Source organism: Homalodisca vitripennis, chromosome 3 (genome assembly GCF_021130785.1).
Source record: "Homalodisca vitripennis isolate AUS2020 chromosome 3, UT_GWSS_2.1, whole genome shotgun sequence".
Classification (NCBI taxonomy): domain Eukaryota; kingdom Metazoa; phylum Arthropoda; class Insecta; order Hemiptera; family Cicadellidae; genus Homalodisca; species Homalodisca vitripennis.
This window is the reverse complement of record NC_060209.1, coordinates 178,045,748-178,117,836: the sequence shown is the minus strand read 5'-3', so window position 1 is coordinate 178,117,836 and position 72,089 is coordinate 178,045,748. Positions and strand designations below refer to the sequence as shown.

General features: G+C 35.7%; 2 protein-coding genes across 2 annotated transcripts; one reads left to right on the top strand and one right to left on the bottom strand.

Annotated features, from left to right (window-relative positions):
* Positions 1-29,205: 29,205 nt before the first annotated feature.
* On the top strand, positions 29,206-31,236 carry LOC124358492. Its single transcript, XM_046810786.1, has one exon. The coding sequence runs from the start codon at positions 29,206-29,208 to the stop codon at positions 31,234-31,236; it is 2,031 nt and encodes a 676-aa protein (XP_046666742.1).
* A 36,749-nt stretch (positions 31,237-67,985) lies between these two features.
* LOC124357816 lies at positions 67,986-71,378 on the bottom strand. Its single transcript, XM_046809874.1, has 2 exons — positions 70,623-71,378; positions 67,986-70,390 (listed from the first exon to the last, which is right to left on the bottom strand). Exons 1-2 carry the CDS (start codon positions 70,811-70,813, stop codon positions 68,140-68,142), a joined length of 2,442 nt encoding a protein of 813 aa, XP_046665830.1. The 5' UTR covers positions 70,814-71,378; the 3' UTR covers positions 67,986-68,139.
* Positions 71,379-72,089: the final 711 nt, after the last annotated feature.

The window sequence follows — 72,089 nt, the reverse complement described above, 5'->3', positions numbered from 1 at the left end:
CGCCAATCAAAATGGCACCGTATAGGTTGCCAGAAGCGTTAAAGGGGGTAGTCCAGGAGCAAGTTGCTGATTTGTTAGCTAGGGACATTATTGAACCGTCAGCTTCTCCATGGAGTAGTCCTATAGTGTTGGTAAAGAAGAAAAGAAGTGTAGATGCGCCACCTGATCAGCCAACTCAATATCGACTGTGTTGTGATTTTAGAGCACTAAATGCTCTGACGCGTAAGGATAGTTATCCTTTGCCATTAATACAGACCACTTTAGATTCGTTAGGAGGATGTAAGGTATTTTCTACTTTGGATTTGTTTGCTGGTTATATGCAGGTAAATGTGTCGAAAGAGGATCGTCCTAAAACCGCTTTTGTGTTGCAAGACTCGTTATGGCAGTTCAAAAGGATGCCATTTGGGTTGACGTCTGCTCCGTTAACCTTCTCAAGGTTAATGGACAGTGTTCTAAGAGGATTAAAAGGAGCTGGAGTACTAGTTTATTTAGATGATGTAATAATTGCTACAAGGTCAATGGTAGATCATGCACAGAGATTGCGAGAGGTTTTTGAAAGGTTAAAACAAGCAAATTTGGTAATGCAACCGGAAAAATGTATGTTTGCTAGAGGGAGTGTAGAATTATTAGGACATACTATAGGTGAATTCGGAGTGAAACCGGATGCTAAAAAGATTGATGCAGTACTTAAGTATCCGATTCCAGCTAAATTAAAGGATGTACGTAGTTTCTTGGGTCTTATGAATTTTTATAGGAGATTCATTCCAAATTTCAGTGATAAAGCGAAACCACTTAGTAAGTTAACCCGTAAGGATGTACATTTTGAATGGGGGGTTGAGCAACAGGCAGCTTTTGAAACTTTAAAGCAGGCGTTAGTTACGGAACCTGTTTTGCAATATCCACAATTTGATCGACCATTTATTGTTACCAGTGATGCGTCTAAAACAGGAATTGGGGGTTTGTTATCTCAGAAAATTAATGGAGAGGAGCATCCGATTGCTTATTATTCTCGTGCATTAAATAAAGCTGAGCAAAACTACGGTGCTACAGAACGTGAACTATTAGCAGTAGTAAATTTAGTTAAGACCTGGAGACCATATTTATATGGGAGGAGATTTACTTTAGTCACGGATTGTGCTGCTTTAAAATGGATTTTCTCTTTGAGGGATCCATCGTCAAGATTATGCCGTTGGGGAATATTATTATCCGAGTTTGATTATGAAGTTGTACACAGGAAAGGATGTCAAAATTTACAAGCAGATAGCTTATCAAGGATACATGCGGTCTGTGATCCGTTGTGGTCGCGTGATCTAGTGCGTCAAACGCAAGAGCTAGACGAATTTTGTAGAAATAAAATAGAGGAGGTAAAGTCAAATTCAAAATCATTGTTTATAATAGACCAGGATGGATTGTTATATAAAAAGGCAGAAGATGGGCATAAGTTAGTTGTACCAAAAGGAATGGTTTTAGAAATTTTGCGTAAGAGTCATGATGCTGTTTTTAGTGGTCATTTAGGAATACAAAAAACTGTTGAAAGTATTAAAAGTAGGTATTTTTGGCCGAACCTAGTAAAAGATACGGAAAATTATGTGAATAGTTGTCAGTCTGGCGCGTTGTGGAAGCCAGGGAACAGGAAGACAGCTCCGATGGAGATTTTTGAACCTGTTCATAAACCTTTGGATTATGTAGCATTAGATATTATTGGACCATTACCACCGACTAAATCAGGGAATAAGTACATTTTAACATTTATTGATCACCACTCTAGATGGATAGAAGCGGTGCCCTTAAAAGATCAAAGAGCAGAGACGGTACCGTCAACCGGGGTGGCTTTAGCCCTTAAGGGTGACTTTGGCCCAAACAGAAAAAAAAACTCAATCTTACGCTGTTCGTTTCATTTCCCACCAAATTCGATGTTATGGTGCTCATTTTGCTGCTTACTCTATGCTCTTTCTAGTCTATGCTACTATCTTATATACTCTATGCCCTGACAGTTGTCAATGTTGGCAACACAGCTGTCTGCAATTTTGGTGAAAGGTTATGTTTGTCCAACTTCTGATCGCCACAGTTGTGAATTTATAGCTTGGCTATAGGTAAGTGTCAAAAATTATTCTTTATATATCTGCTAAACATCATGTTTATGTAATTTAAATGTTTTCCTTATGATTTATTTTTATTAGCAAAAATATGTGTTGGGGTGACTTTAGCCCAACTTTTGGGGTGTCTTTAGCCCACATCTTTCTAGGTTAGAAAATAGTGTTTTTAAGTTGGTGTCATCTAAATGTTCCTTTTTCCAATGTATTTAGGTTCGAAAACACTTTTATTAACTTAAACAAATCAATATAATGCATAGGTACCATTTTTATTGTTTTAGGCCCTGACAAACATGCCTAGAAAATACAAAACGACTCTCGGGTCTAGGCCTTATGCGAACTATTCTTCAGAGACGTTGGAAGAATGTTTAAGAGCAATTCGTTCCAAGGAGATTACCCAGCGTGCTGCTGAAGAGACGTATGGTATTCCTCGAGCAACAATTAAAAACAAACTAGCTGGTAAACACTCAAAACCAAAAGGAGGTACAACGACTTTCACAGCAGAAGAGGAGAAAGTCTTTGAAGAACATCTTGTGCGGTTAAGTGACTTTGGATTTCCCGTAAGTGAACTTGACTTTCGTTTTACTGTTAAAGCCTACCTTGATAAAAAAGGAACTAAAATTGGAAAGTTTAAAGATAACTTGCCAGGCTATGACTGGGCTAAGGGATTTTTGAATCGGCACCCTCTTCTGTCAACCAGCAAAAATATTAAAAAGGTTAGAGCTCAGGTTAACGCAGAAGTTATTGATTGTTACATGGAAAATTTGGCTAAAGAACTTGATAAAGTGCCGCCGAGTCATATTTTTAATTATGACGAAACAAATTTGACGGACGATCCCGGAAGTAAACGGGTCATTTGCAAACGGGGCACAAAGTATGTTGAGAATATTTGCAATTTTTCCAAAAGCTCTACCTCAGTAACGTTTTGCGGCAATGCCGAAGGCAAATGTTTACCCCCATATGTTGTATTCAAAGCTGATCATTTGTGGTCTACTTGGACCGAAAATGGTCCAGAAAACTGCCGTTACAACCGGACAAAGAGCGGTTGGTTTGACTGCAACACATTTGAAGATTGGTTTGAATCGCTATTTCTTCCAGCTGTCAAAAACCTAACTGGGCCTAAAGTAATTATTGGTGATAATCTCTCTTCCCACATTAGCATTAGAGTTTTGGAACTGTGCGAAAGCCATAATATTAGGTTTGTTTGCTTACCGCCTAATACAACCCACTTGACACAGCCTTTAGATGTGGCCTTCTTTTCGCCGATGAAAAGAGTTTGGCGATCCATACTACGTAAGTGGAAAGAGTCTAAATCAAGTGCCAAGTTTCAGACTGTCCCTAAAGACATTTTTCCAGGATTGCTAAATGAGCTTATGAATGGCCTAAAGGAAAATCAGGCTGTAAATCTTATCTCTGGTTTTGCTAAATGTGGCATTTTTCCACTAAAAAAAAACAGATCCTACTCGATCGCCTCCCTAAGAAATTAACCGAGGATGATGTTGGCTATGTTGGAGAGGCGTTTTTGGAGCAACTAGAGAAAAACCGAAGTGATTATGTTAAGGGGGTTCGGTAACCAAAAAATGAAATTTTTATAAATTTTTGTGTTTTAATATTTTATTATTCTATGACTAATTCCTGACATTTTAATGCAAAAACTATTAAAATCCGATGATGGGAACTATTTTTATTTTGAAAAATATACTACATGCCAACATTTTAGTGTTTCCATTGCAACTGAAGTATTTGTTATAGTAACACAGTTGTATTCTTCCAAACTATGATCTAGATTTATGGGTTGGTACACCTGCCTTGTCTACTAACAAAAAATACAGCTGTCTATAACTGTCTTCAGTTACAATAAACCAATTTTGTGTTTGTAAACAAAATATTTTTTTTTTTAGGGGCAAAAAACGCTGAGGTTATCATTGCCCTCAAGAAAGAATTGACACCTACTCGTATTTGGTAGTGTCAATTAGGTACATAAAGATTACATTGTATATAACAAAAATAGGAATTACGACAAGTAGGTGAGTAAATAATTTTTACTTAAAACTAGATAACAATCAATATAACAAGGGAAAGACTGTAGAGAGGTCTTAACCTATATAAGGACTAAAAGATAAATAGAACATAAATAAGGACAAGGTACATAACAGTAATTAAATAAACTGTAAAAACTTAACACAATTTACTGCCACCAAGTTAGCTGTAAAGAGGCTAATTTGGTAGCTGTCAAGATAATGATACATAAAATTAAATAATAAAATTTATAAATATTAACAACAATAGATAATCTGAATAAATAAGTTTAACATTAAATTATATTTTATTAATCAGCGACGTTGCATTCAGAAAACGCAGCAATCTTTGAGTTGCCGTCTCGTCATCACAAAGAATATCGTTCAACGAAGCCGGCAGATTCGAGTTACGCCTATGTACCGAATAGCGAGGGCAGTCAAACAAGCACATGTTTGACAGTAATGACAGTGTCACATGTGTCGCAGACCGGAGGATCATCTCTATTCATGAGGAAGCCATGTGTGAGAAGCGTGTGGCCTAGCCGCAGGCGACACAACACAACCTCCTCACGAGGACTCGGGCGGTTCGCTGTTTCCCAGAGTCCAACGCAGTCTTTAATAAGCCGTAACTTGTTGTTGACGACTGCCCGCCAATCGCTATTCCATTTGGCTTTCAGTTTGCCCTTCACTACCGGGGTAATGTCGGAAGAAATCATCCGTGCGGTGTAAGGCTGGAGTTGTAATGCTTCCTTAGCTCCTCTATCTGCTAGCTCGTTTCCGGATACTCCAATGTGACCAGGTACCCAGACAAGAAAGACAGCAAGACCTTCGGACTGAAGGGGGGTCGGAACGAATTTTCGTCAAAATTATCGATTTTTAGATTTTTAGCTATCTAAATTCCTCTACTTTTTAGCTTTAATTTGATACCAAAATTACTGTTATTATTATTATATTTATTTTTTTATGAGACATTTTATTACAGTATGCACCGTAGTTTTTTCGTGGCTCCACCACGCCGACTGGGCTTCAATATAGTACTCACTCTAAAACTGTTACGAAAGATTTTTTTTTTGTTATTATAGCTGTGTTGGCAACACTTCATCACGTGATACACTTTGGTTGTGTCAGTCAGATGTTCTGTTTATTGTTTGTCTGACTTGTTGGTTATGTTTGTGTTTGTAATGTTGTGACAGTGATTGTTTATGCTTCAATGGTGAAATTTAGTTACCAAAGTTATTGAAAGTGGTTGTAGTTTATATTTTTATTCGAAATGCCTCGCGTACCTAGTAAGACATTTAAAAAACGTAAAAGTTTATTCAGTGGGGTACCAGCTTGAAGTGGTGGTGATACTTCTGCTAGGCCTAGTGTTAGCTCCAATGTCACTGAACTTACGCCTACTCCTGGACCAAGTGATGATTGTAATCTAAATAAACAGAGCACATCAGGGAAAAAGTTAGTTAGTAGTTTAGATGAGTATGAGCAATACATAAGTATGAGTAACAATTGTAGTAATGATATTGTAAACTTGCTGAGTTTTGAGAAGTTGCTTTTAGACATAGCGGTTTGCTCTCAATGCAATGGTTCACTTTCACTTCAAACAAGTAACAGAATAGGCCTATCTGTGACAATTGAAATAAAGTGTAATGAGTGTGGATTTTCTGTATCATCTAGTAACAGTGAAAAATTAGGAAACCGTAGATCAGAAGTAAATGTTCGAGCAGTTTATGCTTTTCGCTGTATTGGGAAGGGGGAGCAGGCAGCGAAGACATTTTGTTCAGTTATGAACTTACCAAAGCCTCCTTCTTTCAAGGTATACAACAAAACCCTTGCAGCAACAGCAAAAGAAATTTGTGAAGAAGAAATGAAACAAGCAGCCACAGAAGCTGTGGTTGAAAATGATGGCGATATGAATATAACTGGTATTTTTGACGGAACCTGGCAGCGCCGCGGCCATGTCTCACACAACGGTGTTATTACTGCTATTGCCGCTAATACCGGGAAAGTAGTAGATGTTAGGGTATTTAGCAGATTTTGTAGGTGCAAAAACAGACTAAATCAACAACATGAAGGTAATTGTGCTGCTAACTATGCCGGGACAAGTGGTGGAATGGAGGTGGCCGGTGTTGTTGACATGTTCAGGAAATCAGAGGCTACTAGGGGTATCAAATACAGATATTACTTAGGTGACGGCGACAGTGCTGCATTCCCAACCATTCAAAAGGAAGCCCCTTATGGCCCAGAGTATGTAACAGAAAAGTTAGAGTGTATAGCTCATGTTAGAAAACGTATGGGCACCAGGCTCCGAACTCTAAAGACTAAAATAGGGAAAAAAGATCTTTCCGATGGTAAAAAGATAGGAGGCCGTGGTCGCTTGACTAACTCTGTTATAGATGAAATACAGACATATTATGGTCTGGCAATTATGAGGAATACAGATAGTTTGCAGAAAATGAAAGCAGCAGTCTGGGCGACTTACTTTCATCTTGTTTCATCTAACGCTGAACCTGCTCATGCACTATGCCCCAATGGACCTGATACATGGTGCAAATTCAAGAAAGCTATAGCTGAGGAAAAAACCATACAATCATAAGGACCACACCCATCTGCCTCCAATTGTTATGGATGAAATAAAGCCTATTTTCAGGGATCTCTCTCAAGAGCATCTGCTGCGTAAGTGTCTGCACGGGGGCACGCAGAATCCTAGCGAATCCCTGAACAGTGTCATCTGGTCTCGGGTTCCTAAAGCAGTTTTTGTAATGAAGAATACCTTGGAACTAGGAGTGTGTGAAGCAATAGCTACTTACAACCGTGGTAATATTATAAAGTGTAAAATTTTACACAAACTTGGAATCAATCCTGGGTCAAACTGCATCCGTGTCATGAAGGAGCTTGACGAGGTGCGGATAAAAAAATCGGATAAAGCTATGCAAGAAATTGAAAAACGGTGCCGTAAACAGCTCAGCATTGCCAATAAGAGGTTAGAAGATGTTTATGAAGATATGGAAGACCCTGACAACCCTTCCTATGGAGCAGGCATGCACTAAGGTAGGTTTTTTTCCGTTTTTCATAATAAAGTTGGTTTTTTGGCGTTTTCCGAAAAGTAGATTTTTTTACATTTAGGTACACATATATCAAAAACTACTAAAGATATCCAGTTAATTCTTTTTTTGTTGTGTTCCCCACACTTATATCTTTGTTTTAAGCGATGGGTTTTATGATATTCCTATTTTTAAATTTGTCATTAAAAAAATATACAAATAACATCCGCAAATATTTAATGACTAATTAAAAAAAAGATTTTTTTGGGAAAACATTTTGAGAAATAAAAACCAATCGCTCTAATTAAAGATTAAGGTGTGGGGAACACAACAAAAAAAGAATTAACTGGATATCTTTATTAGTTATTGAGATATGTGTACTTAAAGATATGGTATTTTACATAGGGAAGATAGGACATACCGACCCCCCTGAAGGGAAAACAGAGTGCCATATTTCGCGGATGATGATGTGTTTGGAATACATATCGCTGATGGCTTGTATACCACTAAGGGAGTCGCTGCAGATAACCAATTTTTTAGTCATAGGAAACGTTATTTTTAGGGCCTTTTGGATGGCTGTTAATTCGGCCGTGAAAATGGAAGAGTCGTTGGGGAGACGAAATCCGTATCGTCTTACCCCAGTGACAAAAGCACATCCAGTTCTACAACGTTCCTTTCACCCGTCAGTATAGACAACATCGCAAGGTGCGAGGCTGCCTAGTATTTGACGGAATTCTTCTTGGTAGACTGTTTCTGGAGTGGAGACTTTTTTAAACCTAGAAAGATTTAAAATAATTTTTGGCGTTGAGACGCTCCAGGGTGGGATATCACATTGATGAACGACTTTAAACTGGTAATCGTTTAGGCCTATTTCATAAGCGTAGGATTTGGTCCTAACGCCTAAGGGTGAAGGAAGATTTGGTCTCGCTAGGAAAGAATTATAGAGTGGATTTCACAGGACCGGTTCAAACGCAGGGTTTTCTGGCTTCCCTGAAAGAGCGTGAACATAGTTTAGGGACAGTTGTTGTCGTCTATGCGAAAGAGGGGGTTCTCCCGTTTCTGCGAGAAGACTGTTAATAGGAGAAGATCGAAAAGCTCCAGTGGCCAGTCTTAAAGCAGAATTATGGACTGGGTCAAGCATTTTGAGAGCACTTGGTCTTGCGGACCCATATGCTTGACATCCATAATCTAGACAGGAACGGATGGTGGCTTTGTAGAACCTCAGCATGCATGTCCTGTCAGCCCCCCATTTTGTTCCGCTTAAAGCTCTCAGTATGTTCAAGCGCTTCACGCATCGATCTTTTAGGTCTTTCAGGTGAGGTACCCAAGTTAGCCGGGTATCAAATGTGAGACCCAGGAATCTGATATTGTCACAAGTAGTGATTGTCTGACCCAGCAAAGAGAGCGTTGGCTGCTCAACGGTACGCATTCTGGAGAAAACGATGGCTTTTGTTTTAGGTGGCGAAAAAGAAAAACCCGTCACTCCGCACCACTGCTCAAGCCTGTTGATGGTAAGCTGTAAAGCTCTCTCCCCCACCGCTAGCTTCTTTGTAGAGATGTAAATAGAGAAATCATCTACAAACAAAGAAACAGCGCACAGGAGGGGTAACGCAGGACGATATGTTATTGATTGCAATGGCAAACAGAGTACAGCTTAGAACGCTACCTTGTGGAATACCATTTTCCAGCGTGAAGGAATCGGAAATGGTTGTCTCAAGTTTGACCTGTATGGTTCTTTCCGACAAGAAGCCCTGTATGAAAGAAACCATGTGGTCCCCTACACCCCAAGATATTAAAACATTTAATATCCCCCTTCTCCAAGCTTTATCATAAGCCTTCGAAATGTCGAAGAATACCGCGATCAACTATTTTCTTTCAATAAAGGAATTCAAGATTGCCGATTCCAAGGCAAGTAGATGGTCACTTGTAGACCGGCTTTGTCGGAATCCCCACTGGGAAGGTGAAAAAAGATTATTTTTTCTCCAGAAAACCAAAACAAGACGTCTGTTGACCATCCTTTCGAGTACTTTGCAGAGACTGCTAGTAAGCGAAATTGGTCTATAGCTTCCTGGAGAAGTTCTATCTTGGCCCGGTTTTTGGAGAGCGATAATGTGTGAGCGACGCCAAGAATTAGGGAATGTGTTTTCTAAATATATTCTATTATATAATTTTAGAAGATCTTGTTTTCCATCCTCCGTCAGGTTCCGCAACATGGCATAATGTATGTTATCGGGACCTGGGGCAGAGTTTGATGTCGCCTTTAGTGATGAATCAAGTTCATCAATGGTAAAGGGAAGGTTTAAAGGAGAGTTGTTATTAATATTTAAATTTAGAGGATGTCTTTCTGTATTTGTTTTGAAATTTTGAAACTCCCTATTGTAAGATGACGTTTTTGAAATTTCCGCAAAATGTGAGCCGAGTAAATTGGAAACTGTCAAGGGATCAGTTACCACATCGGTACCATTTTTCAGAGCAATAAGAGAAGGTGGGGAGGTCTTACAGCAAACAGATCGAAGCTTCCTCCAAACATCAGATGCAGGAGTAGTTCGTTTTATTTGATCTGTGTAGTCCAGCCAGGACTGCCGCCGTCTCTGTCTAAAAACCTGTCTTGCTTTTGCCCGTGCTCTTCTGTACCTACTTAAATTTTCTTCATTCGGTGATCTGTTGAACTGTCTTAAACATTTTCGACGTTCCATTAGAGCCGCCGAACATTCTTCAGACCACCAAGAAACCTGGCGTTTGTTTGGTGAACCCGAGGATTTTGGAATGCTTCGCTCTGCGGATGTTATAATATTAGATGTAAATAATTCAGTGGCTGTATTTATGTCGTTTAATTCGATATTAGTAGTTTGAGAAACCATGTTCTTTTTGTACTCGTTCCAGTCAGCCCTCTTAATTTTCCACCTGGGACACTTGCCTGTCAAAGATGGAAAGGATTGAAAAGCCACGGCAATGGGCGCATGGTCACTCCTTGACAGGTCGGGAAGTACGGACCAATGCACTCGAGTTGCCACGACCGGACTGCAGATTGACAGGTCGATTGCCGACCATATGCCAGTCCTAGGGCACATGTAAGTGGCCGACTCGTCATTAAGAACGACCGCTGCCACTTCATCCCACAATCCCGCAACCATGTTACCCCTCCGATCAGAATGGTTGGAACCCCAAGAGCGATGGTGTGCATTGAAATCACCAACCATCAAGAAAGGAGAAGGGAGTTGGCTGTACAGATCACGTAGATCATCAAGAGATAAATCAAAAGGGGAAGGTGGAATATATATGGAGCAGATGGTTAATTTAAAAGGAACATCGATTGATACTGCTACTGCCTGGAGGTTTGTGACGATGTTCAAGGCTCTAGCATTAACAGAAGAATCTGCTAGAATAGCCACACCTCCACAGGCAATTTGTTGGTAATGATCTAGGCGAAAGATGTCATAACCATTTTGTTTGAAATGAGTAAGAGGAGACAATTTAGTCTCTTGTAGGCAAATAAATTTAGGTTTTCTTGTCTTTATAAGTAGTTTTAAGTCTTCAAAGTGGCTTCTCAAACCATTAATATTCCATTGTAACAGCATTTTATATTATATTATATATTTTATTTTGTGCTAGTTCATCGTAATTTTTTTTCTTGCCAGCCTTAATAGTTTTTGGGGGTTGGGGAAATGCAAAGGTCAGAATTAGACCGGGAGTAGGGACCTTTCTCCCACTCTCCGTCCGAAGCATTCTGACCACATCGGTTACCATTTCACACTGCAGCTCGTCCTTGATTTCTTCCTCACTACACTCCATCAGGTCACGGCAGAAGACGATCCCCTTGGAGGTGTTCAGTGAGGAGTGCGGTTGAACGACGACTTCCACCTGATCGAAAAAACTCGTCATCTGAAGGAATTTTTTGGCTTGGATGTGGTTCGCAGCCTCCACCAAGATAGTTCCATTCCTCAATTTGCTCACAGCTTTAGGTTGACCGCCTGAGGAAACAAACGCTTTGATAATAAGGAAAGGACTAACCTTCGTTAGAGTTTTGCCCTCATCCTTATGACTAACGATTAGATATAGTGGAGTTGGAACGTTCATATTTTCAGCTCTTACTTTTTCTTCCACTTTCCTTTGTTTGATATACGATTCATTTTCAGAATCTGACAACTGTCGCTTTTTCTCTGGATCGTTGTCTCTTACTCCGAATTCTTGCCCTAAGGGTGGGGTGGTTTGAGTTTCCATAGATAAGGTCACCAGTGCATCGTGTTTAGTAGTGCGGGCCGATTCACCGGGAGCGGGCATGCCCTCGGGTGTCCCACAAACCGTAGCTTGGGGGACAACCCTACCTTAGTTCCCCGAGGCCCGGTTTCCATCGATTACCAAGTCGGGAATACGCGCACAACTTGGACTCGCACGTGGCAACAGGGGCTCCGACACCCCTGCCTACTGAACACTGCCTGCTAAAATAAATACGAGCTGAGTGGGCAGACTGGTGAAAAAAATCCGAGTGGAAAGGGTAACAAATATTACACTCTCTTCAATATGCCGGATGTTTTCCCTAACAATTGGTGCATCGCGTCTTATTTTTGCACCCCTCCTCTTGGTGTCCTTCGTCAACACAGCGTGAACATGTCTCAGGGTTCGAACACACTTTACTGGAGTGCCCGAACCTTTGACAGCTGAAACACCGCTGGGGGTTTTAGAAGTACGGCCGCATAGACAGAGACAAATAACCGGCTTTGATGGTTTCTGGCGGATGGGGTTTTGAAAAGGTTATAATGAGACCCGGGGTAGGAACCTTTACCCCGTTTTCGGTCCGAAGCATCCTGACAACATCCGTCACCATCTCGCACTGCAGCTCATCCTTAATTTCCTCTTCACTGCAGTCCATTAGGTCTCGACAGAAGACGATTCCCTTGGAAGAGTTCAGAGAGGCATGAGGCTGGACAGTAATTGCTACCTGGTCGAAAAAGCTCGTCATTTTCAGGAACTTCTTGGATTGGATGCAATTTGCAGCCTCCACCAGAATTGTTCCATTCCTCAGCTTCCTTATAGATTTTGGTTGCCCTCCACAGGATACTAAAGATTTGTGGATAAGGAACGGGCTCACCTTAGTCAAGGTTTTTCCATCTTCCTTATGACTTAGCACAAGAAATAAAGGTGTAGGAATATTTATCTCATCGTCGTTTTGTTCTTTTTCCATTTTTCTTTGTTTGTTTTGATCAAGCTCACAGTCTGAGTCAGACAACACTGCCGTTTTTTCTCCAGATCACTTTGATCTCTTGCTACACGCTTAGCCCTAGTTTTGGGGTGATTTCGGTTTCCATAAAGATTTTAACCAGTGCATCGTGTATAAGGGTGCAGGCCGAGATACACCAGGAACAGGCACGCCCTCAATAAAACTGGGTCGCGTGGTAGGCTAGGTTAATCTCCCCCAGATCCCCGGGACCCGGTGTTGACTCGTTTAACCAGGCTGGGTATACTCGCACGTTGCTCCGACACTCCTGCTCAATACACACTTCCTGACCAAGGACCGAAGTGGCTGGCTTCTGAACCAGTACATGACTTACGCCTCGGCAGAGACAAGCTCATATCAGCTCTCACCGACACCAGATAGGGCACCTAGTGCCGGCTTAAGCACTCCCAGCGAGCCATGCACTGGAACGGTCGAACAGAGCGGGTACAAATAGACCCTGGAGGGGGATTGGGTAGGAATTAAGGAAATGGTTAGGTGGGTGTGGGCAGTTTAACGTCATACCCAGGACGGGTAAACAAAATAAGTTCTGTTTGGTGGATTGTAGTTACTGTTATTTTGTTTGTAGAACGCATTTGATTTCTAAAATGCCTAGAAGTAATAGAATTTTTAAGAAGAGAAAAAGTGATTTTTACAAAAAGAAAGTAGTTGTAGAGTGTGAAAGCAGTGGTAGTGGTGTTGTTTTGGAAGAAACTGTGGAAGATAGGTTAGTTGAGAGTGAAACTGAGCCTAGTCCTATAGTAAGGACACAGATAATGTTGTTAGTGCTTCAAAAGTGAAACTAGGTAATATCAGTCAAAATTATAAAAACATAACTGATAAGGAGCCTAATTTCCAAAATGATATTGTTGATTTTAAAAAACTTATAAATGTAATTTCTCAAATAGCAGTATGCAAACAGTGTCATCAACCGATCGATTATAAAATCAAGTATCGTGTAGGCCTTTTTTTCTCGGGGAACTTTTCATGTGAAGGTTGCAATGAAAAGACACTGGCCTCTTATGAAAACTCCTTAGTCTTGCAAAATAGACCTAATGATGATACAAAATTATATGACATAAATGTAAGATTGATGTATGGCATGTGTACGATTGGCAGAGGCCAGACGGCTGCCGCTACACTATGTGGCGTACTAAATCTGCCCTCTCCTCCATCACGGTTTATGAATTACACACAACTGTTAGGGTCTGTGACTGAAGATGTTTGTTTTAAGATTATGAAGGAAGCAGTAGAAGAATCAGTGATTATAAATGAAGGTAGGAGGGATTTGACAGTAGCCATAGACGGGACATGGCAAAAGCGAGGCCATACATCACAAAATGGTATAATCACTGCAACATCTGTGGATACCGGTAGGGTAATTGATGCAGAGATTTTATCTAAGTATTGTCGTTGTAAAGACAAATTAATTGGACAACATAGTGATAAGTGCAGTGCAAACTATCTGGGAGCGGAGGCATGGAAGTTGTCGGAGCTCGTGCGATTTTCCATCGGTCCCTACCCACTTACAATGTTCGCTACGTTGAATACTTAGGTGATGGGGATTCGAAAGGGTTTTTTAGTGTTGTGGAAAGCAAGCCCTATGGTGATGAGTGCCTGGTGAAAAAACTAGAATGCATTGGGCATGTGCAGAAGCGCATGGGGACTCGCCTAAAGAATTTAAAATTAAAAGAGGGAAAAAACAAACAAACCGATGGAAAAACAATAGGCGGTCGGAACAGACTGACTGAAGCTGCCATATTAGCCATACAAAAATATTATGGTCTAGCAATTCAAAGAAATGCAAGCAATTTAGAAGACATGCGAAAAGCTGTTTGGGCTGAGTATTACCATTTGCTATCCAGCAATACAAATCCTCAACACGGACTTTGCCCAATAGGTAGTGAAAGTTGGTGCAAGTACCAAAAGGCTATGGCTTGTAATGAAACTTATGACCATTCCAAACATTTTCTTTTTTTAACTTTGTTCCGCTCTAAATGTTAACAAAGGTCTAAATAGTAGTGTCCTAAAGTTTGATGATGATAGCTTTAAAGGTTTCTGAGAAAAAGGTACATAAAATTGGCCAAATTAACATGGGAAGGATAGGGCATACCGAACCCCCTTAACACTTCCAATTCGGCAAGGAAAAAGCGGAAAAAGGTAGATGTTCCTGCTGGAAAGAGCATTTCTGTTCAAGACGTCTTGACTGCTGAAAGTGAAGAAATTTCTCCTGTTGGAAAGCAAAAATCAATCCCAAAAAAGAAGATGCGGAAGAGTCTTACTCCAAGTTCCTCCTCCGAAGATGAACCAGAGATACCGTTGGAGTCAGATGGAGAATCTGAGACATTCTCTGATTGTGAATTAGGCATAGACAGTGGTTCTCCAATGACTACCGGTACAAAAAGTAGGCCTACAAGTACTCGGGTTGAACCACGCGCGTTTCAAAAAAGCACACGTACCGGTAACCTTTGACGACTGTGAGATTGACAATTTTGTGATTGTTCTGTATAATGCTCAAAAATACCCAGGAAAAATAACCAGTTTGTCAAAAGAGAATGTAACTGTTGAGTGCATGCAGCAAGGCTTGAAGTGCTGGAGGTGGCCGGAGCGGGTCGATTGTCATGAATATCAATGGGACGACATTCTCTGCAAAATCAACCCACCAAACGTGCTAAAAAGGAACCAATTTTTGGTTCCTGAACTACAAGTTTTCATTTAAGTTTTCTCAATAGGCCCTACATTATTATTTAACTTAGGCCCCTAATTAATTTTTTACTTTGTGAAAAAGTCTCTAGGCCTACATTAGTTTACTTATTAAAATTACTTCTTTTTAATTGTGGCAATAATTATTTACCATCCTAAACCCCCATTTTATATACAGTATAAACTATATTGAAAGTAAAATATGTGTAGGATTGGCCCAAGTCATAAAAGACATGGTTTTTATATGGTATTTAACATTTGGGCTAAAGTGACCCCAAGTCAGTGTCAGCTTTAGCCCAACTTTAAAAAATAAAAAAAAATACATATTTGAGGTTAGCACTATTGTTTATTATGTTAAAATGTACAGTAGTTCATGTACAAAGTGAAACTAATACTGGTTTAATGGTTTTTTTTAAAAAACAGTTACATATCTATGGAACAAAATTCAGCGAAAAACTTAAAATTTGGGCCAAAGTGACCCCGGTTGACGGTAGCTCATGTTTTTGTCACTCAAGTAATTGTACGGCATGGTGTGCCATTAACACGTTGACTGCCATGAGGACCACCGGTGGCTCTCACTATGTTCTATACGTGACGCGAAGACAGCGACCGGTGGCTCTCACTGGTTTTACATCTGAGGCCAATGGCATTTGGGCCAGGAACGTCATAACTGAACTATCATTGGTTATACATCCCATGTGATCAAATACGGTCTCCTGAGTATTATAATCAACAAGATTCGGTCCTAGGCCAATTGTATTAAAAGTTGTAGCTGAGGACCACCTGTGGCTCTCATGGCCTGGGCAAATCTTTTTCTGCTTCCATCTGATTGGTTTTTTTTAACTTAACCAGCTGTTTTAGTTTGGTTATGTAATTTCCCGCCAATTCTCGTCACCCTGTTGTTTTGTTTTATTGTGTGGACCACCAGTGGCTCTCATGGCACAGCCAAGTCTCTATATCTAGTTTCCAGCTAATTCGTGTTCTATTCGTTTTGTCTAGATCATAATCTTGAGTTTTAGTGCTGTTACAAAAATGAGTGCGGGTCGATTGAGACATGATGACGAGGATTTAGGGGATTTTGTGAACAGATTAGAGGAACCTGCGAGTACAGGTACAGAGCCAGTGGGTGTTGAAGAGGAGGATAATAGTGAATTTGACGACAATGGTAGTGAATCAAGTGAATTGTTTGGAGGTCATGATTCAGATATGGACCCTGAATATCTTCCTTCAGAGGATAGTAGTGAAGACAGTGATAACGATATGAATACCTTGGACCAAAGGCAGCTCGTCCACAACCAACTTATTCAGCAGCAGCCCAACCCACACCCACAGCCTGACAATGGAATCCAACAGGCAAACCAAAACATTGAACCAAATTACTTAGCCTTGACCTGGGGAAATACTAACCAAAACAATTTATCATCATTCGAGTTCAATGCATTACCTCTTATCTCACAAGAAATAAGGGACAAAATTGAGGGTGCTTCCCCATTTGAAGTCTAAAACCAAGTCTTTGTTGACAACTCTGTTTTTACAGAAATTGCACTGCAAACAAACCTGTATGCACAGCAGACAATTGAATCTGGTGTACCTTCTGATAAGTCTCGGCTCAAATCCTGGCTTCCAACAGACGAAAAGGAAATTAAGCAATTTTTTGGTCTCATAATATGGATGGGGTTAGTTCAAATGCCAAGTTTAAATTTGTATTGGAGCACAAAAAACATATACAAAAATGAAATGTGCAAAGTAATGCCTAGAAACAGATTTGAACTGTTACTTAGAATGCTTCATTTCAGCGATAATACAAATGCAGATGAAACAAACAAACTATACAAAATACAAAATATACTTGACTCCCTGAATGAAAAATTTAAATCTGCTCTGACTCCTCAGCAGCAACTCTGTATTGACGAGAGTTTGATTCCCTTTCGTGGCAGGGTGGGATTTAGACAATACATCCCTAACAAGGCCAGCCGCTATGGCATTAAGATCTTTAAGCTATGCACTGAAAAGGGTTACACCTGGAATTTTAAGGTGTACACAGGTAAATCCGAAGGAAGGAGAGTTGGTCTTGCTCAGGCCATTGTGATGCAGTTGATTTCCCCGTTACTTGATGCTGGTCGAACACTGTATGTTGACAATTGGTACAGCAGCATAGCTCTAGTCCATACCTTGAAAGAGCGTTCCACTCATTTAGTTGGAACACTTCGTAAAAACAGAAGAGGAATCCCAGCATGCATTGCAAATGCAAAGCTAAACAAGGGTGATGTTGTGGGGAAACAAAGCAATAGCAATGTCGTCGTGATAAAATGGAAAGATAGAGAGAAGTAATGATGATAACGACACAGCATACTGATGAATGTATTGAGATTCCTCAAAGGCGAGGAATCAAAATAAAACCAAGATGTGTGGTTGACTACAACAAGGCCAAATCTTTCATAGATTTGCCTGATCAAATGGCTTCATATTCTAGACCTCTGCGACGCTGCGTAAAATGGTATAAGAAAGTACTGTTTGAACTACTTCTAAACACAGCAGTGGTGAACTCACTTCTTCTGTACAACATTGTGAATGAAAAGAAAATGCAAATCACCCAGTTCAGACAGGAAATCGCAGATTCTCTTATTGAAACCAAAGAGGGAGAGGAAGATGAACCTCAAGCTGCAGGAACTCCCAAACATAAGCTTATCGAAATCCAGGGTCCTAAACGCTCAGTACGTCGGAGATGCGGCAACTGCTACAAAACTCTCTCAAAGTCTTATGGTCGTGAACATACCCAGAAACAGTGCAAGAGAGTAACCACAAAATGTGTCATGTGCAATGTATTTATTTGTTTGAACTGTTTCAATGCAACCCATAAAAGCCCATTCATGTAATATTAGTGTGTAATCTAAAGTTCTGAATACAAACATGATGTACTTATTACATTCAATTATTTTAATTATAATCTAATTTTTCAAGGCTATAAAGGTTTTATAATTTTTAACTTTTACTCATGTTATAAAACAAGTTCTTGTACAACTGGGTTTTACTTAGTCTATTCCTATAGTGTAAACCACAATAAACAAACCCAATTTTTCAGCCTATTTATTTTGAGTTGTAAAAACAGTATCCAATAACCATATGACCTTTTTTATCTTCATTTAATAAGCTATCAGTTAGTATAAATATAATTGCTGGAATGTGTTTACAGATACTGTGAAAAAAGTTTAAAAAATGTATAACCTGAGAGCCACCGGTGGTCCTCACTGCGTAGTTCAGTACACCTGTTGAGAGCCACCGGTGGTCCTCATGGCGCACAGAGGAAGTTTATAAAATTAGTCCTTGGCCTACAGATACAGCAAAAATATATTCCTTGGTGGCAGTCAACGTGTTAAAATTACTTACTGACATGGGAACAAATTTTTTGAGTAGTTTGTTTAAAAATACTTGTAAATTGTTAGGGATTAAGAAACTTCAGACAACACCGTTCAAACCATCTACTAATGGGTTGTTAGAAAGAAGACATTCGGTCATAGCTGCTCATGTTACCGCATTATGTGGATAACCACAGTAGGTGAGACCGGGGCACTATTGGACTGGGGCACTATTGGACAATGCCTTTTATAGCTAGAGGGAAATTTTTGTCTCCCTTCAATTTCCCATTTTGGTATGCCTGAGACGGTCACATTTCACTGTGGAAAGTTTGGTTATTGTGGCACATCTTCTTAGAAATTGAGTTCATATTTTATGTTTTTTACCCAAAATGAAGTGATTTTGCATATTCACAAACTTATCTCTTTCACAGTAAGTATTATCCTGAAACAATTGTGTCTATTATTTTGAAATTGTTAGTTTAACTGACTATGCAATGAATTCATTCATTTTGAGGTTATGTCACTTCCTTTCTGTAATCTTCAATTTTTATATCTTAACCTACCTCGGGGCAGTTTTGGACAAAAGTATGGGGCACAATTGGACAAAACATTATTTTATGTTTTGTCATTGCTACATACTGTTTTTTTGTTTTTCCAGGTTAAAGATGGTTAGGAAGTATATAAAGAAAACAGACAGGGCTAATATTTCTGAAGAATCTATAGTAGCGGCATTAAATGACTATAGAAATGGTAACTACCGATCCATTAGAGAAGCTGCCGAAGCCCATGGGCTTAAAAAGTCGACCCTACATTTCAGACTCAACAAAGTAAAGCAAAAGGAAGTCAACAATGAGAATAGTCTTATAGCTAATGAGCCTAACAATGGTAATGGAGTTGATGAGCTTAACAATGAGGATCATGTCAATGAGCCTGTGGGCAATGAAAATGTAACTTTATTTCAAGAGGTTGAAGATGAGCACCAGCCAGTAAAAGAGGTTACTATAGAAGATATGGCCCCTGTTTATAACACTAAATACTCTCAAAGACAAGTATTTACACCTGAACAAGAACAAAAAATTGCAGACTATTGCATTGAAAGGTCCAGAATGAACTATGGCCTAACTTACATGATGGCCAGGGAATTAGCCTTCAAATATGCCTTGGCTTTGAATCTCGATCAACGCATACCTGCTAAATGGCGTACTACAGGCTTATCAGGAGAAGAATGGCTAAACCATTTTATGAAGAGACATCAAGGACTTTCACTTCGCCAAGCAGAAAAGACTAGTCTGTCCAGGAACACTAGCTTTAATAAACACAACGTGGGAACGTATTTTGACAACCTAGAAGCTTTGTTCGCAAAAGTAGAAGTTCCTCCGTCAAGAATTTTAAATTTAGACGAGAGTGGAATAAGTACTGTGCTGGAGGCGCCAAAAGTGATTGCAGCAAGGGGAACAAAACAGGTGGGCCAAGTCGTATCAGGAGAGAGGGGGGAGCAAATAACTTTCTGTGCCGTCATATGCGCCGATGGGACTTACTTGCCACCAATTTACATTTTCCCCAGAAAACGCCCAAACTTTGCCTACATGATTGGGGCACCTGAAGGAAGCAAAGCTCTTTATTCTGATTCTGGTTGGATGACATCAGCTCTCTTTTTAGAGACGCTTAAACATATCCAAAAGGCCACAAAATGTTCTAAAGAAAACCTCGTGGTTTTAACCCTGGATAATCATGAGTCCCACATTGGCTTGGATGTGGTGATGTACAGCAGAGATCATGGCATACATATGATCACTAGCCATCCACACACAACGCACAAAAGTCAGCCGCTGGATGTAGCAGTTTTTAGTCCGTTTAAAAGGCGCTTACGTTCTGAATTCAATCTCTGGCTATCTCAACATCCTGGTCATACGATTACAATTCGAGAAATTGCTCAGCTTACTGCTAAACCATTTGTTGAATCTTTCACTGCATCTAACATCAAAAGTGGATTTCGTAAAGCTGGAATCTATCCACTCAGCCGCAGTGTGTTCACTGACAATGATTTCAAGGGTGCCAGTGTGACTGACCGTGTTATGTCATCGCAAGTAGAAGAAACCAACAACCATAATCCAGTGCCTGGTACGTCATGTGACTTTCCGTTGATGGAAAATAGCCAAAGCTCTGACGACCCACAAGGCTCACAATCATCAAACAAGCCAACTATTGACCCGAATGTACCTGGCCCATCAACGCCACAACCAGTAAATGTTAAAAGACCTACTACATTGACGCTTACTCCAGAGGATGTCATGCCTTACCCCAAATACGTTCCTAAGGGAAAGGAAAGGCGAGGCCGAAAAAAAAGGTCGTTCGCGAATTCTGACTGATACTCCAGAGAAAGATGCTCTTGTAGCAGAGTTAAAAGAAAAAGAACATAAGAAAATGTTGGTGGAAAAAAGAAAACAAGAGAGGGCAGTAAAAAAGGAAAGTAAGAAGAAAAAAACTGAGGGGGCCTGTAGAAAGCTGTATCAAGATGACTCATCTAGCAACGAAGATGAGATACAAATAAAACTAGACGATGGAGGCCTTAGTCCTGAAGACTTTTCTGAGGATGAAGAAGAACTGTTTGATTACCTTCCTGATAAAAACTATGCCACAAATGACTTCATACTGACAAAGTTTGCTTCTAAGAAGGCCATCTACCACTTTATTGGCCAAATAGAGGAGCATGTGACTGATGGTTTCAGTGTGAAATTTCTCAAAAAGAACCAAAACTCTTACAAGTTTTACTTCCCAGAAAATGTTGAAGTCAGCTTTGTCGAAACCAAAGACATCGAGTTCAAGCTGCGACAACCAGATATAATTGGTGGGACATCCAGAGCAGCAAACTGCTTTGTTTTCAAGGAAAATTTGACTACTTTTAATTTCAAATAGTTTTTTACGTGTGTCTTCTGTTTTTTTTCAGTTATAAAGTTTGTATATATGTTTACTTAAATATAGATGATGTTTGAAACCTATAAATGAGTTATTTTTATGTCCAATTAAACCAATTTTTAGCACTGTCCAATTGTGCCCCAATAAAAAATCATTTTGTCCAAAACTGCCCCGACGGGGCAAATTTGGACAAAATGTAGAGGTTTATAAAAAAAAAATAATCCACATAAAAGGGTGCTCAAATTATCTAGAAAATTTGTTGTGGGGTTCTAGAAGACCAACTAAACACAAGGCAAAAAACTAAAATTTTTTAACTAACAGTTTTCATAAATAGAAAAATGCATAAAGTGAAACATGAAATTACGTCCAATAGTGCCCCGGTCTCCCCTACTGATTGGGATAAACATTTACCGTATGTTCTTATGGCGTTGAGGAATACAAAGAATGTAGCCACAGGCGCCACTCCTTTCTACCTAATGCATGGAAGGGAGATGAACGTACCAAGTGATGATGACTATAATTGTACATTGCAAACTGATTCACCGTGTGTAGGTCTAGCAGAGAAATTACAAGAGGCATTTAAATTCATCACGGATTTGACTCAGAAGAGTCGTATGCGGAGTAAGCAGTATTATGATAAGGGTACTAAGACTGTAGACTTTGAACCAGGTGATAAGGTTTATGTTTATCATGAAGCTTTGAAGCATGCGCCAGGGTCGAAATTTAGTAGATTTTGGTCAGGTCCACATGAAATATTACGTAAAATATCCAGTGTAGTGTATGAGGTTCAATTGGTTACGAGGAAGGTTATTATTAATGTAAATAAGTTGAAGCCAGCCAGCTAGGGATGAATTAAGGGATGAAATTATAAAGAATTACGATCAAGTGGCAAAATGGGTAGAGGAACAGTTACTCACAGAGGACGAGGAGATAGGAGACGTGGTTGGTGAATCTGTGGTTTGTGGTGAACCGCAATCTGAGCGGGAAGCCGCAAATGCATTATTGTGGAGATCTAGGCCTATATTTGCAAAAGATAGGTTAGATGGATTGACTATTAAGAAATCTACATTTAGTGACATAGATGAATGTGGGACCAGTGTGTCTGACATAGAGGAGGTACTGTCACCTATGAGCGTGTGCTCAGAGTCAGTACCTAGTCCTTTGAGTGATAGTTCAGGTAATTTAACAATGATTGATGATCCCCGAGATTTAGATTGGAGGCCAGATGTTTCCGTTAGGTTACCGGTCATTCCAGAGATGGATGGGGCCGAGGAGGATCAATTGAATGTAGAGCAAACGGGAAGGCATGGTTATAATACCAGGTCAAAAAGTAAAAATTAATTCGATTAAGGTAAATAAATTCATGATGACAATTCCTTGTGTATTCAGCAGTTCCTTGGTAGGAGAGTGTAAAGATGAAAATATTTTCTTGACTGTAGAAGTAAATCTGTGTATTGGGAAATTACTTGTATTATTAAGGATTAAGGGTTCTCAAGTGTGAATAGGAATTATAAATTATTGAGGAAAAATATGTAAATAATTGTAAAACTTGGTAAGCGCGTAGGATAAAACGTTATATACTGAAGTGTTAATAGTTTTACCATAACATGTCGTGAAACTATAATGGGTGTCATCGAGCAGCGAAGTTTAGAGTGTAGTTAGTAAAACTAACATTGGAATTAACACTCGCATGGTGTAGGGTTGAGCTTTACGTTGACGTCGTGTTAATAGGGACTATTTCTATATTGCAGGATTTACCGGAGGAGCAGTGTGTTCAGATGGGGGCCATGTGTTGGAGTGCAAAGAGAGGCATTGTAGTCTGCTACCTACGAGGGTTTTATTTGTTAAGGAAAAGGACATAATGATTTCAGGGGATTATTGGACAGTAGCTAGCTCGTTGGACATGGAGTCTTACAATAACTTGGTCATAGCTTTCTCGAAACTTGTTCAAGATCTGGATAAGAATTTATTGAAGCATAAACTCAAAATACCAAAAGGTGAAATTCTTAGAGTAAGACAGGGAATAGCTCAATTAAGGAGCATGTTAAATCAAATCAGTGTTCTTATGGAATTTAGGGAGCCAGTCAGTACCACAGATAACGGATCTCGTAAGAAAAGAGGGTTAATAGATTCAGTTGGAACAGGATTAAAGTATTTGTTTGGAACATTAGATGTAGATGATTTTAACGAATTAAATACAAAGATTGGTATTTTAGCCAAAGTGGACGAGGACATAGTTCACATGAATAAAAATCAGTTAACCTACGTGAAGGAATTACAAGATGGGTTGAGAGTTACGCAAGGGGATGTTGAAACCATTGCTAAATTAATGAATAACAATTTTGATAAAATTGCAAAAGTTATGGGAGAAGTTCGGGATAATATTATGGATTTAAATAGAACAATTTTATATCAGCATATGTTATATTCGGTAATAAGAAGTATGGAGTTTATTATTCAAAATTTACATACGGAATTAATCAAAATTCAAGGGGCATTAGATGAGGTATCGCAAGGTCATATTAGTTCAGTACTGATATCACCTTTTAAATTAACGGAATTGGTACGTAGGTTACCTAAAGGTTATTCACTTTTAGCACCTATTGACATCAGCATGGTACATATATTTTATTCTATATGCAAAGGCTATGCAGTTGCGTATAGTGACGGTATACGAATCATTTTTCAAGTTCTAATTCAGTCAGTAGACCGTCATTTTGTGTTGTACAAAATTTTAACATTTCCCGTTTACATTGAGACTATTGATAAGTATGTGAACCTTGAGGGTGTGAGTGATTACTTGGCGGTGGCCAATGACCAACAGAGGTATGCAACGCTAACTGAGAGGGATTTGAAGAGCTGCACCAAAGGGAGGTTGGCAGTGTGTGATCCAGTCTTCCCTATCCGAGTACGGCGGGAGGAAAGCTGCGAAGCCTTGCTGTTCCAGGAGAGGGGACTCATTGTGCCGGAAGTGTGTCAACGTCGTCTGCTGTCTGGACCTATACCAACGGAATTCCACCGAGTTCTTAATGGAGGGTTTTGGGTTTATTCAGTGCCAAGCGAGTTGCTTATTACATTAGACTGTTTTAATGAAGTACGGAAAACGACAATAGCAATTTCTGGTGCTGGTATTTTGCCAGGTACATCGAACTGTTATATATATTCTAGTAAAATAGTATTGTTTCCTTATTACAGAGGTTCCATGTCGTATGGGAACTTAACGGACTCTTTATTGATACCGGAAGTGCCTTCATTATTATTGTCAAATGAGAAGCTAGTATTGGAACGTTATCATAATTCATCTGTTGTGAGTAGTGATTTAGTGACACTACATCAAATTATTAGGAATAGTTCAACAACAGGGGACAGCTTTGCAAACTTGAAGAAGGTATTACAGACAATTGACCTTGAAATTGTACGAGTAAGACGTGGTGAAATGGACACTTTCGCCAGGATTCAGTCAGTGCTTGGACTAATTGCCTTAATCCTGTTAGTAGTGGGAGTTTGGCAGAGGCAACGTGTGTGTGCATTATTCTGTTTGCTAGTCAGATGTTGCAGGCCAGAGGAAAGGAATACCCCTCCAGTAAGGTTGACCACACTACGGGTGGACGAGCCAGACGAAGCAGTGGAGAAAGAGGAAGCAGTTCCGAGCTTGGAACAGGAGATATAGCAGTCAGCAGCGACACAAGACATTGGTGACCAGGCTGAGTGAACAACCTGGAGAGGACAACATCGCAGCGCAGGCGACAGGAACGACGCAGTGTATCACAGTGTTAAATGTGATCTATGGCTTTATGCTAACTTGAGTTCACATAATGTTCATTATGATATTTTTAGTGTGTAAGTGTAGTATGTTGGGGTAATGAACTTTTTAACAGGAGAAATGTTGTAAGTAGCTGTAGTGGTACATATGATTATGAAAGTAATATGGGTTTAGTTTAGGTTTGTAACCTTATAAATTTTAAGCAATATGATCGGCTTATTCTTTTGAATGATTTGCAAAGGAAGGTAGGTGGACGATTGACCTTGAAGGTTAGTAGACCGATCAATGTTGTGTTCATGACATAAATAAGTAATTGAAATATTTGGGATTTTGTGGTTAATGAGTAAGTCATCATAAAGGAAATTTGGATCTGGGTTAGTATGACCGCACGGTGTAATCGTATTGTTCTGTGGAATAAGCTTGGTAATTGTGGATCTTCCCTTGACCTTGGGTATACACATATAGCTTTGACCTTGGGTATATACTTAGAGCCTTGGTAGACGTATAATTGGCAAGGTCTTGATCTACTTGGAGCCTACAATGCTGTTCCATGCAGCATGGGAGCTCATTCGTGCGTAGTTTGCAGCTCAGTTTCTGAAGGCTGATGTCTTGCCGGCAGGCGGGTTACGTGCCTTTGATTGGGAGCCTGAGGTCGTGACGTGCATGTGGGGTAAGGAGAGCAGCCTAAATTTATTTTATTTAGAATCGGAACACCGCATTGGAGTCGAGTTTTTTGTTTAAAGAATGCATGACGGGTATTTGCTTACTATAAATATATATTGATTAGCTGTAGGGTGCATGAGTTATTAATTTTGTCATTTATTACTTTATGTATTGTTATATGGTATCGTATCTATTATGTATCTATTGGATTAGCATGAAAATATTATTTTACTCTATTATACTTATGTTACAATAATTTATCTTGTTCACTGCCTTGCATGTTATAGGTTACTGGTGTTCTTATTATTATTATTATTATTGTATTTCTCACAGAACTGGTAGACATGGGTTCGTTTGTACATATACATTGTTTATTATCACAAAATATTTACTTATGACTATTGTACAGGGTGCGCCAGTGAAACGGGCGATTTGTAGACGAGTCCGGCTGCGTGATGGGAGGGGGGAGAAGTGAAGGTCACCGCTATTCTTGTCCTCCCTACTGGGAAGTTTAGTCGCCATGCAGCGTTGGTCCGGTGAAGAGCGTGCGTTCGCTGTTAAAGCCTTTTACACTGGCGGTGAAAGTTACGTCGGTGCTCAACGTGCTTTTCGCTGTCATTTCCGCCTGCCTCCTCGTGCTCCTGTGCCATCAGCCCACACTATTAAAGGCTGGATTCAGAATTTTGAATCGTCAGGTTCAACAACCAAAAAAAAGGCGGATCAATGAAAACAGTGCGAACACCTGAGAATGTGAATACAGTGCGCACAGCAGTGGAAAGAAGTCGACGTCGATCTGCCCGACGCCATAGCACAGCATTAGAGATTTCCTTCACTTCGGTACGAAGAATTTTGCATAAAGATTTGAATTATCATCCCTACAAATTACAAATTGTGCAAGCTCTAAACGTACAAGATTATGGTATTCGGTTGCATTTTTGTGAGCAAATGTTACAGTTGATTGAGGATGAACCAGAGCTCATCCATAATCTTTGGATGAGTGATGAAGCGCACTTTAATCTGAGCGGGTTTGTAAATAAACAAAATTTCCGGTATTGGGCACCAGAAAATCCTCAGTCCATGCATGAAAGGCCTCTCCACTCAGCTAAGGTCACTGTGTGGTGTGCAATATCGTCAAGAGGAATAATTCGCCCATATTTCTTTGAGGACGATAATGGGAATGCAATTACAGTTAACTCACAGCGTTATCTTTATATGCTGCAACACTTTTTTGTTCCTACACTTCAAAACTTTCCAGTGAATGAACAAACGTTTTTCCAACAAGATGGAGCTACCAGTCATACGGTAAGAGTGGTTATGAATGAACTGTCAGCTTTGTTCCCGAATCGTGTTATCAGCAGGAATGGGGACATTTCTTGGCCACCACGATCGCCAGATCTCTCCGCATGCGATTATTTCCTGTGGGGTTATTTAAAAGCAAAAGTTTTTGAAACCCGACCAGCATCTGTAATGGATCTGAAGCAACGAATTCGTGATGAAGTGAATGCTATTCCTTTGAGAATGCTCCGAGACACTATGGATAACTTTCGTTCAAGACTGGATCAATGTCTAAATTCTAATGGGCATCACTTAAGTGACACAATTTTTAAAAAGTAAACTGTAAATCACGTTTGGGTGAGTTTAAACTAAATTTCCAGTTGTGTACTTTAAATTTTTAGTATTAAATGATTTTTCCAATATGCAGGTCAAGTCATTACACCTCATTAAAAATCGCCGGTTTGACTGGCTCACCCTGTAGTAAACTAACTTAGCCTTTGTTGACGTAACAATTAGAGCAACCAGGATTAAATATTATTGCTAGAATAAGAGATTAGGAAGCTTATTAATTATGCTATATCGATAATTAGTGTTGATGTTGATTTATAGTTAGATAAAATATTAATTATAAAATAGTTGTACTGACAGATAGATTTCTGTGCCTAGGACTTAAGTGTAACTGGTGAAGTCAGCTGAATTGAGAACATTTACAGGCAGTATATTATGACCGTTATCAATTTATTATTGTTTAACTGTGGAAGGCGTGGGTAACCACAGTGGTGTGATACCGGAGCTATTGGTGGGAAGTTGCCTGATATGCATCGATTGTGGTCGGTGTGCGTGGCAGTTAGTCCCACACTGACTCGTAACTCGGTTCGAGCAGAGGTTTTCCCGTACCGGTAAAACCATGCTATGTTGGGGGAGAAAATGCCAAAAAATGATTTCTTCAACCTATTGTGATTTCTTTCGGTAGCCGGTTCTGGTTTTCCGAATTCTTCTACATGAATTTTATTATAAAGAAGAAATATTTTTATGCTGAACAGTACGGTTGTTGTTGTTAGCGTACGCTACACTTCACAACCATTTAAACAGACAAACAATTTTATAATTAATATCAGGGGGAATAGGGACAGCAATAAAAAGTTATTTATTTAAATAAATGTTAATGAGGGGGAAATCTGTAAATATGTAGGGGAGACACGGGCAAAGCGGCCAGCACGGGCAAAGTGGTCAGTAGGGGTTATTTTGTCTGTAAGGTGCTGCTACCTAGCGGCAGTCAGGTCACTTACGTTGCAGCCCGTTACACGTGTTCTGAGAAAGTGTGGAAGCCGATTGTTTGTGTTTGCAGATTTTATGAAGAAAACAGTGATTTTTCCTACTGGTGATCTAAGGTATGTACTTAATACTATATTTTTTTGTATTTATATTTTGATTCCCCGAGGTTTATCAAGCACATTGCTTAAGAAACGTATACATTTACCCTTAGTTTTATGTTTCAGTTGAGTTTATAGGTTCAGTTGATTTTGTTGTAGAGCGATCCAAATTAATGGCGTCGCTTAGGGCAAAATGGCCATTCAGGCAAGTGGGCAAAGTGGCCAAGATGTCCACTTTGCCCGTGATTGTTTCTATTGGGATATTCATACAATCCATTATTATTATTCTCTTAATGTTATGCTACTCTGAAGTATAGTATGTAAATTCTAATTTTTGTAATTAAATAAATGTTATCGGATTTGATTTCGTGCAAAAACCGTTAAAGTGTATTAAAGAATGGCTGTGTTATAAAACCTTTTATATTTAACAATATTATATTACATAGTGTTATTGAATATCGTAGTTAGCAATGTACATTGCTTAATAATAATATGTTATAGATTAAACAAGAGTTTACTATTATTTTACCCACATTATAGGCTGTTTTACGTCTATATATCTGATTTAAATATTTAATAGGCATGACAGTAACAGGCAACATATTATTATTATATACCTAACTTAGTATAATATATTTAAATTTTAATTATATGCCTAGTAACCTATGTAACACTTTTATAATGCCTACTAAACATTGTAAGAGAGAGCAACAAAAAAAAGCAAAATTAATACTTATATTGATATAATTTCATATACTAGGAAGCCAACTTAGATTTTTTGTTTTAGATTTGGAAATGGTTTACAAATACGTGAGGAAAACCCAGCAGCAATCATGGGATGCAGCTGCGATGCAGAGAGCTATTGAAGCTGTTAAAAATGATGGAATGGCGTATTCAACTGCTGCAAAAATTTTCTCTGTTCCTAGAAACACTCTAAAGAGGAGGGTCCTTGATAAGAATGTCGATGCAAAAAGCAACAAAAAGGTACTAGGAAAATACCGACCTGTGTTCACAGAAGAACAAGAAGCAGAATTGGTGCGACACGTATTAGATCTAGAGGTCCGATTCTTTGGAGTCACCATTTTAGATTTGCGGTCATTAGCGTACAACCTAGCTGTACAAAATGGCATTCCAAACAATTTTAACCGTGAAAAAAAATTGGCTGGCTTAGACTGGGTTGCTGGATTCAGAGATCGGCACCCCGAAATTAGTTTAAGGAAACCAGAGCAGACTTCTGCAGCAAGGGCTCAGGCATTTAATAAACATAATGTGACAAGGTTTTTTAATATCCTTAAGGATGTTCAAGAGAAGCAATTCCACCCTGCGCACAGGGTTTTCAATGTTGACGAAACAGGTCTCATGACTGTTCAGTCTAAGAGCTCCAAGATTCTTGCTCTTAAGGGTAGGCGTCAAGTTGGTACATTGACATCGGCTGAAAGAGGTCAGCTATCAACCTTTGTTGTGTGTATGTCAGCTGGAGGGTACTTTATTCCGCCATTCGTGATTTTTCCAAGACTTAGGATGAAAGCAGAACTTCAAGATGGTGCTCCACCAGGAACTATGGTTGTCTGTCACCCATCTGGATGGATGCAAAGCGAGATTTTTCTTCAGTGGTTTGAGCATTTTCTGACTCATGCCAAACCGTCAGCTTCCGACCCAGTCTTGTTAATCTTAGACGGTCATTCAACCCATGCAAAGAACCTGGCATTTATTGAAAAGGCAAGGGAGAGCCATACAACCGTTGTTTGTTTACCGCCACATTGTACGCACAAAATGCAGCCTTTAGATGTCTCGTTTATGGGTCCGTTCAATACATTCTATGTTCAAGCTATTGAAAAATTTCTAAAAAACAATCCTGGAAGGGTTGTGACCCAGTTTCAAGTGGGCCGACTTCTTGGAGAAGCTTTTTTAAAGGCAGCAACTCCAGCCACAGCTATAAACGGATTTCGCAAGTGTGGCATTGTGCCACTAAACCAAGATGTTTTCACAGAAGCTGATTACGTTGCTGCCGAATGCACCGATGTGCTTCCTCAACAGTTCAGACCTGTTCAACAAGAGCGTGAAACATGTCAAACTGAAGACCCCGTACTTGAATCACCTCAAGAAGGTATATGCCTACCGTTTGAAGATCAAGAAGTTCAATCTGAACCTGGAGAAGAAATCCTACTGCAACCAAGACCAACTTCCAAGCCACAACAAGGTCCTCCTTCCAGTTCAAAACCTGGGCCTTCTTCCAGTCCACAACCTGAGCCTTCTTCCAGTCCACAACCTGGGCCTTCTTCCAGTTCACAACCTGGGCCTTCTTCCAGCTCACTAATAGGACCTTCCTTTGCTGTAAGTCCAAAGGATATAATTCCTTTACCTAAAACAAAAGCTGTTAAGAAGACAAACAGGAAAAAAGGAACCGCTGCTGTATTGACCTCAAGCCCATATAAATTGGAGTTAGAACAAGCAAAAAAGGAAAAAGAAGAAAAAGAAAGGGAAAAGGAGATGAGAAGGACTTTGAAGGCACAAAAGAAAAGGGAGAAAGAAGAAAAAGGAAAGGTTTCGTCCAAAAGAAAATCCACAGTCGCAGTATCAAGCAAATCAGAACAGGGAAATAAAAAAAGGAAGTGTGGAGTAAAAGTGAAACGTCAACTACAATTTGAAGAAAACTCTGACAGTGATGTAAGTGACGCTGATTGTCTCTACTGCAGTGAACTGTATTCCTGTTCAAAGGATTGTGAAGGATGGGTAAGATGCTCTGAATGCCACCGCTGGGCCCACGAAGCTTGTGCAGGTTGTGAGGAGGAGGACGACGGCTTCTTGTGCGAACATTGCCATTAAGAAGAAAACCTAAACTGAATTATTTAGGCCAATTTAATTTTTTGCCAATTTCTTATATTCTTTACTCCAGTTTTATATTAGGTAGTCCAATAATACTTTGTAATAAATTTATGATCTTGATATAATTATGTTTGCTCTTTATCACAACAACGGGCAAAGTTGCCACATATGGCCACTTTGCCCTACCCCTGTGGGTAAAGTGGCCATTTTGCAGTAAATTGAAAAAAAATTTTTTTAATACAAAGGTGATACTTATAGTGTTTCTCAGTTATACCAATAGATAGGTAACTAAATATGTAATATACTCACATAATATTTATTTTAACAAATTTAATTTTGAATAAATAATAAATAAAAAACCCTTAGAGTGGCCACTTTGCCCGGGTCTTCCCTACCTAAGCAATAGTACCAACTTTTAAGCCTATAGCTTAGGGGAAATATTATATAGATAGAAAGTTATTTGAAAATAAAAAAATGGCCCCATTTACCCCGAATTACGGTATGAAACCTTCCAAGATGGTTTTCCAACTGATGTTCTCAAAATCCGAGTTGCATCTCTTATCAAACCGTCATACAGATTATAATATTCACCAAACCTATCCCACAAACTCACAATCATACATCCCCTTTGATTAGAATGGTTACAACCTCGGTTAACATTGGTGTGCATTAAAGTGATCAACCACGATAAAGGTAGTTGGAAGCCGACTGAACAATCACGTAGATCTTTAAGGACTATATCGAATGGTAAATGTAAGATGTAAATGGGGTAGAGTTGATTTAATTGGGAGATCATATTGTCTTGTGATTTCGTGACAGTGTTTATTGCTCTAGAAATTTACAAAGATATCTGCAAGAATAGTGACACTGCCACAGGCTATTTCTCAGCATTAGACTGAATGAAAGGTGTCATAACCATTTTGTTTGAATTATTATGTGGGGGGGGGGCATTAGCTTAGTTTGTTGTATAAAGATTATTTTGAGTCTGCACCATCTGGTAATGGAAACAGTACAAGGAAACAGAGGAGCAGAAGAACTGAAGAACTTAAGACGATAGCATATGCGGATGACATAATGATATGGGAAAATAGGGAAGAAGAGTTAGAACGAGAGTTGAACAAATGGGCAAAAGTGGCGAAGAAATATGGTTTAGAGATGAACATACAAAAATGTAAAGTAATGAAAGTAGAGAGAAGGGAAGGAAATAACAAAGACGTGTTAGTTGAAGGAAAAAAACTTGAAAAGGTGAAGAATTTCTGTTATTTAGGAAGTATCATAACAGATAGGGGCACAATAAGAGAAGAGATAGGAAACAGAATATGGAAGAGTGGAAAGCAATATGGTGAAGAAGATTGTGTGGAGTTGGAACATTGGGAAAGAATCAAAAGTATTGATGTATAAATCGTATTTCCAACCAATTTTATTATATGGAGCAGAGACGCGGACGTGGACTAAAAATGATTTAAGCAGATTGCAAGCTGCAAAAATGAGATTTTTAAGAGGGATAGAGAAGACTACAAGAAGAGATACAATAACGAACGAAATAACCAGAGAAAGATTGAAGGTAGTTTCACTGCAAGAGACAATGGAAAGATGAAGAATACAGTGGATGGGGCATGTAAAGAGGATGGGAGATAATAGAATGCCTAGAATAGCACTGGAGAAGGAGGAAGAAGACCAAGAGGAAGACCGAGAGGAAGATGGGAGGACCAAGTGTGGAAAGACATAGAGAGAAGGGGACTACAGAAAATGCAGGTGGAGGAAGAGGAGACCTGGAATGACAGACAAAAGTGGAGGAGGCTGTGTACGACGACCCGTGATAACGGAATCGTCAGATGATGATGATGATGACCATCTGGTAATAGCACAAAGCAACCCAGCCACTCAATTTTGTGGCAGTGACTGTAAAGTTTGCCAGAGCAAATAGAACAGTGCTGTTAAAGCCTTTGTAGTTGAAGAAGTAGCAACAACTTTTCATAGGTTGAGGAACTGGTATGTGTTATCCATCTATAGCGCCAACACTGTTTTACATTTGGTGTTTTTGGAACCCATGGCTATCTATGTTCATCCAGTCTGATTCATTGTGTGGAATCTGGAAAAAACAAATAAAAATATTAGTCCAAACATCGTAAACAAAAAAGTTTTGTTACAACACAGCAGTAGCAAACAATAGTTTTTGGCTTCAGAAGACCTGTAAAATGGCGAGATACGCTCAAACTCAGAATTTTTAACTTTTAAGTCATTATACATTGCATCTTGCAGCAGCATCATTTGACTTAAAAAGTAAAAAAAATATCTTCTATTAAGAAGCCTCTGAGATCTTTCAAGGCTGCAAAACTGGATTCAAACTATTGACAATCCTAATAACAAACCAAAAAATCAGGAAAACAATTTTTGCAACTGTAATCTCTTACATGACTAGCATACTTGATGGTTTATTACCTTAAAAATTAACTTAATGGCAGAGAAACTTAAATCCGAAAATCAAATAGTTTTTATTGCCAAATTACAGTTCATAAAAAAAATAACAAAGACAACGTCACATCAAGTAGGACAGGACTAACCTAATTAAATATGTGGCCTTAGTATAAGAATAATGGTTTACAATCAAAAATGTCAAATCAGCAAATAACTTATAATAGCCATCTGAGTTCTTACAAGTTAAAGATGTGTTGAGTATAAACCAATCCTGATTAATTTTTTTGTTATTTTAACTTTCTTCCTCCATATCTCATTGAAAAAAAAAACTTAAAAGTTGTATTGGTTACTAGAAACTCATACTTTTGGAGTTTTTAGCCAAGACAAATTTTTACAAATGATACATTTAGATCACAATAAACTTGTAAATTGAGATGACATACTCTATTAACTTTGTACAATCATTGAAGCTCTTAGAAGAGCATTAGACATTTAAAATATTCTCCAAAAAGTCTAATGCTGTGGAAGGGATGCATTGGTTTCATACAGTAAATTCTCTCTAAGCGTAAATGCCTTGGAATCAAAATATTTGTCATGTATGATAGTGAAACAGGAATTTTTTAGGATTTCCTAATCTATACAAGGTGGAGTACTAAGCATAACTCTTGAGTATGAGGATTACCAAACTTGTTAAAGCGAGTCAGACTGTTATGCAGCCCTATCTGGAAAACATTCCATGTACTCTTTGCAGATAATTTAGTATCCTAGTCCTGTGCTAATCCTAGTTACATGACCATCAAAAGCGGAGTGTGGGGCACGGTTAGGTTCAACAATAAAGGATTACGATGCTTACAAAAACATTTAAAAAGGTGAGTGTATAGTCTTAGTAGTCTAAGTAATGAAAATTTACTTGTTGCCTAATGATGTGAAAGGAGAAATGTTACCATGATCTCAACAGTGCAGATGCATGAAATGAAGGTAACAACGCAAATAGAAGAAACAAACCTAGAACCAAACACAGTAGTTGATTATTGCAAGGACATGGGTGCAACTAAGGATATGAAAAATGGCTTCATTAAAGAGGCAAGAGTATTATTGATCGCAGATATGATGATATCATTCAACGATTTCATCCTAAAAACAACTAAGAAGAACCGAAAATTATTTTTCAATTTATTGAACATCACCATATTTAATGGATTCCTCATGTCTATCATGATGGACGCATCAATTAAGAAGGTACCTTATCATGACTTCAGAATACATCTAATTAGCCAGTTTTTTTAAATCCCACTCTTAAGAAAAAAAAGACAACAAAAGTTGTCTATTATTTTAGGGCAGAGTATGTTCTTATCAATTCAAATATGATCAACCATGGAGAATCTCTTCGGAACTTCCAGCAATTTTATAAGTGGGACTACAACACACAAACATTCTTGGTGAACTCTTGTATCAAATTGGGTGAAATTTCTCGCAGAGAGGTGAGTGAAGACATATGTAAAAGACATTGTAGCTTTTGCTGTTACCTTTCAAGAGAAGAAGGATCTATCCTCATTAACCAGAAAACATTATGCAAAATTTTTATGATTACGCTGCATCGAATTCAGATCCTTCAAGTTTAAGAGGCCTTTGGAAGGCTCGCGAGGGTTACATGAAAAACGTGACAGTAAAATACTAGAACAAAGAGCTGATAAAAAAAAAATATTTTAACATTTCTGAAGTAGGAAAACTATTATTTCGGACATGAAAGCCAAAAACAATGTCAGACCAGACATAAGTATAGAAATATGTGGGAACTTGAATGCATTAAGAATGTTATTGTGACACTGCACCTTTATCGTGACATTTTAAATTCTGAATTTAATTTGAGATTTGTTGTACCAAGATCTGACACTTGTAAACAATGTCATTCAAGTCTCCTAAATTTATAACTACAAACTTAAGCAAGGTGAGACTCATACTTCATTATTTTGCTCAGACCACTGTGTAGGCCAAAATAACAACTGGCAAATGATCTACTTGATGGAACACTTAATAGTTAATGATTTCTTCTCTATTGTGGAACAGAAGATTTTAGTTACTGGGTACGGCTTCCTTCCCTGCGAGGGATTATGCAATAATAGAGAAAAATAAAACGCGGAGGAATGGTGTACATTCCAAAACAATGGGTAGAAGTATTGCTAACGCAAAATGTTCAAATGCGTTTGAAGTTTGCATGATGTGTACTGATGATTTAAAAAACGTGGATATTAAAGTTATTTGTCAAAAGAAATTTTAATACCCCCACAACACACACATGGTATCAAATTGCGAGTGATGACCTACAAGGAACAATCTCACAATGTTGTGCAAGCATGGTAGACACATGTATGATTCCAAATATGTATAAAATTTAACTCCCTATTAAGGCTGCAAAAAAGAGTTGGATGCAAAGTCAAAGTTCTTACCACTGGAATTTGTTCCATTCTACCAATAGCTCAAAGCAAGAGGTTAACAATGTAACTGGCCAAGCACCAGCTGCTCAGTAATGTACCATACATGTTTATATTTTTACTACTCTTTATTACAATGATTTATTATATGTAAAAATAAATATGTCAATGATATAAAAAAATAATTTAAAATATAATCGATTTTTTTTTTTATTAATTCTGTCACTACAGAGATCAGAACAACACTAGTCAAGAGAAAAACGTTGTAAGCGCCCTGGTACGGGGAAAAACGTAACTGTCCACCGCTTACGTTATTCCTTGAAAACAAAGTGTAAAACAGCTATGTTTCAAAAATTTAAAGATTCAAACATTCATAAAAGGAACTAGAATTTGAATAGGATAGCCAGTAATACAGGTGCTGTCTTGCGTTGATGGTAATGAACAAAAACCATCTTTTAAGATAGTATAAATAAGTAAAATATAAAAATCAAAAGGTCGATCACTACTGCTGGACATACAAATACACCTAATCTTATTATTATATGTGTGTGAACAATGGCCACTATAGTAGAAGTACACAAAGAAATTAAATTCTTACTACAACAAAAATTCTTATCAATTTTAAAACAATAATGAAATAAAATGAATAAAAATTGTTGTGGTAGTTTACTTTAATGTGCACTCATGGTAGTCTAGTGTAAAGAGCACTCAAAATATTAATTTTTACATTTAACAAGATAAAATTGATAGTCACTCAATGCTATTGCATCTTCTGATCTATTTTAGATTAAAGTTTAAAGAACAGTGTTTTGGGACCCTGAAGATAGAGTGAAACAGTTTTTATAAGATTTAAATTTCCCTCCAACATTCCATGATAATTTATTGAATTGCTTCGACAATTTCATTAAAAATTGAACTATTTGCTTCAGTGTGGAGGAATCCTTAAGCCACAAACAAAGCGATTAATGGTATAATGCATGGGTTCTGTATAGTTTAGGAATGGAAGTAAGCTTATCTTAGATATGTATAATGTTAGTGTTTATGGTTAACAGCTCCAAATGATAAGCAAAAGTGATAATGGCTCTTATTTTAGCCTCTCTGTGTAGGTAAATACTTCTGATTTGAAAGAATTATATTTTCTATGCCATTTTAGAGTTTGCAATGCAGGCACGATCAAGAAAATATGTCAAAAAGTAATATACATCCGGCCTAAGATATTTCTGATGCACAGTTGAGTTTGTTTTATTGCAAAGAAAACATAAACATAGCTTATGAAGGTCCGAGAAGCCTACTTCTTACTAAAAATCATCTAAGTCGCGTTTTATAATAGTCTTTAAATCTGTATCATAAGCTAGAGAGTAACATTATATTTAATTCCTGCATTACACTACTGATCCAAGCGCTGCATATTTAATAGGAGTTTCAGTTAATAAAAATCATCTAAGTCGCGTTTTATAATAGTCTTTAAATCTGTAGCATAAGCTAGAGAGTAACATTATATTTAATTCCTGCATTACACTACTGATCCAAGCACTGCATATTTAATAGGAGTTTCAGTTAAAAATGTAGTGTACTAAACCTTCCAATTTTATTATCCAGATAACCTCTGTGGTTTAAACATAATTACAAAAAAATATTTAAATAAGAACCATGTTATTTCCTCCTCTTACAACTACCCCTCTTTAGTTTGATATTCCCCTCCACCATCCCAAATAAAATCCCAATTCCCTCAGTCATCTAGATCTAAAAGTTAGAAATAAAGATGTAACCTAGAATTGAAACATGTTACTGTAACTCTTTAAGTAGTATGGACGTCATATGACGTCTTATTTTGATAGGCTAAAATGAGTAATGGATGAAATCCAAAAAATTACCAAAAGGAGTAAAAAATACAAAACTTTAAAATCTGTTTAAAAATGTTCATTTACATTTGAAAGCTTAATAAAAAAGGACTAAATGTTCCACAAGTCAATATTTCAGTACTTTTTCAAAATAAAATGTCTTATTTCCTCACTAGGACCGACTCGATCAATATTGTCTGCCATTTGGACAACAGTAACAAACAACATATTTGATCAACAAATATAAGTTACTCTCACAAGATAAATATGGTCACCGTATGCAGTATACAAGGAATGGCTAGTATAATGTGGCGACATATTCTGACAGCAACGCAACCTTGTCAGTGGCTTCTACAAGATGGCTACTGCGATCTGGTGGTAAAATCAGATTACAAGTGAATGTGAGCAAAAACATAGAAGTTATGTATGTTGCCGATAGATGGAACCACTTTACAGACTAATCTAACTATAAAGGCAATTAGTAATAGCAATTTATATCATTTCCTCCCCTTTAAATCTTATATTGTTACGTTGAGAATGATTGCAATAGGTTAATGACATAAAACTAATATTGTGCCACTCCAACCATTAATTTCTTACTTATTGTTAAAATTAGTTGTTACACTAAAATAAGAGTCCTACAATCCATTCAGAAAATTGGGTAAAAATCTGTTGAGCTAGTAACTTTTAACCCTTTGAGTGCCAAGGCATTGGTAATAGACACAAAAAAATGCCGGTAAATTGCAAACGTTGGCTGGGTAGACGATCTGTATTAAAACAATTTTTCTTATAGTATGCAGTTCAAATATCCGAGCAAGCACATAGCTAGCTGCATTCAATATATTGGAAAATGTAACGATTAATACTCGTGTTTTATACATGTATATTTTTTCCTTCCTCTACGGTCTTTGGAATGATTATAAACAATGTAAGACGTAGTTATGGCCTGTCAGCCGACATACTGGTCACATGTTGATTATTATGCATTTGGCTAGTAGCATTATTCACTTCTTTCTGTAATTGTGTTTAGATGTTAAAACAAATCATAAATCAGTGTAGATTTACATTTAGGCTATGTTTAATAAATATCAATATTGACGTTTCATACCAAAGATATTTTTTGCTTCCAGTATTGCTGTCATGTGCATAAAAGTTTGAAAATTTATTGTTCACATTACTTTATTGTGTAAATAGTGTTGTACTGTTAGTGTTGTACTGTGCTTTTATCTTGTCTTATTTAGAACAATCAGTAAGGGAAACTTAGCAGACAATGAGAAACCATCTCTTATAAGCTTTAGAATGTGTTTTCCTAACACCTATCATTTGTAGAAAAATATTACTTTTGGTAATGTTTTTATAAATCGTTTCTTTATGTTTGCTTTTATACGGAGGAATAAATACTAGACACTGATTTTGTTTATATATTACATGATATAAAAAATTTAATACACGTATATCGACAGTTTTGATTAAAACTCAAAAGTTTACAAAAAAACTAAAAAAAAATTTGTTACAAACCTGTGAAAAATATATTGTATTCTGTTTTTAGGAGATAAAATACGTATAATATTAATTTTATTGCTTAAGAACAAAAAACAACATAATGAAAATCTGTACAGTACAGTAGTAATTGAACAACAACCTTGAGTTGCATCTTTGGTGCTGCCCTGCAGAAATTTAAAACCTCTCTGAATGCCGTACTTATCATGTTACGGAATAAAAATATTGAGTCTGATCAGAAATGTCTCAGAGAGCATCAAATATTATAATGATGTATGTATTATTATGTATTACAAAGATGTAGCCTATTCTAGAAAAGAAAAAGGTGGTGTGTGAAGCCCCGTTGACTAGTTCCAAGTTCAAGTTTGTTATGTTTAAAGTGATAAAGACACTTGATAGTTTCACTGATAACACAAAGTAATTCTCAATACTCTTTATTAATGTAACGATAATGCATGAAATTGTTTCATGCAAAAAAAATTATGTAAGGTTTCAAGGGGTGGAAATGATAAATAACAAAGATATAGATAATTAAAAGTGAAACTACTTATTTCGTGCAAAGCAATATTTTGTTGTACATTTGCATAGGGTATTATGTGATGATGTTACCATGAGTCAGTCTCGTACTGGTTGCTGCTGACATCAGTTGTAATATCATTAGATAGAAAATATAACAATAATACTAATATCGGGAGGATCTTGAACCAAAGAAACATTGCTCCTTTTAATTTAAACCTTCTGGAAAAAAGTTCATATCGGGCTGACAAGAGTGCTTCCTACCATCAGCACAGGTTTCAGTAGCACCTTGGTCCTGTTCCACTCTAAAGGCAACAAACGAAAAGCATCTCTCTAGATAGTACCTATCACTATTAGATCAAATTCTAGAGGATCAAATCACGAAAGAATGCAATCGTTAATGCTAGAAAGAAAAAGCAACATGGCAAAAGCCAAGAAATATTGTAAATTCACATATCTTCTTATTATCTTACAAAAAATGTAGTTCCACTATTAATTTTGTTACAAATTTATTACTTTCTATTATGATTTCCTTTTATATTGTTTTGTTCAAGAGGACAATTGCAATAGAGTAATAACACGAATGTCGTTATCAGTATAGATAAAAAGAAATTTGAAGCAAACAAACAAAGAAGTAATGTAATAATATATTAATATATATTAATTTATTTAATGATAAAAGCCTAATGTAACCAAAACAAACCACTTGGTTAGTTCCAATCACATCATAATATTAGTTTTCTTATTTGAAATCAAAAGACAACCATACACAGTGCTACACAGTGAACTTGAAAAAACACATTGACCAATTAAAAAAATGAAACTGCTCATGTAATCCTACATATGCATGATTTTCCATATTAAATGATATTCGAGTAAACCCACTATGGTAGGTGATTAATCTACGCCTTGGTTGTTCACAAGGCAGTGAATGCTACTACATGATAGATTTATTGGTGCAGTACTAAGCACAGGTACTATTTTGCCTATTAGTATTATTCTAACTACTGAGCACTCAAGCCGCATTTACACCAGAGTTAATAACACGTGTTACTAACAAAAAGTTAATAACATTTTAAAAGAGTTCAAAAATTCACTGTAAAATTTGTTAATAACACGCCAAAACCCATGTTAATAACACGATTTTTGTTATCCACAGAGTGTCGGTAAAGATCAAAGGAAGGGTGTAACTTTTGTTAATAACACATGTTACAGTCGCAACGGGCGTTGTAACTTTTGTTGGCAACATGACCACACGCGCACTACCGGACTAGTTGTGACTTTCTCAGTTGCAAGACAGGAGTGATTGTGCGCACACCGACTTGAAGTGTTTTTGGTGTACCAGACGTTATAACTGTTTTTTTTTTTATTTGTTTTTACTGTTGCACTGTTTTGTTCTCAAAATGGAAAACTTGTTAAGTGAAGCGGAATGGCCGAGGGGACGAGTTTTCAAACTTATAGAACTGTACCGCGAACAAACTGTTTTGTGGGACCCTACTTGCCGAGAATTTAAAGATAAGAATTTGAAGAACAGTGCTTGGACTGAAATAGCCCTTGCAATGAAACTGTCAAGATCGGAGGTACAAACAAAAATGCGTAAATTAATAGGTCAGTTTCAAAGAGAGTCTAAAAAAGGGAAAAGTGGTTCCGGGGATATCGGGAGCAAGTGGTACGCTTTTGACGCTTTTCTATTTATCCAAGACAAAAGTGTGCTCCTCGGCAAACAGCAAGGTTGCCTTACAGCCGCAACATACTGAGCATGAGGTACCGGTAAGTAAAACATTATTAATTGTACACTATACACTCATTTACTTTTACAATCTTTTTGTCATTTTCCACGTCCTCTACACTCGACATCTCCAAGACTTAGGCTGTGGCGGGGCGGGGCGTTCATAAAATTAATAACATATGTTACACTCAAACTGGTGACACTGTAACTTTTAGTTATTAACTTTAGTTACTGTAACCTTGTTAATAACTAAAAGTTACCAACTTTTTGTTATTAACTCCGGTGTAAACGCGGCTTCAGACTCAAATTAACTATATTGGGAGTAGATAATACTGAAACACTAAGATAATAAGGACAGTACACAAATATAACCACAAAATGATGTTTCCATTTCTAACATTAAAAATTATTATACATACATTTATTTATACAACTAAGTCATTTGTATATTTTTTCAATTTTTATCTAGCCTAGCCTACTGTATTAAAGCCAAAAGTTGTATTTTTACACCTTTATTAAGGGTTTATTTATCATCATGCAAAACAATGCCAACCATCTCTTTGTGTGTCAGATATTTCAATGGGGCAATAAACACTAGCAATAAAACCATAATCAAGGACAGGTGACATGTAATAACATGAGATAGCTGTCTGGACTGTGTGACTACAATGAACTCACCAAGATGCTAACACTTATCAAGGCCGTGCTGACATTTAGTAGAAATTACCCGAACATATTGCACAACACGCAATTAACATAGAAATGTTACTGTTCTTCTTGCACAGTAGAATAAAACTGAACAAGGTGTAGTGTTACGTTAGTAACACATATTTACGAAACTACAATGAATGTAATATTACATAAAAACCAAGAAGGGGTTAAGAGATGCGGGCACATAGGCATTAGACTGAAACTGGTACGGTAATTCTAAGCAATATATGGGTCAACCTCGATTTTTCTCATATTACTATATAATGTTCCAATAGTCAATTAGAAAAGGAAATGACTAGAATTTCTTGCCGGAAAGCAGTTATAGGGAGCAGGCAACCGCCAGACGGTCATATATTGCTTAGAGTTACCTATTAGTGATCAGGGGCACTGACGTGATCTGGGCTTAAAATTTGGAACTACTCGAGTTAATTTTTTTTCTCTAAAAGAGCAAGCAGCGCGAAGCGCTGCGCAGCGGGCAGGCATCGTGCTGATCCTTTTTTTTATTAAAAATTTCTAATAAATTGTTATTACATATTACAATATAATGTAGGTAATGTATGTAAAACAATTTTTAAACACATAATTACATGCTGGAAAGCAAAGTAAACCAATATAATCCGCCCCAATACAAAAATCTCCGTAAAAAATCTGGTAAAGGAATCTGTGTCATTCCTTTGGCCTGAATCAATTCAGTATATACGAAGATCACGCACGATGCTTGCCCGCTGCGCAGCGCTTCGCGCTGCTTGCTCTTTTAGAAAAAAAATTAACTCGAGTAGTTCCAAATTTGAAGCCCAGATCACGTCAGTGCCCCTGATCACTAATAGGTAATCCTCGCGGTTGCCTGCTCCCTATAACTGCTTTCCAGCAAGAAATTCTAGTCATTTCCTTTTCTAATTGACCATTGGAACATTATATTGTAATATGAGTTGCCTGCTCCCTATAACTGCTTTCCGGCAAGAAATTCTAGTCATTTCCTTTTCTAATTGACTATTGGAACATTATATGGTATCAATTTACAATAACGTGACCATGGAAAGGTATGTTCATTTTTTTTTCCTGAAAACTACAATTTTTCCTGAAAACAATAGTGAAGAAAAAATTCGTCGGCAACGAAAATCAAAGGAGTTACGATTTTTTGAAATCCTCTGAAAACTCTGTTTTTGACAGTACATCTGGCAATTTTACTGAAATCTAGTACGTTAATCCTTTCAACAATGCCTGCCCGCTGCGCAGTGCTGCGCACTGCTTGCTCTTTTAGAAAAAAAATTAACTCGAGCTTGCAAAAGTCGAATCCTAGATCACGTGATGCCTCTGATCCTTAACCCTCCAAGTGTTGTTCGACAAAATTTTGTCGGTTATTTTTCCATCCTTAACGTAATAATGCCTGAAAGGCATCAATATAATACAATAATATACTTTCCCCCCAGTTTATATGCACCTGTGATAATAATACTTGGCTATAAATGCCCAACCCATGAAAAAAGTCCATTTTTCATGGTCACGGTATTGTAAATAAATACCCATTATATTGTAATATGAGAAAAATCGAGGTTGACCCATATATTGCTTAGAATTACCACTGGTACTAAAAAAAACTCTAAAAGACTACTTTGGTATTATCTAGAGGCCACTATATTTAGTATTTTTTCTATAGCGGAAACCCAAAAAAAATACATTATTATAAAGAACAAACTTTAATTCATTTACCATGAAAATTACATGTCATCAAGACAATCTGTTCTTGTTTGCTGCTCCTCAAAAGGTAGCGATGTTAGCGAGGAGACCACTATGTCCCTATATACTATTTTTTATTAGGCTATATAAAGAAATATTGCCATACGTATTATAGATATTAAAAGTTACCAAGCAATCATGTGATCTGAGCATGAATTTAGGTACTATCTCAAGAGACGTTTTTCTTCTTTCACCAGAAGTGTGGGGCGGCCCGGTGCCACTGAAGCCTGCATTGATGGCCAGGGGCATTTCATGACCTCAGATCACGTGATAAATCATCCAACATGATCTAATGCCGGAAAATAAAGATTACTTTTAAGAGTACCTAAAGTATCTCATATCATGTGAGCACAAATAAAGATTATATTCAACTTCAGTTATACTAATAACATATTTATAATAACCCAAACCTACTTATATTGCATAATAATCAGTAGTAAATAGGGACAGAGTAGCCTCCTTCTCGCCAATAGAATCCATGCATAAAAAGAGCAAGTACCTGGACCTAGTTCCTAGAACTGAATCCTAAACTAGTTCATTAACTTAAACAAATTCAAAATATATTTCTAAGTTAATTAATAACATGAAGATAAATACTACAAATAAAGATTTTTAAATGAACAAACACTACTTTTATGATAATAATCTCCATTTATAGCAGCAATTTTCAAGACTATACTCATTTAACAAGGCAAGTTCTGAGATACCCTATAAATGGTTCCGTACCTCAAAAACGTACGAGTTGATTTTAATAAAACTTTCTATACACATTTATTACATGGTCTACTATACTATAATATAAGCCTCATTCGTAGGCCATGCCTATTTTCGGAGCCACACAGATTTTACAGGCTATGTGCTGACAAAAACCAATCTATAGACGTCCGTACCTCAAAAATGTATGAGCCGATTTTGATAATACTTTCTATACACATTTACTACATGGTCTACTATCCTGCAATACAGCCCTCATTCTTAGACTGCACCTATGGCTCCGAAAAAAGGCGAGGCCTATGAATGAGGGCTGTATTGCAGGATAGTAGACCATCCTAATGAATGTGTATAGAAAGATGTATCAAAATTGGCTCGTACGTTTTTAAGGTATGGCCATCCATAGATTTTATATTTTAGCACATAACCTGTAAAATCGATCATTATACTAAAGTAGCCTACCAAACTGGACTCCCAGGTTCTGTGGTTTATCCTGTTTCCCATAATCCTATTTATAGGAAATTTCTCATGCATGTTTCTATGGCCAATAGTAAATATAAAATGTACATTTTACCCCCAGATTCCCCCTCCTTAGGGGTATACCATGACCCACCTTTTATTAAAGTTGCCCAATTTCTACCAACTTTTTTCAAAAACATAGGCCTATGCTTCAATGGTTATTTTTGGGAAAACAAATTGAAGACTTTTTTTAACCTAGTTTGAAAGGGTTTTAAATCCTCATAAGACATGACAATGGATGTGGGGGTACAAATAAAATAAAAAAAAAATAATATACTAATTCCACAAAAAAGTACAAGGACAAATATGTAACCATGGAAGAGGTCATGAAGTCCATATTGACTGCGCCATTTTAGAGGGTTATAATTTGTGACCTTTTAACAGTTTCTGAATGTATTTCATGCAATATCAAAACCTCAAAGTAAGATTCTTACCTGTATCTAATATTAGATGTGTTTAGAATTTATAATGACAACTGTATCATTCAGTAGTCAGTACAGTCGTACTGTATCATTTTACAAACTGTCTCGGTTGATTTGTGCGTTTCATAGTTCCAAGTAAAACGGAGGTTTTGTGGTCACATTGATGAGGTCACAAACCTTAGTACTCTTTCGTATAATGTCGTTATTTGATTAAACAGGACATTATTAAACATTTTTATACAAGAAGGAAACTAGTACATGTTAAACGTCCTTGCATACGGCATATATGTTAACTAAACTGATGCTTGCACTTTAATACCAAAAGACTTAACTGGATAATATTAGGCTTCCATAACCTACCATGCTCAATTTCACACTCTTGACTCTGGCCTGACTCTGCCTCTGGTATCTGATTCACACACTTCCTGTCTCCTCAAGGCTCTGGTCTAGAGACTGGAATCATCGACCACCAAATTAGTCAGAGTGCAATGAGTAGACTATTTTAAGTGTATATAACTTTTCTTTATTATTCGCAATATATTCAATAAAATATGAACAATAAGTAAATACGATACTTTATAAAAAAACAATGATTAATTAGCGTCTAAAGTCCTTAACAAACATAAAGAAAAGTGATCACTTAAATCATGGAAGACGTTCCTATTAAGTTCGGACACAGTTCTCATTCTTGTTCAGTAAATTCAAAGCCGCTGTGTTAATCACCTATCGAGGGGAATTTCCGAATATTTTATATAATTTTGTTGACTGTTGTTAAGGAAAACATGTGAACAATTTCGAATAAATTTCTCAGATTTATCTTCATTTACTTTTATTCACCAGTGATTGAACCATTCGGATATTGAATTCAAACTTCTTCCAAGGTCTGTGAAACCACAAATTGGTTATTATTAAAAGCAAAACTGCAGTGCCATCCGCAAAGGTTGCAGTTAACGTCGCTTGATTCGTTGGTTTGTCTGCTGTGAAAGTGTGTACAAAAAACAGCCCACTCCGAAAATATATATTTATTTATATTTAATATATATTTTTCATTTTAACTATGCGATGACAGTTAGTTATCAAAATGTTAATTAAGTTTTACCTATTTGTTGGACTTGTTGCAACATCAGCATTTCAAATTTGTTTAAAACCCCGTTAAAAATTTCACTGAAATTGAGATTTTCTTCAAACTCAGATCGATTCTAAGTTGTTACCTCAGCATACTATAAGGATGATGCAAGTGTTGCAGTGGACGCATGAGCCATGATCCATCTGATCCAGACGCATGAGCCATGATACTGATAGACTGCCTTGGAGCAGTTTATCAGCCTTCAATTTTCTGACGACGGAGTAAATGCTTGCTTATTACTCTATTTAGAGGTAAGAAGATTTATAATTTATGTCCTTATATACATAGCATCTTTTGTAGTTTGCTGGATGCTCATCAACATATAGTATACATTTGAAGGGAGCATTCGTAGTTTTGTTATAATTGGTAGCATGATGATCAAAACACATTTTACACAACGGTTTGGATGAAATCAGTAAGAATTGCTATGCCCATACCTCTGGCACTTTTAACATTGTATCACATCATTTCGTCATTTGGCGGTTCAATAAAATTTTGGTATTCAGTAGAAACTGGACGTTGAAAATTTAATTGTTTGCAGTCTAATTCGATAAAAAATATAGATATAGGATCGTTAGGTTCGATCTATTTCTAACAGTATGACTATAAGCTTCTATAGCTGTTTTTATTTACTTGCTAAGTAAAGAAGTGTATGTTTTTAAGGATAACCCTGTTACCTCTGTTTTTCATGTTTTGGTAATCATGGAAACCTAAAGCTCAATTAAGTGTTTAACGAAAACACGGTATGCATAAATGGTCACCGTGTTAATTTTCACCATGTTCCTAGCAATAAATGTAAACGAATAAGAGTGACTCGTGATTACTTTTTCAATGCTTGCAATCACATGCGTTATACTGGAAATGTTGGGCACAAGTATATGACAAGGTCATACTGTTGTAGACTTACTACGTTCTTCTTGTTTAGAATTTATTTCAAAATCTTCAGCTCGTTTCGTACTGTATAAAACTTCAAAACTATTTTGTAAGCTGATGACGTGTCTTATATCAGACCCGGCACAAGGTTTTTTTTAAATTCGATTTATAGCTTAAGGCAGGGGTGCCCAACCTTTTTTACCCAAGGGCCACATTGTAAAGCCTTTGTGGCCAGGCGGGCCAACATCCCAGGGGATTTGGAACCCCAGAAAAAACGTATTGCCCGGGGGTTTGTTCCAGAAATCTTGTGCAAAATATGAGTTTTAAGGTTATTTGGCCCTTGTTTCCTGATTATTGTAATTTCTTATTATTTATTAGTTGTTAGGTAAAGGTTTATAATATATTATGTTTTTAGGTTCTTTTAGTAGAAATAAAATATAAACCCAGACTTTTGGATGTTTGCTCTAATTCTGAGGGAACAATAAAAAAGTCACCAATAAATTGAATACATTGATTTTAATTAATCCTACTAGGATACTAGGACATACAAATTACGTAGCGAGTGGTGACCTTGAGTTGGGTAGGGGTTACGTCGCCGCACCACGCGCTGTGCCGTGCTTTACGCGCGCTCTATTCGCCAGCCGGCAGCCACCACCGTAGTCAGTGAAATCTGTCTGCAACTACTTTACTTCTTTCAACACTCCACCAAATGAATACGGCTTGTTCTACGTGAAATCGGCTGGACTTCTTGGTTCTCAAAATTTGTATTTATTTAATATTTCAAATGCTTGTAAACTAATTTGGTTGTTTTGGCAACAAGGCGGGCCACATAAAACTGAATCGCGGGCCGGATTCGGCCCGCGGGCCGTAGGTTGGGCAGCCCTGGCTTAAGGTAAACCTTTCCTATTTCTAGTTGGCACAAAACCATTTTCGTATTGGTCGTTATTTTCATTTTCACCAGGAAACGTTGTTTCAGGCGTTTCATGAAATTTCGCAGCATAACAATAACTATGATTAACATTCACACTTTTAAATAAACCTTTGTTTACGGATAAAAGGATAACCTTTGAGGTTGCCATTCGATAAACTTTAGTAAAAGTAAATAGTGTTAGAGTCAGCATATTGTAAATAAACACTAACCAGGAATTTTACAGCATATAATATTTTACAACGTATTTTAAATATGTTTACACTTTAAAAAAGAAAGTGTAAATTATTACAGTTAGAATAAAACTTCAAGCAAAAGAATAGCGAACTATGCTGTCAACTCACTGGGAAGTGTAACTGGAATTTCACTGGAAGTTGTTTTTCTCTCTCCTTAAGCCTCCGAGTTTGCAATGCGGGCTTTGATGTACACGGATTTATTAGCGTAGTACACTACTTATCGTGTCTATACATGATGGGACCTCCCCGGGATTTAAACCCGTGATCTCTCAGTTAAACAGCCGAGATTATATCCGTTAGTCTACGGAGGAGGACCTGGATAAAGTTATTATTTAGCTTTGCACAATGCAGCTGTACTGGTTTGTTTTACCATAAAACCTACAGTAATTTAATGTGACTTATTGTTATGTTTTAATGGCATTTCAAAATTAATTTTCACTGTGACTGTTAATCATTAAATTATTTTTCTTTCCATTATAGAAGTATTTTTTCTGTTGAAATTGAATAGTGCTCACAACGTCCACTATTCAGACAAGCAGAATCAGTTCAATGATTAGTAAGGTGCAAACAGTTGAGAATTCCAGGTCCAACTAGTGAACAATAGCCTTGAGCCCCTTGGTATTTTTATGTCTTGCAGAAAGAGTTATAAAGCCAAAAAGTCGATTAGATCGAAAGATTAGTACGTTATTATGCGCTTCGGATGTCAGAACCAGTCCAAGATCCCGAATAACCAGTATAGCCTCTATGTCGTGTTCTAACAGAGTCTATTTCACTGCTGAAGAAAATGGTGAAGTTCGCACTGATTAACCCTTTTAGTGCCAGATATAAAATCAAATCCGTGTTAAAGAAACCGAGTTGTTTTTTGTGTGACTATGCGAAAAGTGCAGAGGGTTTTAAACGAAAACGTAAGGGTTTAGGACAAATATACACAACATTTATTTTTTATCATAAAAAGTTACTTTTTACTTATTTTTAAAGGTATATGAATTACGTAACAGAAACTATTTAACATTTAAAGTTTTATATTTTTTAATTCAAAAACCACTTTAAACAGCAAAATTTCCATTGAAAAATTAAAAATAAAGTTTTAGTTGAAATAACTATCATAAAAATGTTAATTTTGTAATTTCAAGACTTTCATGATAAATAGAATTTTAAAGCAATCAAAAGTCATGTGTAATTACCTAATATTGTACCACAAACAAAATTTGTTAAGTAGTTACTTGTTAGAGATTTTTTTTTTTTAAACACAAGGTTTCAGAAAAAATCACTTAAAATTTATTTTTAATTATAAAAAAACTCCTTTTTAATTCTTTTGACAGGTAAATGAATTTTACATCTGAAAATATATAGTAATAAGATTTTTATATAATTAAAAAAATTTAAAATCACCTTAGACAGTACTTTGCTATGGAAACAAAATGAAAATGCTGTTTAAGGTAAAATAACTAATATAAGAAAAATTTATTTTTAAAGTTTAATACTTTTATGATAAAGCGCATTTAAATACATCCTAAAATCATGTGTAATAACGTAATTTTGTCCAATAAACACAATTATAAAAATTATTCAAGTGCTAGAAGTTTGTTTAGCTAAAAATCACAGGGGTTTGGAAAATATTCTATGAAAGTTTCTTTTTCGCCATAACAAGCTTTTTTAAATTCTGTTCGAATTTTCAATACTTTAATGATAAAAGCCACTTTAAATAGTGCAAAATCATGTGTAATATAACAATAATAAAACGAAACTCAAAACATAAAAATAACCTTATTCAGGCTATATTTAAAAAAAAACTTTACAGCACTATCTTCATGGGCACTTTTTATTAATTTTAATATCTAATATAACTTAGAAACATTTTTAATTAATAAAAATGCACAATTATATAACCTAAAAACTGCTCCGCTACTCGTCACGACACCGCGATCGCGATCCATCTGGGAAAGTGATGTATTTTAGTTAGTTGTTTACGTCACCTAACAGCATTAAAAAGTAGAAATAATAGTTGAAAAGGTTAGTTTAGTCCATGTGTTGGCCTTTGGTATGATGTCAGTCAGTATGGAATAATTTATAGAGGTACTACACATGAAATAGAAATCGTTTCGTTCCGATAGTCCAGCACTCTTCGCGCAGGAACGTCTCGTCTCGGAGCGAGACTCTCGGCACTCACGCGTGTTTTTACATCGTCTCGTAGCGAGATCCCTGGCACTTAAAGGGTTAATTGATTTATAACATTTTTGAAGTAAAGAGCCAACTTACATCCAAACAACTTATATAAAAACAATATTTTTTTGTATGAAATGGATAGATGAATTTCTTAAACCAAAACTACCATTAGAATGTTAATTACCGAAAAATACAAGAAGAATTGTTATTCTACAGTATACATTATCGTTGTAATAAGTAATTAATATAATCTTGACTTCCTTAAACAAAAAACCCCAACTAAATAATAAAATGTAAAAATTACACAATACTTAAATTAGTTATAAATTATAAAATACAGTTTGTCTATATGATTTTAACTTACAACTAAATCAAGTCTAGTATAAAACCTTTTAGATAGCGCAGAGCAAGTCTTAGACTAGGGTTTAGGTCGGGTTCGACTTGTTTCCTCTGAGGCTTGAGGATTGATTTTCCCTGGCATTCTCTGAAATGAGGTCCTCCTCCTTTAAATCCGTATTATTCAATGTAACGTTATGTAACAGAGGATCAGATGGAGCAATGTGGCGTACTGACACAGTTGTTTCCCTGCCTCTTAGAAGCCGGATGTGAGAATACCCCGAAGGATTTGTATTGATGAGGTCTATTAGCAGAACGTGTTTGACAGTTCTCTCAAAATTTCTAATGAGGACTGTATTGGGCTTAGTCAGCCATGGTGGTATCGAAGCTCCATTTCATGATTTTCTGTTCTGTCACAATTAAACATACATTCGTGTGGTGTGGAGTTTGTAGAGGCGCAGAGCAATAACCTGATGAATGCAAAGTATCTTATAGTTTCCCACTGTGAGGTTGGTAATTATCGCTATAATAAAGCAAGGCATATGTTTCCAGATGATGCTGTTGTATTTGTATCTTTCCACTTGTCCGCATCCCCATAGATTGTAAGGTGACTTTCGGCTGGTGGCAGGTTTGCAAACACAAAAGTTCACTTGTAAGAGGTGTGTGTTTGCAAAATCCAATTTTTATTTTTTTAAATATCTTTTAGAGTTGTGTGGAGTCTATTTTAAAAAGCAATTCAATTAAAAAATTGTTGTACGTTATCAAGGATTCCTTACTTTGGCCTTATCAAATGCTCAGTAATGAATTAAATGATTATGTAATCCATGTTTATAGTATAGTAATTTGTTTTCTAACTGTTAATATTACGTGCTATTAAGGTAGAATCATTTTTCACTAAACATAAGTGTTATGTTAAATTGTAAGGTTATGTTAGGTTTGATGTGGAATTATCTATTCTGTCAACATTTAATTTATAAACATAAAAATAAAAAATTAACTGTTGAAAGAAAGAATAGATCACTCCACATCAAACCTACCATAACCCTACAATTTAACATAACACTTATTAGAAATGTAATAAAACATATGTATGTAACAGACATATTAGAATGTAATAAAACATAATTTAACCTAATAATCATTAAAAACAGTAGTTTAAAATAAAATCTGACGTATATTCCTGTCGTGTCAATGCGTTATACAGCTAAACTGAAGTTAGTTGTCAAACAAACTCAACCTAATGGAGTTACGATGGTTGCTAATTTACAAAAGCACTTAGAGTTTTGTGGTTTGCTTACAATAACATACTGTTGTGTATAGCTTTTTTGGAGTTGACTGTTCAGTACTGCAATGAAAATTAATTGCTTTACTGACCACTAATTTATATTTTAATTATTCCAGGCATGTCAACAGCAAGTAAGATTGTTGAACCTTTTAAAAACTGTCAACAGTTGAAATAAGCTGTACTGATGTTCTAATATAAAACAATTGTAATTTACTTAAAATAACCATAGGCGTATCTAGGATGACCAAAAGGGTGGTTTCCACTATAAATTTTCTGTAACCCCAGGCAAGCTGGGTACGGGAGCCCCTCCCCCACACCTGGAATATGTTAAATGCTAATAATATTAAAAATTGTAAGTTTGACAGTCGTCTGAGATCATTATTATTATTATTATTATTATTATTTTATGCTCTACAAGAACGGCTAAAATAATATATTGGGTGTTATAAGCATAAGCAAAAATGTACCCTTTCGGAGACTACCCGATAGCAAAAAAGAATTTCAAGAAAATGACGCTGTATTAATGAGAATAACAAAGGCTCGGAAAAATAGCTACATCTTGAAAAACTAAAAGACACATCCCCATATTTTACTTAGAATGTATACGTTCTAATATGAACTTTCAAGATACAAATCTTTTACATTTATATCAAATATATTTTACTTGAAAAACATGGGCGGGCGTGTATTTGTACTACTTAAATAATAACATATTATTACTTTAATAATATGTGTGTATATATTGTTAGTAACTATTGTTATAATTATTATAATTAATAAACGTACACGAATATAAATCGATGAATGAGTTTTTTGCGATTTTAATGTCATATTAGTGATAATATGACAAGGACTTTATTGCCATATTAGAAATTATATTGGGTTACAGTTTTAGACAAACTATTTACAGGCATCAACCTAAGATCTGATAGGGGAGGCATGGTATATACAACTTTTTGTTCATCTTTTACGTAAACGATTTGGCTTTTATTTAGCAGTTTCTTAGAATCAAGTACGTGACATATATAAAAAAATGATAAAATAAAATTAATAATTTTTATTATAAAAAGTGTCGAAAAAACATTGCAACGTGAAAATTAGAATAACGTATGCAACGAAAGAGATGTTGAAAGACAAATCATTAATTTTTACAGCCAAAAGGTCTTAATCAGAAAATTAGAAATTAACAAACGAGAACTTCAAGATGCTTATATTTTACATATCAATGGCTCACCAGAATTAATAGTTATTATGAATTAAAGATTTTTGGACATAAAACTTATTGCTACTGTACAATTTGACCATACCAGGGCCTTTATTGTTGATGTTGGCAACCTAGAAAATTGAAGCAAATTCTATTTTATTATTATTATTTATTTATATTTTATTCCAGAAATTGATGTAAGCAAACGTGTTCTAGTATGTAATAAAAAATTACAAACTTCACGCCAGATATTATTTAAATTACTAAGATATTTCTTTGCTTTGATTACGGACTTACAGTTTTTGAAAATATTTGATTATAATATGTTATAAAATAAATTCAATGGGCTATTTCATAACCTCAGATATATCAGAAGTTTACCACCAAAGGGTTGAAAGTTCATTATATTATTTTTATAGTTAGGTCAACTATAAAACCCGTTTTGATAAGCATCTAATTTTGTATGCGTCTTATACAATTTTGGTTGAAACAATAGGAGGAGTATATAACAGTAACAGCAAATAAAATTTAATAACTTTTAAGAATTATAATATTTTTAAATGGTAAAATCAGCAATCTGTATAAATTTTATTTTATTTATGTACTAATATATATGTTTTTGTTAGTAATAGCGCCAACAATGAAAGCAAGGAGAACTACGTTAAGACTACAAATTAAGCCGTTCAAAGAGACTACTGGTGGGCAGGTGATCATGGTCATTGCTCGCTGTCATTGCCCGAAGCGCTGGAAGTGAGGTCTGTATTATGTTTTTTCAACCATCATGGGTTGGAGACGGACCCGTCATTCTCGTCATTACAAACCATGAGTCTTGTAGTTTACTGTATGTCAGCTATTATAAATAAAATATCAAAAAAATTAAAACAAAACTGATCTATGTTACATTGTTCGACTATAAGTATACTTTCAGTTTACCTCAAGTTAAAATGTACCTTGGATATTACAACTCCAAGCCCTACTCCTGGGTATGCCTATGAATATAACTAGTGTTGAAGTGCAGTCTAGTAGGCATACGCATTAAGTTGAACTTAAACCACAAAAAACATATGTCACCGAAATAAACACAACTATCCCAGTGGCTGAAGTAAATTATTGCAGAGTTACAAATATCGAAGTGAGCTATGAACTATCGTGTATCGTGCAGAAAACCAGAGACTAGATATTACTAAAATGTAGATTTTTTTTACTAAAAAAAGTGACGGCATGACTCTAATAGATACAGATACCAACTACTATACCGGATTATTTGACAGTTCATTTCCCGTCCTAGGCATAATCGAAAATGAGGCATTTCCATTAGCATATGGAATTATAGAAAGAGAGTTATATTTACAAAATAAAAAATATGGCTAATTGATGATGTAGTTCCTAGTGAAGACGGTAGTGTGGGGTTGGAAGAGGTTTTTGTAGACAGCTGAATGAGTTTGATGAGGTAGAATTCTGAATATAGAAGTAATTTATCAATTCACCGACAGAAGAAGTTGGAAAACCTAGTTTTAATAATCATCTAATCGATACAGCTAATACAAATGTAATGTACGAAAATTAATCAGAAACTAAATATCAAACACCAGAAGAGTTAGGAAATGTTTGTATTAATATAGATGGAATTAAAAGTTCAAATCCGAACATGAAAAAAGGGATATGAAGTAAAAGAACAAGAATGTGAATATAAGAGACTAACATTCTTTGTGGAAAAGTTGAAAAATACATGGAAAAATATTAAAGATAATTCGAAATATGCCGTTTTAAAAAGAAAAAGGCAAATAAAAGAAATAAAATGTAAATATTTAGGTGCAAATCATTATCAGAGGATGAAAGAAATACAATTTTCTTCGAAGTTTTTGACTTGGATATTGGATGATTCAAACAAAAATGAGAGACGGTTATGATGAGGAATGCAACGGGGTAAATTATGAATATGAAGAGATCGATGTTCAAGACTGTGGCCTTTTCGAATGGTAGTATATTAGAGATTGTAAGAATATGAATAGCCAGAAAGATTTAATACCTAGATTTGAATTTCTGGAGGAGTTTCTTTAAATCTCTTCTATAAGTGGACTCTCGATTGTAGTCGGTCCCCATCTAAGAAGTTTTAAGAATCAACATGACATCGAAACGCCATCAGTACGAAATGTATAGCTCATACTTATGCAAAAGCAGAGCGTCCAAACCACTCTCAATTTGTTCAGTTCACAAAGCATTAATTTAATTTGAAGACTTTAATTAATGCTTTTTATGCTTATATTGAATTTAGTCTTATACAGGCTGAAAAAGATCAGTGTTGCATCTGTAGGGAGTACATTTTAGGTCATATTAATGAAGAAATACTCAATCACGAAACAACCTGCAATAGATTACATAGACGATTAAATAACCTTAATCTCTAACGAATGTAGTTTTTTAATTTATACTGTTACAACTACCTTCCAATTAATGTTATGCATATTGACAACTGTACCCTAGTCATTTAGTATAGTAAATGGATTATTTGTATTTATTCACTATTTACGCAAATGTGCTTTAATGCAACAATCAGATTACCTAACTCCATTTTATACAATTTAATTTGAATATGGCAGTTGCTTTTTTTACAATTAACCCAAGGATACAAGTATTTCTCTCTATGTTATAATTATTGAAACTATCCATTTGCCATTGGGTCTTGTATGAGAGGCCCTTCTTCCCGTTATTTGGGGATATAGTAAGTGACTCCTACTAACAATTAACTTTCGAAAAAAGAAAAATAAATTTTTACTGAAAACAAATATTTTTGTGTTCCAATACAGCTTGCCGTCTGGTAACTATTTTATGTTTTGCAATACGCGTTCATATTGGATGTATTAATACTAAAAAATGTCTTCATATCTAATTAATTTTTAGTATAAATTGAGATACTCTACATTATCCGACACTTCATTAATATTTAACTAGTTAATGTTACTCGTGATTTTAACATAAAGTAATTAGTTATCATTAAATAGGCCTATAATATGACTTCAATATTATAAGGCTATTGCAGTACATCATATCTCTATTTATAAGAAGTACGTTTATTGCTTGCCCACTAGTCTCTTTTATTTATTATTAATTTTAGTTAAACTTAGGCAACACGTGATTATATATTATATATATGATATTATATTTATATATAATAAGCTATTTTGTATATCTTATATATATATATATATATATATATATATATATATATATATATATATAAGAGAATTATTTTGTATTTCTAATCTAATCTCTATATAAACGCGTTGTTGAACATAAAATAGTTAGCAGACAACACGTTATATTGAAAGATAAAAAAGCAAATACTCATGGACAAAAAAAGTCATTTTGTTGTTGCTCTCTACATTTGCTCCTGGTATAATATGTCTCAAGTTTTCCGACCTTTTTTCCACGGTAGCTGACAAAATTTATCTTTTTTGCTCTTGATCTTGTCGCCATTTTGTCCATTAGTCATTTCGTGCTGATCAGTGAGTCAGTCAGCGAACAGCGTGTAGTCATCTGATAGAAGCTTTTTGGAGGGCTGTTATAATTTCTCTTGTAAAATCATTGAGATCATTGATTTTCAGGTCAATATCATGTTTTCATTAGAGTTTAAATTATTTAAAATTTTGGAATATGGTAGTAAAAATGAACTTTTAAGGTTCTTGGTAAGTTTGTATTCAGATTTAGCAATATATCAGAGAGGCCGTTAATTTAGGGTGACCAAACGTCCCGGAAAACCGGGATTGTCCCGGTTTTTAATCATGTTATGCGATGTCCCGAAAAATGTTATCGGGACGCCCAAAAGTCCCGGAATTCTGTTTAACACTTTAGCTGCGCGGAGTGGCGGGCGTTGCCCGAATTGCGGCAGCGAACGCGATTGGCACAAACGAAATGAAATATTTCGGTCTGACGAATCGCAAAATATTGCGCGGTCATTTTGATATATTTGATAACAAGTTAAATTTTGAGTCTTGGAAGTTCATGAAACATTGTTTTGTGTGAATCTAATTAATTAATTGTAATTAAAGACATAAGCTATGAATCAAGTAGTTTTTATTAAGAATAATTGTTATCCAGGAAACAACTTACCAGTTGGCTAGTGTGCGGCCTGGTGATGATGGGGAGGGAGGAAATGGTACATAATTCGAAGCCAAGGCCGTACCCGGGAGGGGTTCAGAAGGGTTAAAAGTCTTTCCCTACTTAAAATTAAAAGGTTATAGCTTTCAACGTTCAAATTCTTTGGTCAAATGGTCAGCATTAGGTTATACGAGTAGATGTTAATACAAAAACATTTAAATGACTTAAAAATCCTTTTACTTTTTTGTCAACATTCTTGAGTCAATCCATAGTTTTTTGATGCTAAACTCCGGTTGATCAAGAGTTAAAATCGGCCTAAAAATGCGTCATACTCCGTACGTCGTACTCCGTACCCCCCAGACCCCCCGGTGCTCAACCCCCCACTGGAGCTGTCCCGGTTTCTTCTGTGAATGATTTGGTCACCCTACGTTAATTCCACGTGAAAGAAATTGCTATGGTTTTACAAATTATCTTATCAATTATCTGTATGTCAAATTATATTTTTACATGATAAGTCACTTAGTCTCCTTTCTCTTGCTACCTACCAGAGAACAGGAGAATTATTTTGCTTCACATAGGTGAATTATTTGTGATTTCTCTGTAGTGTACTGAGACAGTAGTTTTGATGACCCCCCCAGACTCCAGGGATTAGCATATTTCCCATAGTACAATGTTCATTTTGCAAAATTTGCAACATTGACAACAAGAACATTTAATGTTCTTAGAGCCAAGAGATCATTTTGTACATTTTACCCTTAGACTTCCTCAGTAGAAGAGGGATCACACTCTTTTTATAAAAGTTTACAGATTTTCACCAAATGTTTTCTTTGGTAAATGTTTATTTTAGCCTCTTCACAAGATTTCCTGTTTTTTTTTTAGGAAAATCCTAAAGAAAAATGGAGGCCTATACACTGGGTTGTTTTTACCAGATTGTGTGATGTTTTTATCCGCAGGGATAATTCGATATTACAATTGATTTAGCTTAGCATATGATTTCAACTTATTAGCCAAAGTAGATTTATTGTAAAGAATAAACTGCAAGAAGTAACTGATATTTTGAGATTTTAACAATAATGAAAATGAAAATTGTGAGACATTTCTTAAAAACGACAAGATTTGTTTAAGTGGCTTCAACATGTGGGTTTGGCTCCTGGTAACATATAGGGAGAATCCTTTCCTCCATTTCACAAAAGCGGCTACTTGTCGATACCACGGTGGGCAAGTTATAGATACTATATAATTTAAGTCTAGGCCATAGTTGGTTTTTTTCTTGTAATGTTAGTGTTAAGTTTATTTTTTTTTAATTGTAATCTACGAGATTATTCTTGTTACGGTCATTTATTGTAACTCTTATTGTGTACAATTTTTACATGTTGAAGATGGATAATATAGATATAACAATATCTATCTATTAATATAATCATATATATTAATAATAATGGGTAGGGTACGGTAAGCGGACCCGGTTTTTTATATCGAAATTGGCAAATGATATTACTTAATCATAACCATCGATATAATCAATCGATACTGTTAATAATTGAAGACTTGAAGTAAAAGAGGATGTAAGTGTCAAAAATAAAAAAATTCTGTTTATACGTAAAACATGATGTATGTGCCAATGCCTATAATGTATTATAAGATGTAAGTGCTAGGATTTTATATTATAGTTCAAATTGTCGCTGCTAGATAGCGCTGGGTGTAAGTGCCTTGCTCAGCGACGTATAACAGGATGTAAGTCCACGCGCTGTTAAAAGCCAACCATCTGCTTTCTGGTTTTGTTGATGTTATTGTGCCTGTGTAACTTTGAGGTTAGATTGTCGTTTCTATCGTTTTATACTAAGTTTAGTGTCGTTTAATTATGAAACATGTTGAAGTTGTGCGAAAACGATGCAAGAAAGGGGAAGGAAGGTTATCTGATGACATAAAAATCCGAAGAAATTCTGGTAAGCCAAAAACAAAAATACTGTATGAACAAAAATAATGTGCTCGTGCCTGGGAAACAACCTCCGAATGATGTTGTATCCTGTAAGTGTAAATACAAATGTAAGTCTTCTTCATGCTCAAAAATCTTTGTTATTTAAAGAATTGTATGAAGTAGGCCATACAAAGCACCAGAATTATCTCCTAGGTCTAATAAATATTAAACCTGTTGCTCGACGTAGGCATGGCACTTATGAGAATACAACTCAAAGTAGGCGTCAGACTACTGCAATCTACACTGTACCTAATGGGGAAGGGGAGTTGGTACAAGTGTGTCAGAGTACATTCCGTGAAATTTTTAGTTTGACAGTTTAATGGGTTCAAGGACTGGTTACCTTAAAACTGACAAGAAATCCTATGTACACTGAAAAGAGAGGGAACAAAATAAAGCATAGAAAGTTTACTGAAGTCGACACGCAGAATGTATGTGATCACATAAATTCTATTCCCAGAGAAGTAAGCCATTATGGGCGAACCAAGACGGACAAAGAGTATTTGTCACCAGACTTAAATATTAATAGGCTATACAGAGCTTTCAGGAGGAAGTATCCTCAGTCCCTTGTAACTTATAGATTTTATTACTTGGCTTTTAAAGAAAACTTTGCAAAACTTTCATTTCATGCCCCCAGAGCAGATACTTGTGGCCGATGTGATTTGTTAGCAGCAAAGATAAAGCGTCTGAGGGGGACAAGAAGAACCTCTTTAACAGCCCAGCAAAAATTGCACCATTTGAAAGCTGAAAATGCAAGGAAAGCAATGAAAACCGATTATACGGAAGCACAACAACCTAACAGCAATACAACTGTGTTTTCATTAGACCTTCAGCAAGTCCTGTCATTACCTACTTTAACCCATTCAAATATGTACTACTTACGCCAGCTGTCTAACTACAATCTGTGCACCCATTTTCATGACAATACAAGTTTTATGAACTTATGGCATGAAGGTATTACAGGACGCGGTGGGAATGAAATCTCATCATGTGTATTTAAATCATTGAAAAACGTTGACCATTCAAGAAATTTAATTGCCTGGAGTGACAACTGCTCTGGGCAAAACAAGAATAGAATGCTTTTATTTTTATGGGTCTATTTAACTTGTATCGGCGTATATCAAGAAGTAGATCATAAATTTCTCGTCCCAGGTCATTCATTTTTTAACTGTGACCGTGATTTTGCCATTATAGAAAATCACAATAGAGTTTCTAGATGCTGCGTTCCTGAAGATCTTAAGAAGCTGATTGAAGGTATAAAAGAAAAGAATTCTTTTGCAGTTAATATTATGGAAGAATTGGACTTTTTTCATTTTAAGAAGGCTGCAGATGAATTTCTAAACACTACAAAACTCAAGATTTCTAAACTGTCTTGGATTAAGATTTCAGCCGCAATGCCTAGTGTTCTGAAAGTTAAATCGACATTCAATGAGTTAGAGGCTTGGACTAAGATTAACATTTTTCGTAATAAAGTAACAAAGAAAATGATACAAGATTACTGTTTGCCTACTTTACATTGTGAATAACAGCTATCAGAAGCTAAAAAAAGGATTTGAAATCCATGATTGCTTTTTTAACTAATGAAGACCACAAGGACTTTTATATAAAACTAATATCTTAAGAATAACTCAGAGTATTATGTTTTCATTTAATTTTTTCAAAGTTGTGTATAATGGTTTCTACTTCCATGTCTTATGCAGAAAATTTGTACACAGAATTATTTTTGTGTGTTTAACTTAAATAAAAAATATGTGGGTTTCACGAGCAGTTTTTTTCCATTGTGTGTCACTCCAATCCAATAACCGGAAGTGTGGTAAGTAGGCTAATCTTATTTTAAAGAGTACCCTAAAATTAAATTAAATATAAATAATCATATTAATTAGTTATATTATTGATATAATTAAATATAATATTAATTATATCAATTTGTAATATTTTAAAACGTGTAAAGTGATGTAAGTTCCATTTGAACTTACATCTTTTTTCACGTTAGTCAAGTGGCACATACATCTAACCTAAAATTAGATGATAAAAAACAACATTTAAGCCAATGCTCTAATTGATAAAAATTTTTTACAGATCAATGTATCGAAACCTGATACAATTATTGGTTGGAAATGAACATTTTAATCAAAATATGTAATGTATTTAAACGAAAAACTCAATTTACTCAGAAGTATAAATATGGCACTTGCATCCTTTATTACTTCAAGTCGTCAATTTTGAACCATTAACTTTATAATCTACATCAACAGCTGTAAACACTTTCAAATAATACTAGTGATGTAATATTTCAATTATTTATAAGTAACATTTTATTATTAAAAATGACAGTCAATTTAAAAAAAAACTAAACAACATTGCTTGAGACAACAAAGATGATAAGACATGTTTTTTGTGACTTCAACATGTTGGACTCGTACCGAAAAAACCCCATTATGTGAAATTTGTGGGAAAGAAACAACTGTAACTGTGAGAGGAGCAAATATGGTCATCTTCAGTTTTCCCAATTTTGGTTATAATAATTTGTTTGATCACTGTAAATATTAAATTCATATTTTAATTTAAAACGTATGATTGTTATTGAGGACTATAGATATTTTTATATCGATTGATAGTGTAGGATTTGAGATGCAAATATTAGGTATCAATGATTACATTCATCGATACAAAAAACCGGGTCCGCTTATCGTAGCCTACCCATAATAATATATATATATATATATTATGTGTATGTATGTATATATATATATATATATAGACACACACACATACAATAATATCTGTAATATTACCCATCATCATTCAATAAAAACAACATAATAACAAATGTAGGCTTCTTATTAAAGTCTCCTCGAAAAATATATGTATATAAAAATAAACACGAATCATCAATACCCGTAATTATCTAATCATCGATATTGATGATTAATAAATCCTTGACATAACTATTGAAACTAAACTACAGTATAAGCATTTCAAATTACTGTATAGTTGGGCTGTTTTTATTTCTTTAAAAGTACCCATATGCTAGTGTAATGATGAATAAAAAACTGTCAAGGTTATGTATATTTATTAAAAGTAAGAATCAAAACATTGTAAGCCTAACATTTAGCTACTTTTTACTATTTTGAAGGATAAACGTTTCTGACACCTTGTGACAGTTACCGAGGTAACAGGTTACTAGAACGTAATACCTGACCACGTATTTCCCATTTTTAACGTTCATCACTAAAAAACCATGCACATGATTTAACTTTGTTTGAATTAGTTTGGAATAATAATGTTTATGCTCAACAGAATTATAGGATTTCAAGATCATATTAAACAATATTATTCTGTAAAATAAAAATAGCTGGAAATATTATTAATTATGAATATCTATTGGCCAAATGATTTTGTATTTGATAGTTTAGATATTTCTAATCAACGGTTGATTCGATTGTTGTGGTGGCCGCTTATTATATTGTACCCCAAATAAAAATTAAATTTTGGAATGTCAGAAAATACTGAAAAATTGCAAAAGGGACGAGTAGGCTGGTTTATGGGTCTGACTGTAGGCAAATGCCTCTGGCCATCAACATGGGGTAGCACCTTCGCAGGGTACTGTCCCACGCAGATAAAAACGAATGAAAAAACATCCCTCAATATAATACCAATTAGTAAAATATAAAATTCCTAAAGGTTAATCAGTGCTTGTTCATTATAAACATGGATTCTTAACTGAGAGAAATGACAATATAGGTTACTATTAATTGAAGAGGTGAGAGCATGATGGTGTTATGTGACAAGAAGTTAGTTCTGAGATAATTGGACTTAAAGTTTAAGGCCTGGAACTTTTTTTCAGATATGCTTTTTTCTTTTCAAAATAACGTTAATGGACTCCTAAATAGTGTAAAATTCTTTCAATAGGGTGACAAACTGCAATACTTGCATACTGAAATAAAAATAAATGTATTATTGTACATAGCTCCCTCTTCTGCAAGAAATTTTTTATTTTTATAGTTTTCATTTGTCAAAAGGAGGTATGTTCACTTACCTCATTTATGCCTACATAGGATGGATGTTTTTATTTATAATACAGCTGTTGTATATTACATTTCTTTATCACATTGAAATGTTAGGGGGGAAATACATTATTATTCATAAAATAGGTGAAAAACTTCAATGAATGATGCTGAAAATAATAATTATATAATAAATTATAGAAAATGGGATTAGAAGTTAAAAAAAAATACTTTGTTAAAGTTTAAAAGTGTATTGCAATGTTATATTATGTATTACAGTAATACAGAAACAAACTCATAAACTAGACAGCATTTTCTTCTTGCTCATGCAATACTTGATGGTAAAACCACTTGTGTTGATCAAGCACAAACATAGCGTAACTGTTCCTTAAGGTTTTCAATCTTTTCTTTTGTCAGTGATCCAGAATTTCTAAATAGCCTTGGAATAGTAAAGTCTTTTGGCAGAGCTGGCGAAGAATCTTTGTGTAGGTTTACAATTTTTAAGGGTGTGTTGAGGTCATAACTTTCTTTAAATAAGTATGACCCAAAAGACTCCGTTCTAAACCATTTAATGCCATCCCTGAAATACACCTTTTCATTTAGAAGGTCTTTCTTTTTGTTACTAATCTTCATTCGTTTTGACAAATCTTCTGTGTTCCTGAAGTGATCCTTCATGTCAATTACTATATTTTTTTGATTTGAGGATATGATTACTTCTTGGTACTGGTCTGGTGTGCAGATGGTTTGGTGTTTCCTTAAACATTTTTCGATTCTTCCAAAATCACGATCGGAATCTAAGTAGGGATGTCCCACTTCAGGAAGTTTGTGGTCTATTGTTTTAAACTGTCCTGTCCCCACAAGGTATTGGTGAATGCATATCATTAAAAAATTCTTGTTTTGTCCTGAACAAGAATCGGTCCAAAGAATCAAATGGTCCTTTTGTTTCAACAGGTCATCAACCTCTATTGCCCTCAGAAGACTGCTAACAATTTCATTGCTACCTTTGCCTGCCTGGTTTTATGTCCAAGTGCAACAAATGGTTTTATTAATATGCTTTGCTATTATATGAATTCCAAGATTATAGAACCACATCTGACGGAGATAAAAAGCCTTTGAAGGGCTTAGTTTTGGTAACAGCATGGTTTGTTGTAAGTCTAGTGTAATGTACACAGTGTTTGTTGTACTTCTAGCTATTTCTCTGCAGCTTTTTGGACTTCAAAAGCATACTTGTAGTTCTCAAAGTGTTCCTCATCAGCAGTACCTGCATCACAAGTGCTGCAGGTATCACTTTTTGGATGCCCAAAAGACAAATTGAACTCATTATTGAAGTAGAAGTGATACATGCACTCTTTAATTTTCAATTGCTCCTCTACCTGATCTATAGTACACTTTTCAAGGTGTAATTTGTGCATAACTGGAATAGACAACAGTGGTGAAAGATATTTCTTGTGAATGTTCCTATTCCTTGAGTAATGGGATTCCTCAGCGGGAAAACTAGAAATGTGCTGAATGATGCAAGCTGCCACATCTTCAGGTGTTTTGTTTGGTCTCCTGTTATGTTTCCCCTTTCTGTCAGGCGCAGGGGCTCCTAAACCGGTATTAATACTAGCTTGGATTAACTCAATATTTTTCGTGCTTATATTATACAGTTTGATGAAAGCTCTTTTACAAACAGTGGTTTGCTTTCCCCCAACAGAAACAGCGTACTTATTATGTTGCAGTTTTATTTTTTATTGCACCAGTTCGCTTTCTACAAGGCATACTTTAATTTATAGCATTAAATAGTAAACAGTTTTTAGCATTTATGTCTAGTTTGTAATATGAAGTAAATAATTGTTCCGTTTCTTCCAAGGTAAAAGCCTCAGAGCATTTCAAGCGACATTTGTCAGGGCACAAAGCACCTGTGAAAACCGTTTTAAGCCGGTTTTAATTCACCTTTACAGTTCATGTAGGCCTCGCCTCGTTCTCTGTTAATCATTCTTTTAACTTTCAATCACTCATTTGAATTTCTTTGTCTCTTCTTAGTTACTTTAAGAAAACTTTTTCTTCTTTTGTCGTATTGCCTGCAAATTGGGGATTCCTTGCAGCTCCACATTATTTGGATGATTTTCATCAGTCACCACAAGATATTGTTCACCATTTTGAACCGTGTTATTTTGATTGTTAAAAACACCATTGTTACCTGTTCCAACTCGGAATTTCATTTTCTGGATGTTGAAACACTTTCTTTTGAAGTTTTCGTTTTTTTGTTTGTTGTCAACGTACTCAACATCTGAATCGTCATAATCGTTGTAATTTGGCTAATATTCATCACTGGAACAGTCACTAAAAAGGATGTCGGTTTCTTCAGAATCGTCTCGTCTATCTGTAACAAATATAAATGTCTTTAGTGTTACAAAAATTACTGAGATTATTGTCTTGAAAAAAAATAAAGAGATTAATAATTCTTTATTCTATCAATTTTACCTACGATTTTTAATGATCGAACAAGTCTGTGGTCTAGTGGTTATCATGTTCACCTTTGGACTCAAGGTACGGTCTACCGTGGGTTCAAATCTAAGTAGTGGTCACAAGGTTTTATCATTACATTACGACTCGTACTGTGTTGGGCTTGTTCTTTTCCATTGCTTGTGAACAACAACAAATGCTCGTGGCTAGGGGTTTCCCTGGGCTTATGTGGTCAGGGTAGGCATAAAATGCGTAATAACGCCTGACCTTTAAACAATACCGTAACCTTTTAATATATAGCCTATATTTGATAACTTGGGTGATTAAAAATTTATTAAAGTTATACCAAAACTAAATAATTTAGTCAAATTTTCTATTTCTTCTCAGAGAATAAAATTAATGTAGCCTACATATTCTCATTAAATATACATAAGCCTATTTTACGTTAGAATAAGAAAAAGAACTTACGTAGTTTTCTGTAAGTTCCAACGGGTATTTGATTTCTGGCTCTTGTTTTAAGTTCAAAGCAATAATTACGACCAAACACATACATCTATCAGTAACTGCACTAGGGATTATTTTAGTAATTATTTTATATGTAAGAGGTAATAGTTTAAGGATGTACTTACCCATAGGCTGAATATTTGTATTTCTTTCTGGTAGAATCGGTACTGAATCTTCATTTTGTAGGTTAAGTTCTTGTCTACTTGTGACATTATTATCATCCCGGATATTCTGAGAGTCGACAACAGTTGATAAAGCTAGATTTAACACAAGATGGCCTCTTGAAGCCATTTCAGCAAAAGAAAATAACAATGGTATTGAAATCTATTAAAAAAACAAACATTTTTATTAGCACCAAACAACTAGTAATGTAAACACTATAAACATTTTTCACAGCTGACTGAAGTATGAAGGTCGTATGATGCACACACATGGATTTTCATTTATGGATAATGTTTTTTCTGTTGTATAAAGGAGGTATGATCAATGCTTAGTCACATACATATCGTGGGTTTAGAATAAAAGGGTACTAAGTGCACAATCCTAAAATTTTCAGGAGGGAGCATCAAAGATTTGACATATCGGTTTGAAATTGTTTCAGGCTCAAATAACTTGCTTGTAGATTTTTTAAATGCTATATCATCTAAAAGTTTGAATTATTCAATTAGTTAGTGGTAAATGATTAAAGTTCTTTTAAAAAATTAAACTTTTGTTTTCAGTTAGAACCTTATTATTTTTAATATTTTAATAATATAACATAAAAAGGTTCCAAGAGGTAGTTAGAACTATTTTATTTAACTTTTTTTTATGTGCTTATTTAAAAAAGTTCTATTTACTAGTTAGAACTATATTAATCTAAAATATAAGCAATCATTTAATGTAAGACAGTTCAATGTACCACTTAGAACTCTATTAAATTAAATGAAATCACAATATTATTTTTTCCACCTTTCAGTCATAAGATTAATTTCTAATCTTATAACACCAGAGCATCATATTTGAATAGGTAAACAAAATAAACAAAAACTACAATTAGTATAGTTAATTTTATTATTAACAATGTCGGTATAAAAAATTTACAAAACTGCACTAATTAACTTAAGTGCTATGTCTATCACACCTGGATTGTGAAAACAGTAAATAAAAATATGATATTTCTAAGAGAGTTTTCAACACAATGTTTAGTGAGCATTAAGAATTACTTGATAATACTCCCTATCTACTATAGGCATAAATCTTTCCATTCTTTTTAAATCCCTCTTCTTTTCTGGCTTCAGCTTTATAATGCCTTGTACTGTTCCAGGTTCTTCATAGCTTATATATTCTGTTAATCTTTCTGAAGTCTTTCTTCTTTTTGATGTTCTCATAGTTGGTTTAATGTTGACATGCTTCATTTCTTGCCCATGTAATTCATTATACTCAACCAATCCAAAGACTTGGGATAGTTTTAGTGAACTTATAAGTGTAAAGGGTATCAGTTTCATATTGAGCTCTTTACTGGATGCTGCAAAGTCCAAAAAGTCATTTTCTGTCATCTGCAAAACAACATAAGGATTTTTCCGGTTAACAATTTTCAAAATTCTCATCAGACTTACAGGCGAGAAAAACTCAGTACCACTAAACGCTTTTTCAATGTGGCTGTGAATGTTGTCTACTTCTTGGACAGCTCCATGACCAGGTGTTGAATAATTCATTGTAATCGATGTGAGTTGAGGATTGTTTTTAAGAATCAGCATCATAGCCCCCGTCATCATTTGATTTCTGTTTTGAGGAACACATGAGTCACTCCAAGTTATCAAGTTGTCGGTTTCTGGAAAATCTAGCAAAACTTTCTTCACAATTTTATATACAGCGCTGGCAATATCATTGCCTGTACGACCACCTGTTACCTCTGTCCACAGAGCACAGTAAACTTTCTTACCATTTTTTGTTTTCAAATGGGCAGTTAAGTTGTAAACATTTAATTTACTAAAGTAAAAAAAACTGCTAATCTCAGCTCTTGGGCAAGTAATTACATTTTGTAAGTCAAAACTTAATACAGTAGCATCAGAGTTTTCACGATCTTTATGTCTTGCTTCTCGCATAGCATTTTTCTCTGCTACATGAAGTTGGTATTTTTCTGAATCTGCAGGCAACTTCTCTTTAAGACTCACCTTGTGCTCTTCACACGTGTCACAGCGATCACTTTTTGGAAAATGGAAATCCATGTTAAATTCTGTTAAGAATATTCTCCTATACATACTCTCTTTAATAATAGTATCAGGATGTTTTTCAACAAAAAGAGAATACATCTTAGAAATATTTAATGAACTGTCTAAATACTGTTTAGAGGAATTCTTTCTGCAGTAATGTGATTCCACAACTGGGAAGGATTTTATATGTATCCTGACATCATTTTTAGCGTAAGCAGGAATCACAGTACTTTTGTTATGTCCTCTTTGGTCATTTTTTGGTAGGTCAGTCTCAGGGTCTTTCTTAAGATGGACATTATAAATTGGTTTCTGAGAAATGCTTAAAGTGCTTAAAAAGAAGGTTTTACAAACCTGGATTCTTTCATTGTTAATATTAAAATAGTATCGAAAAGAAAACTGACGTCTTGATACAGAGTTTTCAACACCTTTATTTTGTTTTCTGGCTGTTAGCGATCTTTCAGTAAGATTTTTTAAGAACATGTACTTCTCATTTTGCGTCTTTAAAGTATAAAAAGCCTTAAATACTGCCTGTCTTTCATCGCAAGTAATCTTCTTATTGCAAAAGAATTTGCAATTGTTTAGGCAGTCTTTTTTTGTTTTAATTTCTTTCTTATGAATTAGTTTACCTTTTTGATTGATATATTCTTCCCCTGCCTGGTGTTTTCTTTTCCTTTGGTTTATTTTCCAGTTATCTGGAGTTTGTAATCTTTTCCTAGGCTTCTTCTGGACAGGCAAGCTGTCAATATCATCTGGAGTGCCTTCAGTGATTGTCTGTTGAATTTGTTCGTCCTCAGGAGTAGGGTGAGGAGACTTGTCCGGAGTAAATACCAAAGTTTGTACTGATTCATTAGAAGAAAGTTCTGTGACAAAATCACCTTCATTAATGCTTTGTGTATCTTCTTCAATAATTGTAACTACAGTTCCATCTAGTACATTTAAAAAGTCTTCTTGCACTTCGTCACAGTTTTGATTTGCTGTTATGACTATAAAAATGTTCCCTTCATCACTAAAAAGTTGCCTATCATGGTTGTCCTCAGCGAGTTGGTCATGACTGTCCTCAGCGAGTTGATCATGGTTGTCCTCAGCCAGTTGGTCATAGTAATTATCCTTTGTGGTTTCATCATGGTTGTTGTCTGTGATTTCATCATGATTGTCCTCTATGATGTCATGGTTATCCTCTGCGGTTTCTTCATGGATGTCCTCCATATATTGCTCAAGGTTATTGTGTGCACCATAATTACTGGAATAAAGAACACAGATTAGATTAGGTAGATTATAAATACAACCTAGGTAGGTAGGTTATTGCGTAGAACATGAAAATGCAAATACGTACTTATTCTTTACAAATAGCCTATCTATATTTAGGTAGTTATTGGTTATCTCAATAGGAGTTAATAATTAATTTGTACTGAATTTGGACTGTTTGTGTAATTTCATGAAAATTATTGAAATCCTATATTAACACGACTTACATTTCTGAGTTACTTGGATCTAGTATGTTTACACATTCAGTGGGATATTCTTCTACTTGTTCATCTTGGATGTCATCTCCTTGTTCATTGGGATCACCCTTTGTAGGAACATAGTTGTTGTTTACACATTGATCAAGATTGCTCTCTGAACCAGCATTGCTAAAATCAAAGAAAAAATTCAGAACATACATGAATAAAACTAATGGAATTATAACCAAATGAAAACACTATAGACTTTAATAGAAATTTTGATTGATAAAATCATAGCTATTTGAATAAAATACACAAATTTAGCATTCAATTTGGATTCTGGTATATAGCCATTTACCAGTTTTAATGTTGTTTTATCTATGTTAATGGTTTAGAGCAAAACATCAGTATGGGTTATTTTAGGTTAGATTTCTTACCTGTCAGAAGTGAAACTCTGATTTCTTGGAGCACACTGATCTTCACTATCATCTAGTGCCTCTAATATTTCACTATCGTTTATGGAACTCATATTAGTTATAAAACATCCCAATAAATAATATTACAGTTTCTAGGAAAACCGCAAGCAAAATAACCTTAATACATTGAATCAGGCTTTTACATCAGCTGATAGAACCTTACTGCATTGAAAAAGATAATTCATTTAAATAACATGGTTCCATCTGCAAATGGAACCTTATTGAACTAAAACTATTTGTTTTTGGGACCAATATGGTTGTAAGTTGCAGTTAGAACCTTCTTCAATTGTAAAAGAGTGACTTTAGCAGATAGAACCACGGTAGGTAGAATAGAAACGGTATGGGCCACGCGCATGTTCCCCCAACCACTGACGACGTCAACGGGGCCCACTCGCTGCGGTGCCAGCTCATAACAACGTTACTAGTGCTCCTTTCCCAGCATTGTTTTATTGCGTTCTTGCCATACTCTCCAATACAAATTTCCCGCAAGTCGTATTTTATAACTGAAATGATGTTTTGTCTGCTATTAATTGTTAATAAAAGCTTTAAATTTAACGAATATAATATTATCAATACACATTGTGAATAGTACAATAAATTACACTAGGTCTACACTTGGGCCTACATAGCTGCATTGAATTTGGTGATCCGAATAATATTTTACACATGAAATAATATTATTGTTAGTGAATTGAAATTTAAAAATTACCATCCTAAATGCTTACAATAATAATATTATAATTAAACATTATAGTTTGTCGTGTCAAAACAGTGTGCTTGAAAAGTCCCGGAATGGTTTTATGTTTCAAATACCATTTCTATGTGAAGCAATGAGACTTGGCATAAATGTGTATCAATATTACCCACAAATATAGAGAAGAATTTTTATACAATTTTAAAAAATACGTTTAAAGGAAACGTTAGGTTAAAACACAAATAGACAAAATAATGCATTAGCAGAGTTATTATGCATTACTTACTCGGTTGAAATTATTGAAGTTTAGCTAGCTTTTTTGACTCT

What these genes read in the sequence shown, in the direction of transcription:
- LOC124358492 (XM_046810786.1), top strand. Translation starts at nt 29,206, where the DNA reads ATGGTTTACAAATACGTGAGGAAAACCCAGCAGCAATCATGGGATGCA.
- LOC124357816 (XM_046809874.1), bottom strand. Translation starts at nt 70,813, where the DNA reads ATGTATGTTCTGAATTTTTTCTTTGATTTTAGCAATGCTGGTTCAGAG. An exon ending in GATCCAAGTAACTCAGAAAT is followed by an intron (nt 70,391 to 70,622) that starts GTAAGTCGTGTT and finishes TCTTTATTCCAG; the next exon opens with TAATTATGGTGCACACAATA.